We start from the raw sequence: 68280 nt of genomic DNA, 5'->3' as shown, positions 1-68280 counted from the left end.
GCCACGGCTCCCTGCTCCACTCCCAGCTTGGCTGTGGCCCCAGCTCCGTCCACTGTGTCAGCCCCACCCCCAGCCCCGGTGCAGTTCTGCACCCAGCCCCCATCCCCAGCCCGGTGCAGGTCTGCACCCAGCCCCCACCCCCAGCCCGGTACAGGTCTGCACCCAGCCCCCATACCCAGCCCGGTGCAGGTCTGCACCCAGCCCCCACCCCCAGCCCGGTGCAGGTCTGCACCCAGCCCCCACCCCCAGCCCGGTACAGGTCTGCACCCAGCCCCCACCCCCAGCCCGGTGCAGGTCTGCACCCAGCCCCCACCCCCAGCCCGGTACAGGTCTGCACCCAGCCCCCACCCCCAGCCCGGTACAGGTCTGCACCCAGCCCCTCCCCCCACCAGCCCCCAGCCCCCCCCACCCCCCCCCCCGGTGCAGCTCTGCTCCCAGCCCCCCACCCCCAGTGCAGCTCGGCACCCAGCCCCCACCCCCAGCCCCGGTGCAGCTCTGCACCCAGCCCCCCACCCCCAGTGTAGCTCGGCACCCAGCCCCCACCCCCAGCCCCGGTGCAGCTCTGCACCCAGCCCGCTCTCCCCGCTTCCCCGGCCCCGTTAAGGAAATACACCAGGAAGCAGCCAAGTTAGGGTATGTCTACACTAGCCCCCTAGTTCGAACTAGGGGGGGTAATGTAGTCATTCGGAGTTGCAAATGAAGCCCGGGATTTGAATTTCCCGGGCTGCATTTGCATAAAGCCGGCCAGCACCATTTTTAAATGCCGGCTAGTTCGGACCCCGTGCCCGCGGCTACACGCAGCTACACGCGGCACGAACTAGCTAGTTCGGATTAGGCTTCCTATTAAGAACTAGCTGTACATCTCGTGTTCCACACCTAGCTACTCCGTGCCGCGTGTAGCCGTGCGGCACGGGGTCCGAACTAGCCGGCATTTAAAAATGGCGCCGGCCGGCTTCATGCAAATGAAGCCCGGGAAATTCAAATCCCGGACTTCATCTGTAATTCCGAATGACTACATTACCCCGCTAGTTCGAACTAGGGGGGTAGTGTAGACAGACCCTCAGATCCCTCGTTCTGTCTGGTGCCCGCTTGCCAGCCCCGGGGACAGCAGGGCAAACGTCCCTGCGCTGCCCCAGCCAGAAGCGGGGGGGGGGGGGGGACGGGAAATTCACACGCTTCTTGGCTCGCGCTGCTCTCTGAGGCTGCCAGTGAGGGGCGAGTTAATGTGGCTGATGTGGGTCCCTCTGAGAGGCCCAAAGCCCGTAGCTGTCACTGGGAAGAGCCCCAGAGATCCCGGGGGGTGCCGGGTCAGAGGCTGACTGGCCCTAGGCACCCCTCAGACGGGAGCCACTGTCAGCCCCAGCAGTGAGCAGAATGGTCCCTAACCCATCAGCCGCTCCGTAAAGGCGTCCTTACGCTGCTCCAGCCTCAACGCCCCAGAGCTGCCTTGGAGAAACACGGCCCCCCCCCGGCTGCAAGCAGGGTAACTCCCAGAGGGCCATGGGCAGGCCGGGGCTTGCGAGGGGTCTGGCACCTCTGCAGGAACTGGGGGCACATGCTGTGCCAGGCGACGGTGCAGCGCGGGGACAAACCAGAGCACACCCTGAGCCGTCCTCTGACCCCCACCGCAGCGCTTCAGGGGCGTCAGGCTGAACCCAGGTGGGGGCTCCCTGTGGGCGCAGCAGCCTTCTCCAAACACCCTCCAGCTCCGACATGGTGTGACGTAGTGGGGGGACTTGCTGGGCTGTGGTGACGCCTGCTGTCTGGAGCAAGACCCAGCAGGGAAGACCTCGCTAGGCAGAGGTGATGCCAAACTTGTTGAACCAGACACCCCACATGGAGAGGAACAAAGGGAGGGGAATGCTGCCCTGGCGGGGGGCAGGGCTGGAAGAGGGTTAGTTAGTTCCTGGCTGGAAAGCAGGGAGAAGGAGCTGGGGAGGGGGCTGGGACTCCCCTATCCCAAGGGGGGCACTGAGGCCTCTTAGCCCCAGTTCCTGTAACCTGATTCCATCTGTGCTGCGCTGTGCTGGAGGAGCAATAAACAACCTCCATTCTACTGGCTGGTGGAGTCTGTTTGTGCCATTTCGGGGTGCCGGAGACGGGGGACCCCAACGCGCCATCACACATGTTCAGAACACAGGGCCAGCTCCAGCCCCCGCCAGCCGGCCGAGCATATGGGCCAGATTCCCCACCGAGGCAACCGGCATCGCTTCACTGGCTTCTCCACAGGGACCCGGCCCACGGCCCTCAGTACCACTGCCCCACTTACCCCAGCCGGGACCCGGCCCACGGCCCTCAGTACCACTGCTCCATTTACCCCAGCCGGGACCCGGCCCACGGCCCTCAGTACCACTGCCCCACTTACCCCAGCCGGGACCCGGCCCACGGCCCTCAGTACCGCTGCCCCACTTACCCCAGCCGGGACCCGGCCCACGGCCCTCAGTACCACTGCTCCATTTACCCCAGCCGGGACCCGGCCCACGGCCCTCAGTACCACTGCCCCACTTACCCCAGCCGGGACCCGGCCCACGGCCCTCAGTACCACTGCTCCATTTACCCCAGCCGGGACCCGGCCCACGGCCCTCAGTACCGCTGCCCCATTTACCCCAGCTGGGACCCGGCCCACGGCCCTCAGTACCACTGCTCCATTTACCCCAGCCGGGACCCGGCCCACGGCCCTCAGTACCGCTGCCCCACTTACCCCAGCCGGGACCCGGCCCACGGCCCCCAGTACCGCTGCCCCACTTACCCCAGCCGGGACCCGGCCCACGGCCCTCAGTACCACTGCTCCATTTACCCCAGCCGGGACCCGGCCCACGGCCCTCAGTACCACTGCCCCACTTACCCCAGCCGGGACCCGGCCCACGGCCCTCAGTACCACTGCCCCACTTACCCCAGCCGGGACCCGGCCCACGGCCCTCAGTACCACTGCTCCATTTACCCCAGCCGGGACCCGGCCCACGGCCCTCAGTACCACTGCCCCACTTATCCCAGCCGGGACCCGGCCCACGGCCCTCAGTACCGCTGCCCCACTTACCCCAGCCGGGACCCGGCCCACGGCCCTCAGTACCGCTGCCCCACTTACCCCAGCCGGGACCCGGCCCACGGCCCTCAGTACCACTGCCCCACTTACCCCAGCCGGGACCCGGCCCACGGCCCTCAGTACCACTGCTCCATTTACCCCAGCTGGGACCCGGCCCACGGCCCTCAGTACCGCTGCCCCATTTACCCCAGCTGGGACCCGGCCCACGGCCCTCAGTACCACTGCCCCACTTATCCCAGCCGGGACCCGGCCCACGGCCCTCAGTACCGCTGCCCCACTTACCCCAGCCGGGACCCGGCCCACGGCCCTCAGTACCGCTGCCCCACTTACCCCAGCCGGGACCCGGCCCACGGCCCTCAGTACCGCTGCCCCATTTACCCCAGCCGGGACCCGGCCCACGGCCCTCAGTACCGCTGCCCCACTTACCCCAGCCAGGACCCGGCCCACGGCCCTCAGTACCACTGCTCCATTTACCCCAGCCGGGACCCGGCCCACGGCCCTCAGTACCACTGCCCCACTTACCCCAGCCGGGACCCGGCCCACGGCCCTCAGTACCACTGCTCCATTTACCCCAGCCGGGACCCGGCCCACGGCCCTCAGTACCACTGCTCCATTTACCCCAGCCGGGACCCGGCCCACGGCCCTCAGTACCACTGCCCCATTTACCCCAGCCGGGACCCGGCCCACGGCCCTCAGTACCACTGCCCCACTTACCCCAGCCGGGACCCGGCCCACGGCCCTCAGTACCGCTGCCCCACTTACCCCAGCCGGGACCCGGCCCACGGCCCTCAGTACTGCTGCCCCACTTACCCCAGCCGGGACCCGGCCCACGGCCCTCAGTACCACTGCCCCACTTACCCCAGCCGGGACCCGGCCCACGGCCCTCAGTACCGCTGCCCCATTTACCCCAGCTGGGACCCGGCCCACGGCCCTCAGTACCACTGCTCCATTTACCCCAGCTGGGACCCGGCCCACGGCCCTCAGTACCACTGCCCCACTTATCCCAGCCGGGACCCGGCCCATGGCCCTCAGTACCACTGCCCCACTTACCCCAGCCGGGACCCGGCCCACGGCCCTCAGTACCGCTGCCCCACTTACCCCAGCCGGGACCCGGCCCACGGCCCTCAGTACCACTGCTCCATTTACCCCAGCCGGGACCCGGCCCACGGCCCTCAGTACCACTGCCCCACTTACCCCAGCCGGGACCCGGCCCACGGCCCTCAGTACCACTGCTCCATTTACCCCAGCCGGGACCCGGCCCACGGCCCTCAGTACCGCTGCCCCACTTACCCCAGCCGGGACCCGGCCCACGGCCCTCAGTACCGCTGCCCCATTTACCCCAGCCAGGACCCGGCCCACGGCCCTCAGTACCACTGCTCCATTTACCCCAGCCGGGACCCGGCCCACGGCCCTCAGTACCACTGCCCCACTTACCCCAGCCGGGACCCGGCCCACGGCCCTCAGTACCACTGCTCCATTTACCCCAGCCGGGACCCGGCCCACGACCCTCTGTACCGCTGCCCCATTTACCCCAGCCGGGACCCGGCCCACGGCCCTCAGTACCACTGCCCCACTTACCCCAGCCGGGACCCGGCCCACGGCCCTCAGTACCGCTGCCCCATTTACCCCAGCTGGGACCCGGCCCACGGCTCTCAGTACCACTGCTCCATTTACCCCAGCCGGGACCCGGCCCACGGCCCTCAGTACCACTGCCCCACTTATCCCAGCCGGGACCCGGCCCACGGCCCTCAGTACCTCTGCCCCATTTACCCCAGCCGGGACCCGGCCCACGGCCCTCAGTACCGCTGCCCCATTTACCCCAGCCGGGACCCGGCCCACGGCCCTCAGTACCACTGCTCCATTTACCCCAGCCGGGACCCGGCCCACGGCCCTCAGTACCACTGCCCCATTTACCCCAGCCGGGACCCGGCCCACGACCCTCAGTACCACTGCCCCATTTACCCCAGCCGGGACACGGCCCACGACCCTCAGTACCACTGCCCCATTTACCCCAGTCGGGACCCGGCCCACGGCCCTCAGTACCGCTGCCCCACTTACCCCAGCCGGGACCCGGCCCACGGCCCTCAGTACCACTGCCCCATTTACCCCAGCCGGGACACGGCCCACGGCCCTCAGTACCGCTGCCCCACTTACCCCAGCCGGGACCCGGCCCACGGCCCCCAGTACCGCTGCCCCACTTACCCCAGCCGGGACCCGGCCCACGGCCCTCAGTACCACTGCCCCACTTACCCCAGCCGGGACCCGACCCACGGCCCTCTGTACCGCTGCGCCACTCTGCAGCCCATGTAGCACCAGCCCCACAGCTGGCCCACCTGCGCTTGGGAGGCTGACCTGTGCATGGACTGGCCCTCCCCTCTCCTGCCACGGGGGCTGCCCTTGGTGGGGCTCCAGGGCGGTGCCTATAGAAAAGCACCTTTGTGAAGAACCCTGCCCCCCGCGCCTCTTCTCGGATGGTCACCCCCAGTCCCAGGTGGGATAAGGGGGCGGCTCGGGCTCACCGTTGCCAAGTGCACTGGCACAACGCACGGAAAGCAAAGGAGTCAGCGGCCTGAGGGAAACTCGCTGCATTTGGTGATGGATAGAAGCCCTGGCTCTCCAAACCCACGGCCCACTCCCTGTAAGGCCCAGCTGTGGGCACACGTTTGCACTAGCGTGCCGTGTACTTGTGCAAGTGCCTGCACACTTGGCCACAACTGCCAGGAAGGCATCGCGGACGGAGTGCCGGTGCGTGCACGGGAGGTGCACGAAGCCAATCACAGCACTCGTGGGCACAACAGGGAGGTGAACTTCTGAGTGTGCAATTTCCACGTGTGTTGGTGCATTTTTCACTCTTGGACTCTCCGGCTCGTTTCTCCAGTCCCAGTCTTGCCCTCGCATTGTAAGGAGCTAGGAGCCCTGGGCCGCTGTTCAGGTCTAGGTCTGCCTGGGACGGCCTGGCCACGCCGATCGCAGGAGAGGCAGGGCTGTGAGCACAGGGCGCCTGGCTCTTCCGAATAGCCCCGGGAGGCCCTGGGGGCGCATGGGTCCCCGGGAAGGGTGCCGGAGGGAAACTGAGTCCCGCCTCATTTCCGCTTCTGCTCCACTTGCTGGAGGCGCCTCGTGAGGTCGTCGATCCGAACGTTCTTGAGGTGGAGCAGGTGTTCCAGACGCCGCACCTTCATCTGCAGGATCTGAGCAACGGGAAGCACACGGGCCGGGCTGGTCTTCCTTTGCCAAAGGCAGGGGCCCAGCCCACCCCTTGGTTCCAGCCTCTGAGCCTCGCCGGCTGGAGCCGGTTCTGAACGGTGCGGCTTGCGCGTCTCAGCTCACTGTCACGCCCCTGGCTCCGGGTGCCAACTCCCACGGCACAAGCCCCAGCCTTGCTGTGCACGCTAAATCCCCAGCTCTGGGAGTCAGGTGAGCAGAGGGACCAGGCAAGGCACTGGCCCGCACGGTTGGCAGTCTGGCCCGAGCACCCCCCCAAAAGCAGCGCTAGCACCTCGCTCTTCCCAAGCACTTTACTCCAGTAGCCCTCAAAGCGCTCGGCAAGGGAGGTCAGGATCGTGATCCCATTTTATAGATGGAGAAACTGAGGCACAGAGCGGGGCGGAGATTAGCTCATGGTCACCCAGCAGGCCAATGGCAGAGCCAGGACTAGAACCTAGGGCTCCTGAGTCCTGCACAGTAGCCACTAGGCTACACTCTCTCCTGGACAAGAACCCTCCTTTTTTCATATATATTTAAACTGTTTAAGCCAATGGCAGGGGCTTGAGGCTGGACAGGATCTTTGGGTCTGGCAGCAAAGCCTGGCCTTGTGCATCCCCTCAAATCTGCAACCAGACCCACCCGCCTTTCCAGCATCCCCAGGAAGTGACACAAGATTAGGAGGATCACGCAGCTCTAGGCTCCTGGGTCTCAAGCTTTTTGGCCTCTGGCCCTTCCCGCTCAACGCAACCTTTTCATGGCGACCAGCCAACCAGCCATGATGACAAAATGGGTGCAGGAGGCGGTGGGGGGCCTGGGTGGGAAGGAGGGTGCAAGAGCAGGCTGCAGATGGGTCTCTGGGAGCAAGGGTGCTGGGGCAGGCTGGGGTGGTGGATCTGGGCTGGAGGGAGGGTGCAGGAGGGGTGGGGGCGGGGACGAGGACTCTGGGTGGGAGGGCACAGGAATGGGCTGGGGTGGAGGTCTGGGAGGGTGAGTCCAGGGGTGGAGATCTGGGCGGGAGGGGGGGTGCAGGGTGCGGGGGGGGTGGGGGTGGAGGTCTGGGAGGGAGGGTGCAGGTACGGGCTGGGGTGGAGGTCTGGGAGGGAGGGTGCAGGGGTGGGGTGGGCTGGGAGGGAGGGGAGGGGTGGGTGGGGGTGGAGAGGGCGGGGGCAGGTCTGGGAGGGAGGGTGCAGGGGCGGGTGGGGGGGGGTCTGGGAGGGAGGGTGCAGGGGTGGGTGGGGGTGGGGTGGGAGTGGGGGTGAGGTCTGGGAGGGAGGGTGCAGGGGCGGGTGGGGGTGGAGGTCTGGGAGGGAGGGGGCGGGGGGGGTGGGGGTCTGGGAGGGAGGGGGGGGCGGGTGGGGGTGGAGGTCTGGGAGGGAGGGGGTGGGGGCGGGTGGGGGTGGAGGTCTGGGAGGGAGGGGGTGGGGTGGGGGGCTGGGAGGGAGGGGTGGGGGGGGTGGGGGTCTGGGAGGGAGGGGGTGCGGGGTGGGTGGGGGGGGGGTGGGGGGGAGGTCTGGGAGGGAGGGGGTGGAAGCAGTCAGAGTGGGGGTCTGGGCATGAGGGGACTGGGGGTCGCTTACTTGGCTCTGGGTCCCCTGCTGCTCCCATTGGCTGGGATTCTGGCCAATGGGAGCAGCGGGGAAAGCCTCCAGGTGAATGGTTTCCCCACAGGGGAGGGGGAATGAATGAGAACACACTACGCTGCTTCCTCCCCCCATGAACTGGATCAGGCCTGCGAGACTCGGGGCTCCCTGCCCCCCACAATAGGAAGCCGGGGCTGGCGCTCCAACCTTGCAGTGGGGGAGGCCGATCCCCGAGCTCGCAGCCACCCGCAAAAGGGCCCGGTCCGGTCCGCGGGCGACCCTTGCAGAGCACTGCAGAGACCCTCCTCTTGAACTCTGGAGAGACCCCCCTAGGGTCCCACCATCGCGACTAGCGGAGGAGCTGAGCTGGAGGCAGCCAAGGTGGGTAAGTTGAGGAAAGCCGGCGGGGGAGACACCTCCCTGCTTGCTGAGGTCTCCCCCCGCGGGCAGCACGGGAGAAGCGGGGCTGGCGGAGGGGTGTGGGCAAGGAGCGGCTGTTCCCCACCTATGGGCGGGTGGGCGGAGCCTGGCGTATTCGCGTCCTCACCTGGACCATCTCCTGAGACGCTAGCAGAGCCTGCTCCCGCGCCGCTAGGTGAGCGCCAAAGTTGGGGTCTCCCTGCACGGCCTGGGCATAGACCTGCTGGCCCTTGTCCATCCTGGGGACAGAAGTAACGGAGGAGGGGAGACACTTGCCCAGGGTGGGGCAGGTCCCTGATGGAAGAGGCAGGAGCCCTGACCCGGGGCAGTAAGAGCTAGGCTGGGCACAAGGGACCAGATGCCACAGGCCGCCTTGCTCCTTCCACGGCTCCCACTCTGCCTTAGCAAAGGTTCCCCGCTCGCTGCCCCTGCCCCTGGCTGAGTGCACCGACATGCCCCCCGGGGCGCTGCTGGGAGTCAGGAGGGTCTCCGGGGCCAGCCACAGGGCTACACGCCAGGCAGCGGGGAGGTCGGCACCATGACAGCGGCCCAGGCAAACCGAAAGCCCAGGCGGGTCGGATTCCCCAGCGGGCGGAGCCCTGGCGGCTGCAGGAGGCGGGTGCCCAGGGGCGCTGGGCTGTGCCGGGGGGGCGCGCCTGGTACACACTACGGGCGCAATGAGCCTCGCTCTGCGGATCAGTGGAACCGCACTGACCTACCCCAGCTGGGCCCGTGTGCAAACACGTGACGAACACAGCACGTGGGTTTCCTCACCTGGCCCTTCGCTCCCATGCAGCTGGGGGCATGGCTGCGTTTCCCTTGCCCTTTGGGCCATAGGGCAGCACAGAAGGGACAGGCACCCACCCCCCTGCCACCTGGCCCTCGTGGAGCACCCGGCATCCCCTGAGGGGCTCCCAGCCCAGGAACCAGGAGGAGCCGAAAGGACAAGGCAGGAGTGACACCGTGGCCAGTGTGTCGGGCAGCCCAGGCAGGCTTTACCTGTCAGCGTGGGGGGGCTGCTGCCCAGAGATCCCTACTGCGTCCGTCTTCGGCTTTGCCGCGTAGCCTGAGGAACACAAACCGGGCCACGTCACCGCGGCTAGGGCCCAGCTCAGCCCTGCTGCCCAGGTGACCTGCTTCCGTGGCATCTCCTGCACGAGCAGAACTGAGCCAGAGGGAGGCCGCAGGCCCGGGCAGCGAGTTCTGTGACTCGGGTTACAACTCCTGCCTGGAGCAAGGTTCCAGCAACTCCCCCCGGCTGGAAGCAGCGGAGAGGAGGGACACACACAGATGCTGCGGGGGGCGGGCGGTGTTGTATGCCAAGATCGCGCAGGGCCCCAGGAGCTCACAGGTGCCGGCTGGGAGTCACAAGGCATCAGATGGGCAACTTTGAACCCAGCGGGGCCAGTGAGAACAGGGCGGCGCTCGAGCGGGGGCATGGTACCTCGCTAGCACTGTCCCTCTGAACAGCCCCGCCCCGCCCAGCCCAGCAATGTCCATCAGCAACGCCACGGTCCCTGCCTTCCCGACAGAGAAACTCACACGTGGAGAGGGGGAGGGACTTGCCCAGACCACACCACAAGCCAGCGGCACAGCTGGATCGAAACCCCGACCACCTGCTCTCCAGCCCAAGCCCCCTGCTTGCTGGCCCTGAGAAAAAGGCAGGCGGCCTCACAGGCTTCAGTTTCCCGCAAGGGATTCTGGCGCCCTTCAATTCCAGGTGCTGCTCGGAGCCCCCCCCTGTGCTCCAGCGACTCGCCCAGGGTCACAAAGCCGTGCGGCAGGAGCAGAAGCCTACTCGCCCCGAACATGGCCTGCACGGAGATGCCCGCCAGCCCTACCTGTTTCCAGGTGGCCGTTCTCGTCCAGTGCATAGCGCGTGCCCGGCTCCTGTGCGGAGAACCAGAGAGAATCGTGGGTCAAGGGAACAGGCGCTCAGCCAGCCCGCTCCGCTGGAGCCGCTGCACCCAGGCGGGACTGGGCCAAGTCACATCACAGCAACTGGCTTCTGGGGCCACACGGGGGGAGGGAGAGCAGAGGCCGCCCGCTATGCATACTGGTGTCTGCCCCGAGCCCCAGGAATAAGTCCCGCTCTCTCCAGCAGCCATTTCTGGCTGGAAATGCTCATCCGCAGTGCCAGTCCCAGCGGGAGAGGGTCCCCAGCCTGCTCCCACCCCGCTCGGCTTGGCACGGGGGTAAAACCAGCGCAGCCCCCTTGCAGACTCTGGGGTTCCGTGGGACTGACACAGAGATGAGGCCAATCTGGCTCCCTGGCCCAGGGCCCCGGAAGCTGTTTTGCACGGTGACCTTCTGCAGCCTCACGTGTGCAAAATCTGTCCCCCCTCCCCTGGGCCCGCGTCTGAATCCTCCCTGCTCGGCCACAGCAGACGCTCGGCCGTGTCTTTACCTGCCTGCTGCACCCGGCGGTCTGCGCGCACGTTCGGCGGAGAGCAGCCGCCAGGCCGGCCGGGTAGCGCTCCTCGCACAGGCACTCTGCTCTGTTCACGGACCACGCGCCCATCATGGCTGCTAGCCAGGCTGGGCAGGGGGTGCCCCCAGGCTCCGTGTGCCAGGGGCTGGGACTGGGTGCGCATGGGAGGCTCCCTGGTCCGTTCCCTCCCTCTGGGCACCGGGCATTGGCCGCTGTGGGCAGACTACACAGGCCCTAGGGAGAGCTTCTGCCATCCGTGGGTGCTCCACCTCCGCCAGAGGTAGCTATGGCAACAGGAGAAACGCTACGGCCGGGGTGGAGCCCCTCAGGCCCAGGGGCCGGATGCAGCCCCCAGCTTGCCTGGATCCGGCCCTTGAGGCCTGGGGCTCCCCACCCCCCCACAGGGGAGCCCATGCTGGTGTGTGGGGGGGGGTTGTCTTTCACTTGTGTGCAGACCCTGACTGATTTTTCTGTGGGTCTGTGGCCCCTGACCCAAAAAGGTTCCTCACCCCTGCCCTAGGGCTTGGGGCTCAGGGCCCCTGGGTGGCTCTTACCACCGCCTGGCTCTGGCTCCCTGCCTGGCCAGGCGGCGGGGCCTCGGGAGGAGAAGGTGCAATGGTGGGGGTCACAGAGGGGACTGGGCCTTGTGGCCCCCCCACTTGTACATAAGCAATTGACATACGTGTGGGTGGGTGCTGCAGCTCCCCCAAGTTTTCCACCCGGCTTCCCCATGCCCAGGGGCCGGCCCCACGTCCTGGCCTCCAGGCAGCCCCACTGGCCCTGTGTCACGGCCTCCAGGAGGCCCTTGCAGGTTCCCACTGGCCCCATCAGTTTCAGCCCCCCTTGGGGTCCTACCACTCCACCATTCCTATGAGCTCTGCAGCCTGCCATCCGTGGGGTCCCGGCCACCAGTCCTGAAGGCTACACTGCTGCTCTGGGTCCAACCCTGGCATCTGGTCCGTCCGATCCGGGAGAGCTGGCAGCTCTGGGTGTGACTAGCCTGGGGCAGGGAGGGGCAGAGTGCAGCAGCCCCATGCACCACTGCCCTTGTACGGCTGTGCTGGTGCGCCTGCCTCCTGTCGACACCGCGCTGTCTGCCCCAGGCGCTTGGCCAGTGTAACCGTGTCCCTCAGGGCCGTGGATTCCCCCAGCCCCGGATTTACACCACGAGTCTGCAGCGTGGCCCGAGCCTCGGAGGACTCTTGAGACCAATCTCATTCTCCAGAGGATTTTCGCTGCTTGCCCTTCCATGGCATTACCCGGCCCCCCGCCATGCGCCAGCGCCCACCCAGTCGCTAGCCACCCTGGGCCGCATCCCTGGGGCCTGCTCACAACGCACGGCCGGGAGGGGTTAGCGGTGAGCGCCTGGAGGTGGGCTCACACCTCGAAGGAGGAGGGGAGCCCTCCCCTGCCCACGGTCTGGAAGTTACAGACCCTCCTGGATCCTGGAGTGCCCCTGCATTAATCCTTCAGTGGCCTTTACCCCCCAGATCCCTCCGTCCTGCACATCCATCCCAAGAGCAGGGATCCCAGGGAAACAGGCAGCCCCACAGAGCCACACGGATGCCCTCTGCTGTCTATCTGGGAGGTAACGCCCACGAGCCGGGCCTCTCACAGGAGGTCCTTGCCCTAGTGGCTGGGCTGTCTCTTGCTCTAGACCGGGGCGGGGAATCTTTTTTGGGTTGGAGGCCACTGCCCCACAGAAAAATCAGTCGGGGGCCACACGCAAGTGAGAAGCAAACCCCCCCAAAACCAACCCCCCCTCACCGACGTGGCCCCCAATGGAGAAGCAGAGAGACACTCCCCTCGTTCCCAAGTAGGTTTTGTGGGCTCCAGCCCTGCCGTGGGTTGGGATGGGGGGCTGGATCCAGGCAAGCCAGGGGTCACGTCTGGCCCCCGGGCCTTAGGTTCCCTACCCCTGCTGTGGAACATGCACCCCCTACTGGCCCCTGTGAGCAGTGTGGCTAGGGGTTAGCTGTGGGTTGATGATGTTCCATCTCTTGCTGGGCAACTGCAGGTTTCTGGTAGCAGCCGTAACTGTTTGATGTGCTGCCGCGCCCTGGGAGCACTCCGAATAACAACAGCCATGTGCTTAATGCCTCCTCTCCGAGGACCTCCACGGAATCGGATCCTCGAACCCCACACAGGGAGGGGGGCTAACAGGCGCTGGGGTGGGCCCCGTTAGCTCTCCCGGTAAGGAGACCCCCAGGATTCCCGACTGGAAGGAGCTAAGAGCAGGGAGAGAAGAGGGCCCAAAGGGGGAGGCATGGAGTGAGAGACCCAGGAGCAAAGGAGTTTGGGGTTCTTTCTGTCTGGGACAGGAAGCTTAGGGAAGCTACAGCCGTGAAGCTAGTCCTCTGGCGGCCCTGACAGTGGGCTCCAGGCAGGCAGCCCAGTGTATGTGGCTGGGCTGCAGGGCTGCGTTACTAGAAGAACCAGACCCCACAGGACCTGACCTGGCTGTCAGGAGGAGAAGGAAAAGGGGAAGGTCCTGTTACGGGGGATGTGCTGGCTGGTGAGCCACTATTCTACAAGAATTAAATGAATTAACCCCTACCCGCTTGCTGGGAGGGCCTAGCAGGTCCACTTAGAAAATGGGGAAACTGAGGCACACTGCAGGGCAGTGACTCACCCAAAGGCACGCCACCCCTCTGTGAGAGTCAGGACCAGCGCTCGCCCTGGCAGTCCCTGTGATGACCCCAACAGCCCTTTTCCCCCGTCCACAGCTGTAGGCCCTCCTCGGACGTGCGCACCCAGCACGTGCTCCCCGGGGAGTCTGCCTGAGCAAGGGGCTCAGCACGTGGCCCCTCCACACAACGGTCACACAGCGAAGCCACCCACTGCCGCGGGAGCGCCGCTGACCTTGTGGGCACCAGACACCGCCTTGCTCTGCTTCTCCTCGATTCTCTGCCGCAGCGGAATCAGCACCAGCTCCACTGCGCCGGGCGTGCACTGTACGATCTTCCGGATCACGTCCGCCGGGATGGAGAAATTCAGCTTGCTCAGCACCTTCCTGCCAGGGCGGGAGCAGCAGAGGGTCAAACCACAGGATGGGCAGGCGCTCTGCAAAACTGACCTGAGCCCTGCAATAAGCATCTCCCCTGGGCCGAGGCGGACGATGCTCAGCCGGGGCACGTGAGGGTAGCTCCCCGCATGGCCGGGTAGCGACTGATTCACACCACGCGAGGCTCGTGTCCAGCTCACGGGGGGAGGGACACAGGGGTGGGCAGCCTGACAGACATTTTCTTTGCCACTGCCCAGGGGCCGGGTTGCCAGACTGCCGGTTTTATTCCCGCCCACATTGCTAACGTGAGGCACGTGAAGCGAGGGGTGTGCCGACTGCACACAGCGCTGGCTGGGAGAGCCGTGAAGTCCTGATGATGGGGGGGGCAAAGGGCCCAGCAATTCAAACAGGTCCTAGGCTCCCGGCTACCCCTGGTGTTACTGCAGCAGTCGGAGCCCCGGGCCCTTTAAATCACTGCCGGAGTGCCACACTGCACGCCCTGGGCGGCTCGAAGGGCTGTGGGGAGGCCCCCCCCTTCCTCTCAAAGCCCCGCCCCTTGTGGGAGTGCAGAGCAGGCCTCCACCCCACCCCTTGCCCAGGGACCCATGGAGGCTGTCGGCTCCCCTGGCAATGCACTTCCTCTGCATCCAATCACAGCACGGCTACGGTTCACTCAGCAGACCCACACATTCCAGGAACGCAAGCGCTGGGAGCAAACCTGCCCTATCTGGGAAGACTGTCTTGGCTACGACACTCCTGCAGCCCACGAGATGAGGGAGGGCCTCTCCTGCGGCCCAGTCACTAGCCTGGGCTGCCCGTCGCTGGCCTAGAACCCTGCTGCTCTTGTTTCCAGCAGCCTGCCCTAGAGAGGGGCTGAGGACTTGTGGGGCGGTCAGAGAGACAGGACATCCAAGTCACAGGCAGAGGGTGCAGGAGCGGAGAAGCTGCACGGTACTGGTAGGTGGGGGTGAGGCTGGAAAGATGCAGGAGAGGTTTCCTTTATCCTGTTGGGAAACTGACGCACTGGTTTTCCCTAAGCACCCTGCTCCACAGCCCGACCTCCCCAGCACCGTGCACCTGGGCACCGTTACCTGTTCAGATGGCTCCAGTTGGACAGTTTCTGCTGCGTTGAATTAGCTGGCACATAATTGTGCATTTCCACCATTTTGGGAAAGTAAAACTTCACCACTTCTGCAGCGAGAACTGGAGAGGAAAGAAATGGGGGAAATCAAGGACGACGCAGAGCTCGGAGTGGTGAGACTAAGCGAGCGACCCTCCTCTGCAGCATGGAAACAACGTCGATCTGGATGCCAGGCAAGATATGGTCTACACCACAGCCAGGACTGCAGGGGTGTCCCTCAGATGCCAGAGCAAAGATGCTCAGCTCACACAGCAACTGCGATTCAAGTGCTTGTCTGAGAGGGTCCCACTCTGGAGCCGCTGAGCCTCATGCAGGCAATACATGGGTGGGGCTGGTGCACGTCAGGCACAGGAGCCATTCGGACAAATATAAGAAGAATTTGTCATGCGACATCTAACCGGTAACCCTGCAACCCTGTCCTGGGATCAGAGACATCCAGGTTGTTTCTCCTTCCCGCATCCCCCCAAGCAAATCATAAGCCAGTTCCTGGCCCCCCAAACAAAGAGATTGGCTTAAAATCCCAGGAGCTGAACACAGATACATGTTGGCTCCTCTCATTTGGCTTGGAGGTGTGTGCATGCTGCTTTGTTGTTGTTTTCAAGCTGTCAGAACTCATGTTTTCACACTTTTCTCTGTCGCCAAGAGAGCTAGGCACCGACTTCCCTGCTTTGGAAACGCCAGCTGAGGGGCTCACCTCGGCAGCCAGGGCTTTACGGAAAACGTCGACAAGCCGGAGTGTTATGATAAGTGTGCAAAAATTGGCACCTCCAGCTGGTTCTGCTGGTCACAATGGAGCTTTAGAACCACCTGTGCAGCCCCTCCCTTTAGGCATTGTGGGCAGGTGGCATCAACTGAGTCAGCTGCGCCTTATATCGGAGATCTCGCCAGACTGCTCCAGGATCGGGGAGGCTAGAGGGGACTTAAATCCCCCTTTGCAACTAGCCCTAAGCTGTGTGCAGTGTGGCCCCAGAGGCTAGGGATGTGACTGGAGTCCCATCCACACACACACACTCTCTCTCTCTCTCTCGCACACAGACACGCACACAGGCTATGTCTACACTGCAGGCTTCTTGTGCAAGAAGTTTTTGTGGAAGAACCCACACTGCCACGTGCTTTTGCACAAGAGAGCATCCACACTGCCACGGACGCTCTTGCACAAGAAAACTCTGATGGCCATTCACAAGAAACCCCTGTTGTCCGTCCACATGTGCCTGTTTTGCCCAAGAGCTCTTGCGCAACAAGGCTTATTCCTGGTAAAAAGAGGAACAACTCTTGTGCCAAAAGCCCTGTCTTCTGACCATCCGCTGTGCAAAAACGCGCTTACAGCGTGGACGCGCCACGAGTTTTTGCGCAAAAACTCTGCAGCGTAGACGTAGCCACACCCTCTCACACTCACACCCACCCACCACACTCACACCCACCCTCTCACTCACACCCACCCACCACACTCACACACCCTCTCACACTCACACCCACCCACCACACTCACACCCACCCTCTCACACTCACACCCACCCACCACACTCACACACCCTCTCACACTCACACCCACCCACCACACTCACACCCACCCTCTCACACTCACACCCACCCACCACACTCACACCCACCCTCTCACACTCACACCCACCCACCACACTCACACCCACCCTCTCACACTCACACCCACCCACCACACTCACACCCACCCTCTCACACTCACACACCCTCTCACTCACACCTACCCACCACACTCACACACCCTCTCACTCACACCCACCCACCACACTCACACCCACCCTCTCTCACTCACACCCACCCACCACACTCACACCCACCCTCTCACACTCACACCCACCCACCACACTCACACCCACCCTCTCACACTCACACCCACCCACCACACTCACACCCACCCTCTCACACTCACACCCACCCTCTCACACTCACACCCACCCACCACACTCACACACCCTCTCACACTCACACCCACCCACCACACTCACACCCACCCTCTCACACTCACACCCACCCACCACACTCACACCCACCCTCTCACACTCTCACACACCCTCTCACACTCACACCCACCCACCACACTCACACACCCACCCTCTCACACTCACACACCCACCCACCACACTCACACCCACCCTCTCACACTCACACCCACCCTCTCACACTCACACCCACCCTCTCACACTCACACCCACCCACCACACTCACACACCCTCTCACACTCACACCCACCCACCACACTCACACACCCTCTCACACTCACACCCACCCACCACACTCACACACCCTCTCACACTCACACACCCACCCACCCACCACACTCACACCCTCTCACACTCACACCCACCCACCACACTCACACCCTCTCACACTCACACCCACCCACCACACTCACACCCTCTCACACTCACACACCCTCTCACACTCACACCCACCCTCTCACACTCACACCCCCCAGGCTGCACAGCGGGTCTGTGGGGCCGGCGCTGGGTGTAAGGCAGAGGGGGGGGTGTGAAACTGCCCCCCCCCCCGAAACCCCTGTCCGAGGCCGGGGGGGAGGGGCAGGGAGCCCCCCCCGGGCAGGGCTGAAGCGTTCACCCCCCGCCCCGCCCCCACCTGGGGGGGGTCGCGGCCTGCGCGGCCCCCCCGCCCCCACCTCCGTCGCTGAAGTCGCGGGCGACGCTCCTCCTGGGGCGGGACAGGGGCAGCGCGTCCAGCCAGCGGTAGAGCCCCGCGAGCCCCGCCTCGCGCCCGCCCGCCATGCTGCTGCCGGCGCCATGGCAACGGCCGCGCGGGGGCGCCTGGGAGTCGTAGTCCCGGCCGGGCGGGCGGGGGGGGCTGTTGCCAGGCAACGAGCGAGCGCGGCCACCGCCCCGCACCCACACTCGGGGGGGCTCCCCACAGCGCCCCCCGCCCCTCCCCGGGGCCACACTACGGGGGGGCACTTCCGGGGGGCTCCCCACAGCGCCCCCCGCCCTTCCCCGGGTCCACACTACGGGGGGGGCACTTCCGGGGGGGGCTCCCCACAGCGCCCCCCGCCCTTCCCCGGGCCCACACTACGGGGGGGCACTTCCGGGGGGGATCCCCACAGCGCCCCCCGCCCTTCCCCGGGGCCACACTACGGGGGGGGCACTTCCGGGGGGGCTCCCCACAGCGCCCCCCGCCCTTCCCCGGGGCCACACTACGGGGGGGGCACTTCCGGGGGGGCTCCCCACAGCGCCCCCCGCCCTTCCCCGGGGCCACACTACGGGGGGGCACTTCCGGGGGGGATCCCCACAGCGCCCCCCGCCCTTCCCCGGGGCCACACTACGGGGGGGGCACTTCCGGGGGGGATCCCCACAGCGCCCCCCGCCCTTCCCCGGGGCCACACTACGGGGGGGGGCACTTCCGGGGGGGGGCTCCCCACAGCGCCCCCGCCCTTCCCCGGGGCCACACTACGGGGGGGCACTTCCGGGGGGGATTCCCCCACAGCCCCCCCCCGCCCTTCCCCCAAAGCCCCCCTTGCATTGACCCGCCCCAGCGCCTGCCCCCCCCCCGACAGTCCCGGCTGTGCCCCCCACGGCGGATGCACATCCCAGGGAGCGTAGACCTGGCCCCCCTGCTCCGGGATGACGGGGCCGCTGCGCCCGTGCCTTGGTGTGGAAATCACACCGGTGGGAGGCCACGTCCCGTGCGCAGACGTCTCAGGCACTTCGCCAAAGAGCCAATGCCCGCTAACCAGACATCAGACAGTTTCACAAAGAAAAAACAGGCTCTTGCCATTTCACTCAGACTGGGCATCGCCTCAAAGACCTCGCCACATGCATCCTGCTTCAAAGAGACTGTCACAGCAGACTTCAGAACTGTATTCATGCTTAAATCAGACACTTCACCAATGGGCCTTAACAAAGATGCTAATTAGCTTACCCATTACAAAGATAGCTTCCCCAATTATCACCCCTAATATCATTATCTCATAGACACTAACCTGCCCCCTCATCCCTCCTCTGTTCTAAAATCTGATTTGTCAATTTTATATGTGTTCACTTTTTTTGACTGTATCCCTTTGGTATTTATGGTTGTGCCAATTTTCTTCCACAAATTGATCTGAGGAAGCGGGTCTGGTCCACGAAAGCTCATCACCTAATAAACCATCTTGTTAGTCTATAAAGTGCTGCATAGTCCTGTCTTTTGTTTCTCTGACACCTCTGACCCTCATTCCATGCGAAGGAAGGGTAGTCACAGGAGGAATTGTGTGCTTCCTTCAGCGTCCTGTCACAAGTGAAGCTATTTCGACTTCAGCGACGCAATTGCCATAGCTGAAGTTGCGTAGCTTAATTCGACTTTCGCCCTGCGGTGTAGTCGTGCCCAGAGAGATCAAGGCACTCGAAAATTCAATTTTATTTCAAAAGAGGCTATTTTGAAATGTGGCGCATTTACACAGGGCCAAATTTCAAAATAAAGGGCTATTTTGAGCCATCCATTTACTCCTTATACAACAAGATTTACAGGGATGGCAAAATAGCATGTCCAATATTTCAAAAATTATTTTGAAATAGCGGAAACATTCCTTGGACTCAGGGTATCTATTTCGGGATACCTCTGGTATCCCCAAATAGCACTGCAGTGTAGATGTACCCCAAGTGACCTTTCCCAGCGTCACTAATGAGTCCATGGCTACGCCAGAGGGAACAGTTTTTCTGATTCCCGGTTCTGTTTCTGACCCTTGTGCTGATCCAGGAACAGAGAAACTGGTTCAAAAGTGAATAAAAACAACAGTGAAACAAACTGGAGTTTCTCTTCATTGCTCCGTTCTGAGAGGATTTTACAACCGCAGCACAGAAGTAGGCGCCATTCATTTCGCTAATACTTTTAATTTCAGCGCCAGTTTGGCAGAGTGCAAATTCCAACAGCAGTCACTGCCCTTGAAGTTTATAACCTACATGACGCTTAAAGGCCTGATCAATTTTTGTAAAATAAATTGAATTACATAATATTAAAAATTAACCCTAACCTGGATTATTAAAATGCCAATTTTAGCCTGAAAATTCACCTCAAGGCCCTAGTCATGTATGTGCTAAATTTTACTTACAGAAGTAAACCCAATGATTCACGTGAGTAAAGTGAATCGGAGCGTGTGTATGCAAAAACTCACCACAACAGGTAGGTGCTACCCTGGTGCTTTGCTAGAAACACAGCTGTCACCTTGCTGTTAAATACGGTATCTGGCAATTTTGCAGAGCACCACTAGGGGGTAGCACAAGATCCCTCAATTTCCTCTGAAAGCAAGAATTCTGGGGGAACCTGCTGTTGCTTGGCCATACACAGCCAGGTTTTCGGTTTTGCTTTGCAAAGGACTGAGGCAGAGTGTGCAAAAGCTGCCTGGCTTTTGGGGAGCTCAGCACAACAAACACGTCCCAGCAAAGAGTGAGCAACAGGTGCCCAGCTGCTAGAAACTGAAAATGGCACTGAAAATGGACGCCCCAGCAGGGAGAGAGAGGCTCTGATCCCGTATGTGCAAGCTGAGTGTTGTGCCCATTGACTTCCCTACAGCAGCACATTACGTGCAGCAGGATGGGGGCAGTAGATAGGATAAACCCCAGCACAAAGGACAAGAAGCTTGGGCAGTGGGGGGGGGGGGTTGTTTTCACAGGCCAGATTCCAGCCGGAGATGTTTCAGAGAGCCCCTGCCTGCTCTGGGCTAGTGTCGATCTAGTCAAGTTTCACGAGCGGCAGCTCTGCTATTGGCCTGCTTGAACAGATCACTCTGTGCCTCGGTTTCCCCTTCTGCAAACGAGGCACAGTGACACCGCCCTTCCCTTTGCAAAGTGCTGGGAGGGCTTTCATAGAATCATAGAATCATAGGACTGGAAGGGACCTCGAGAGGTCATCGAGTCCAACCCCCCGCCCTCAAGGCAGGACCAAGCTCCACCTACACCATCCCTGACAGATGTCTATCTAACCTGTTCTTAAATATCTCCAGAGAGGGAGATTCCACCACCTCCCTTGGCAATTTATTCCAATGTTTGACCACCCTGACGGTTAGGAATTTTTTCCTAATGTCCAATCTAAACCTCCCCTGCTGCACTTTAAGCCCATTACTCCTTGTCCTGTCCTCAGAAACCAAGAGGAACAAATTTTCTCCTTCCTCCTTGTGACACCCTTTTAGATATTTGAAAACCGCTATCATGTCCCCCCTTAATCTTCTTTTTTCCAAACTAAACAAGCCCAGTTCATGAAGCCTGGCTTCATAGGTCATGTTCTCTAAACCTTTAATTATTCTTGTCGCTCTTCTCTGTACCCTTTCCAATTTCTCCACATCTTTCTTGAAATGTGGCGCCCAGAACTGGACACAGTACTCCAGCTGAGGCCTAACTAGTGCAGAGTAGAGCGGCAGAATGACTTCACGAGTTTTGCTTACAACACACCTGTTGATACAACCTAGAATCATATTTGCTTTTTTGCAACAGCATCACACTGTTGACTCATATTCAACTTGTGGTCCACTATGACCCCTAGATCCCTTTCCGCCATGCTCCTTCCTAGACAGTCGCTTCCCATCTTGTATGTATGGAACTGATTGTTCCTTCCTAAGTGGAGCACTTTGCATTTCTCTTTATTAAACCTCATCCTGTTTACCTCTGACCATTTCTCTAACTTGCTAAGGTCATTTTGAATTATGTCCCTATCCTCCAAAGAAGTCGCAACCCCACCCAGTTTGGGCAGCGAGGCCAAGAGTAACATTTAAACAGTGACGGAGGAGCCTAGTTTACATGTTCAAATCATAGAATCACAGACCTGGAAGGAAGCTCTAGAGGTTATCGAGTCAGGTCCCCTGCATTCAAGGCAGGACGACATAATAACCAAGCACCACCTAGATCATCCCAGACAGGAGCTCGTCTAACCTGCTCTTAAAATTCTCCAGTGATTCCACAACCCCCCTGGGCAATTTATTCCAGTGTTTAACCACCCTGACAGGCAGGAAGTTTTTCCTAATGTCCAACCTAAACCTCCCTTGCTGCAGTTTAACCCTAATGCTTCTTGTTCTATCCTCAGAGGCCAAGGAGAACAATTTTTCTCCCTCCTCCTTGGAACACCCTAGCCACTCAGGCCTGGTCTACACTGAAAACGTATGCTGATGCAGCTCCAGCGCTCAAGACTGTGCAAAATCCACATCCCTGGGCGATTTAGCTATGCAGCCCCATCCCTAGGGGCAGAGGCAGCTAGACTGACAGAAGAATTCTTCCATCCATCCCGTTACCATTGTCTGGGGAGGGGGGTTCTTTTAAGTGGCTGAAGTGTGTGTCCACGCTGCAGGGCTCCAGCCATAGAGCTATGGTGCTGCTGCTACACCATGTAGACAAGACCTCAGATCTTTTGAAAACACGGCCCGGAAGGACGTCCCCTCGGTCACACTGGGAAGCCTATAGGAGTGAGGGATTCTTACAGGCCTGTCTCTCCTCTGCCAAGCCGGCCACAGCAGCCTCCAAAGAACTACAACAGAGCAGCCTTCCCGGTAGCTCCCGAGGCTGCGAAACACCCACAAAGGTTCGTCAATTTCAAATGCAAATGATCAGCTGTATCCTCGGTGCCTGGCCAGACCCTCCCAGCCATCTGCCCAAGCTCTCCTATCCCAGGGGCACCTCAGAGCCAACAGGCAGAGCATCCGTGCTCCCCTCTGCCCTCCTTAAGGAGTCACTGTCAGGCGGGAAAAGCCGGGGGGCGGCCGGGTGAATGACCCACATGCTGGGCAGGGAGTTGAGGAGGGGGAAAGAGGAGCCTTCTCGTGAGAGGGTTCAAAAAGCCGCTAGGTAAGTTCATGGAGGATCGGTCCATCAGTGGTGATGAGCCAGGCTGGGTAGGGACGGTGCCTCTAGCCCGTTTCTCAGAGGCTGGGAATGGGAGACAGGGCAGGGATCACGTGGTGATTCCCTAGACTGCTCACTCCCACGGGGGCCTCTGGCGTTGGCCGGGCTGGATGGGCCTTTGGTCTGACCCAGAATGGCCGTGCTTGTGTTCTCGTGATAAAACGGCAACTCCTTGCGTTATCAGCAGCCTGCTGCATCACCTCAGCCGTAGGAGAAGCCACCGCATCCCCCCTCCTCCGCATGACACTGACCTCGCACCTGCTGCTTCCCTGAGGCGGCTAGTGGAGGCCTGGCAGGGGTTTCTTGGTCATTTTTTCCTATTTTTTATTGTAAGAATACCAGGAATAGTAAGCCTTGTCTTCCTGCTTGTGGGGGCAGTGGACTGATTTGACTCAGAAATACAACTTGGGACTTTTCTTCACCTTTAACCCAAGGGATAGGAATAGAACCCCGCAAATCCGTGGCCATCCACAGATGAAGGTGTGGATATCTGCAGCTCGTTTCGGTGGGTACAAATTTTGTATCTAGAACCCTGAGAGCCTGTGGATATCCCCTTTATAGCTGAGGGATCCATACCCACAAATGGCAATGTGGACAGCTGTGCCTAATTCTTGTGGATATAGGCACAGCGGGGCCCTAGAAATGAGTGCTTCATTTTTAACAAGGAGAGCTTTTCTCCTGGCTGCTTTTTAGACATTTGAGTTAGTGTGACCCAAGTAAATAATTTCTGAGTAAAAACCCCTTCAGCTCTCAATTAACCAGTTTTCACTTCCTTGTTGCGTGTGATTCCATAAATCAGTTGGTTCTCTAGTCATCCATCCAGGGATACAGAAAGCTTGAAATTCTAATGTTAAAAATAAGCAGAAAAACTCTCCTTTTCTTTTCTCATAGATTCATAGACTTTAAGGTCAGAAGGGACCATTATGATCATCTAGTCTGACCCCCCCGCACAGTGCAGGCCACAGAATCTCACCCACCCCTCCTAGAATAATCCTCTCACCTAGATCTCAGATATTGAAGCCTTCAAATACTTTGAAGGCCCCAACATGCAAAGAGTCCTCCAGCTGTGATCTGTGCCCCATGCTACAGAGGAAGGCGAAAAACCTCCAGGGTCTCTGCCAATCTACCCTGGAGGAAAATTCCTTCCTGACCCCAAATATGGCGATCAGCTAAACCCTGAGCATGTGGGCAAGACTCACCAGCCAGACACCCAGAAAGTTCTCTATAGCAACTCCGATCATCCCTCCATTGACCTATTTCCAACTGATAATGAATGGTCAATTAGTTACCAAGATCATGTTTTTTCTTTTCTTTTCTTTTCTTTTCTTTTCTTTTCTTTTCTTTTCTTTTCTTTTCTTTTCTTTTCTTTTCTTTTCTTTTCTTTTCTTTTCTTTTCTTTTCTTTTCTTTTCTTCCTCTCACAAGAGTTTTACAGAGACACTAGAAATATCCCCGGTCTCAGGGTATGTCTACACTGCAGAGTTTTTCTGGAAAAACAGCCGTTTTTTTGGAAAAACAGTACTTACATCCACACTCCTATTGTGTTCTTTCAACAGATTGTCGAAAGAATGGAGGGGTTTTTCTGAAGGTGATAAACCTCATTCTATGAGGAAGAAGCCTTTTTTCAAAAAAAGGCATGTGTGGACGCGGATGAGAGGTGTTTTTTCTAAAGAAGAGGCCTCCAGGAAAAAGCACAGGTGCCCTGGTGGCCGCTCCATCCATAATAATCACAACTAAAATGCGAGAGAGCATCCAATCCATGTGGACGCTATCTTTCGAAAAAGCACATCACTTTTTTGTTGCACTTTTGCTGGGTGAATGCTCTCTTTCAGAAGAAGTTTTTTCCGAAGATCTCTTCTGGAAAAGTTTCTTCCGAAAGAAGCCTGCAATCTAGATGTAGCCCCAGAATGGAAAACAAACTAAGGTCTTGTCTACACAGAAAAGTTGCTCCGTTTGGTTAGATTGAGCCAATCTCTGTGTGCATACTCTCGGGGCGGATGAGAGTTTTGCGGGGCCCATTGAAGCGTGGGGCCCGGGGCAGCGCAATTTTGCGCATGCGCTATGGCCACGGCCAACAGGTAGTAGCGTGTGTGCGGGACCTATCGAAGCGCAGGACCCGGGGCAGCCGCCCCGCTCGCCCTGCCCTATATCCGCCGCTGCATACTCTTATTTTGGGTCAAGTGGCTCATTTCTGCCAAGTTTCAACTTCTTCCCAATTGGTTTATGGTAAAGAGGAGTAACCTGCATGTCAATTGAAATATGCGCGTCCACACAGCCTCTTGCACTGGTGCCCCGACGTGGGTTTGAAATTGTGCCTCCAGTTAAACAGGCAGCTCTGCCAACAGCAAGCTAAAATGGCCATTGGAGCTTTCTTGCGCAAGAGAGCGTCTACGCTGGCACGGATGCTTTTGCGCAAAAGCACATTCCAGTGTAGACGCTCTCTTACTCAAATACTCTAACGCAAAAACTCGCGCGTTAAAGAGTATTTGCGCAAAATCTTGCCAATATAGACGTAGCCTTAGAGTGTACGCTTGTACCTACGGCCTTGTGCTCATCCGTCAATAGACCAGAAATGGCAGCGAGTGTCCAGCAAAGCGGCTTGAATTCTGCACGCCAAAGGCTCCCTGCGAAGAAGGCCCAGAGCAAGACGCATACGTGGCATTTATCCTGCCAATCGTCTGCAATTGCCAGTGCCCTTGCATTGATCCTGCAAAAGAGGCAAAGGGGCCACGTCAGGTATTTGTTTCATGTGCACCTGGTCCAGCTCCAGCGTGGGACAGTTTGTTGCGCTGGATGATGTTTTCACGTGATTTGCAAGGATTCGGTGTCTCCCTCCTAGCTGAATTCCTGGCTGGGCAGCTCCGCTCCAGCTCCATAAATCCCTCCTTCAGGGACAGCTGGCTGCGGGGTTCTGCACTTCCTGCCCAGACTCGCATGGATTCGAGTTGTGTTGCTGAGGGCTGTTAAAAGGCACCACGCTCCGCCCAGGAGCCGGTTGCATTTCAATGTGGGGTAAGGTGATCCCTCTGGGGGGTGTTAAACAGCAAAGATCAAGCTAAGGCAAAACACCCCCGATAAGGAAATCCACATTAACAACCACTTGAGCCAGCTGGTGTTTGTCTTCCGACAGCTCATGGGGGACGCCCCAGGAGACTAGAGACGCCACGGTCCATTTAACTTCTGGTCAAACCTCGCGAAGAGGAACATCTGCCTTTGGGGACACAAGCCAGCTCAGGGGGCCTGCCCGTTGTGGCCTGTGCCTGTTCTCTGCTGTGCACACAGCCCCTCCTCGCAATCAGCTCGCAGGGTGGCAGTCTGGAATACTCCAGTGCTCTAAGGGTTAGGAAACGTTTTCTTCCCTTTTCCGTGTGTGCGCGTGCACGTGTGTATTCACGTGTGCACATGTGTGTATTCACGTGTGCGTGCATGTGTGTGTGTGTGCACGTGTGCATATTCACGTGTCTGTGCATGCACATGTATGCGTGTTATGGTGGAGGGAAGGTGACCAGATCAATGCCACATTTTCTCATGAGCCTTTTTCACTCCCTTGCTCCCTCTGGGTCTCAGTACCCAGCAGCAAAAGGCCAACAATAGTAATTCTTTCCTCCCACCCCGTGCGAGAGGCCTGCAGGTGCTCAGGTTGCCTTTGCACATCCCCCCGCTCCCCACAGGATTGGGGCAGGAGCTGCCGGTCACCCCGACCTGGGCTGGGGCCACTAGTTCTACGTGAGTGCAAATAATAATCAGTGTGCGTCTCACAAGAGCCTCACCATTCCCCTCCCTGCGCAGTGCACCCCCTATCTCCGAGAGCCCGTTAGCCAAGCCCTGCATCAGCCCCATCCCTTCTGAGTCCCAGCGCGACAGACAGGTGCCCTCTGTGGCTCAGAGCAGCAGCCGGACCGAGAGGACGGGCGCTGGCTGAATCCAGAACACCACGCGGCACGAGGCCATGGGTTGGTGCTGGTGCCCGGCTGTGTAGACACGCCTACGCCACAGGGAGGGGTTCTCCTGGTAACGTAGGGAGCCCACCTCCCTGGGAGGCAGGGGGAGCTCAACGGGAGATTCTTCCCTCCATTCCAGTCCACACAGGAATTTGAGTCGACTTAGCAATGTCACTCAGGGATGTGGATTTTTCACACCCCGGCCAGCGCTGTAATACGTAATGTTACCACGGAGACCAGGCCTGTGTCACCCCCCATACGAACACCAGAACGGCCAGGCTGGGTCACACCAAAGATCCATTCAGCCCAGGGGCCTGTCTGCCCACAGTGGCCTAGGCCAGGTGCCCCAAAGGGAGGGAACAGAACAGGGAACCATCCAGTGATCCCTCCCCTGTCGCCCATTCCCAGCCTCTGACATACAGATGGTAGGGACACTCAGCCTGGCTAATAAGTATTGATGGACCTAGCCCCCATGAATGTATCCAGTTCTTTTTCGAACTATGTTAAAATCCTGGTCTCCACAACATCCTCTGGCAAGGAGTTCCACAGGTTAACTGCACTGCATGAAGAAATCCTTTTGTTTGTTTTAAACCTGCTACCTCTTCATTTCATTTGGTGGCTCCTAGTTCTTATGTTATGGGAACAAGCAAATAACATTTCCTTATTCACTTTCTCCATGCCTATCATCTGATCCCCCCTTAGTCTCCTCTTTCCTAAGCTGAAAAGTCCCAGTTTTTTTAATCTCTCGTTGTATGGGACCCGTTCCAAACCCCCTCATCATTTTTGTTGCCCACTGGCTACTAAGAGTGCCACTGTACTACGTTGCCCACTGGCTACTAAGAGTGCGTCTACACTGTAATACGATATCCCGAAATAGCTACCCTGCGTCTTTTGAACACGGCTGCTATTTCAAAATATAGCAGATGCGCTATTTCGCCATCCCTGTAAACCTCGTTCCACGAGGAGCAAGGGATGACTCGAAATAGCGCTTTATTCTGAACTTTGGCGCTGTGTAGATATTTTAAATATATTTCAAAATAGACTCGACATCAGCGACACAATTTGGGTAGTGCAAATTGCGTAGCTTGTTTCGGGCGCTGTGTAGACGCACCCAAAGAGTCTAATTGAGTCCACCCTGCTGTGAGCTGGTGCTGAGGAAGAGGCAGCGACAAGCAAGGACCTCAGCAGCCGGATGCCAGCGCAAGTTTGCCAGGTCTCGGTGTGGCGCGGGCAGGGCGGCACCAGGGGCACACATGGCCTGCTTCTCTATCCCCCGCAGCACAACTCTGCCCAGCTTTGGTGCCCTCCAGCAGAGCGGCCCACACGGCACGGTGGCCCTGCCCAAGCGCCCGCCCGCTGCAGAGGAAGGCGATTGCCGAATGCTTCCCGGTGCGAACGCTTTGCCTCTCTCCTCGGCTGCGGCGCTCAGCGCGGTTTCAAGGGAGCCTCCCGCGCATCTCCCAGGTGCTGAGCGGGCCGAGGGCTCGGTGCAGCACCCCCCAAGCCTCGTCCAATGCTGGACAGGGACGGGGTCCGGGGGCACCTGCAGCGCCTCTGCCAGGAGAGCCCCAGACCTCGCGGGGCAGCTGCACACGGGCCAGATGGGGAAGAGCATTTGCTGCAAACAATGGCTCTAAGAGCAGCTGGAATTAGGCATCTGTCTGGTTCCCCGGCTCCCGGAGCCTTTGAACCACCGCCAGCTGATTCCTTGTCCGTCGGCTTTTCCCTCCCGCCTCCCTCGCCCTTTGTGTTCAGATCCTGCGTGCCCGGCCAGCCCAGGCCCCCTTCTAGGCGCTGCGCCGCCTGCTGCCGGTGGGGGGACGGGTGCTCAGCACCTCAGGCCAATCCAGAGCACTCTTCTACAGCCAAAGCATGCAAGGCCACTGCCATTGGCCTCGGGGGAAACTGAGGCACAAAGGCCTGCGGTGGCTCCTGAAGGCAGCCCCGTGCCTCAGCGCAGTCTTAGCTCCATCTCATGGCGTAACGTGCTGCCAGCCCCCCAATGAAAGCCCATGCCCCTCGCACACTGCGAGCCAGGGCTGGCCTCACACGGCGTAAGGCTGCTAGTAACCCGGGACAGGCCATGTAACCAGGGCCAGCCGCTCTATCCCCGCCCCCCCTTCTGTCTGTCTGTCCTAACGTTTTCCAGCAGTCTGTCTGTCACACCCTCCCCTCTGGCCCAGGCGATTCACCACACTGGGGCATGTTAAGGGGGTGCGCGTCAGTGTCCTTCACAGCAGCAACCCCCGTTACCCAGACTCCCCAGGGGCACGCCACCATCCCAGGGGCTGTGCAGGGTTAAGAGGTATGGGGGGGGAGATTGAGGGGGATATCCAATGTCACCCCCATCCCCACGAGATGAGATCAAAGCAGAGCCATGAGGCTAAGGGAAAGCCAGGCTGTTTGAGAGGTGAAACTGGACTAGCTCTGGGGAGAGCTGGCGTCGACTCCTGCCTCTGCCACAGACTCTCTGCGTGCCCTTAGGCACATCACCTACTCTGTTCCTCGGAACAGAGGCAACCCCAATCCTTCCTTTACCACTTATCTCCGTGGCTGTCCCCTTTCCGGGCGGCTGTTCCCCCTGAGTTTAAAACGACTTGCTTACAGAATCAGCCCTAACCCTGCCAAAGTGCCGCAGCCCCCGGACCACGGGCCAAAGGCGGATTTCCTCATTTTACCATCTAACCGTCAAACACAGCAACTGGAATAGAAACCCGGTCCCTACAGTTCGGCGCACGGCACCGAGAGCAGCGTGAGCCACCACAGCCTGTGTGACACTTCAGTCTGGTCTGACTTCGCTCGGGCTCTGTGCGCTGCCTGCTGGAAAGCCAGACAACAGCCAGAGGAGGTGACGCACCCTCGGGAGACACCCACGTCCCCCGGCTGAGAACCACTGTAAGTGCTGCAGGCAGGCAAGGCCTGCTCCTCTGTGTGTGTGCAGCACTCCACGGCCTGGCCCTGGTCTGAGTGGGGTCACCCAGATACTGTAGCCGCAGGCTGAATTGTTCACCCCCATCTCCTTCCTGGTTAGCGAGGGTTGCCTGGTGGAAAGGCAGGAGGGAGCAGAGAAAGTCGCCAAGGGCTCCGACCTCACAGGGAAACCCTTTTGAGGAAGCAAATTCCTCGGCAGCTCACGTGGTCCCCCCACCCAGAGGCGCAGAACGGCCCCTGCCATCTGACCCCGCCGCCAGGTGCCTGGCACAGGGCGGGCCGGTGCATCACCCAGCCTAGGGAGAGAGGCTGAGGCATCTGCCCTGCACACGGCGCCCTCCCTCCACTGGCTCGGCTGCAGCTGGCGCCCGGCAGGGCTCTGCAGGCAAGAAGGGGCATAGCGGGGCCGGGGTGCTGGGGGGCGAGACCACCTGCTGGCCGGCCCCGCTCAGGATCGGGCCCTGGAGACAGGCCAGCAGGGCGCAGAGCCTGGCAGGGAGGGCTGGATGTGCCCAGCTTCGGGGGCGAGTGGTGGTGCTGTGAATGCCCCCGACAGGCACCCTGCGCCTACAACCGACCACAGCCGTGCCTGCGGCCTCGTCCCAAGCAGCGGACATGGGACGGCCCGGGCGCGGGGGCACCTGGGCAGGGCAGCTTGTTGTGCACAGAGTCAGCAGGGGGCGCTCACACGCGCCACCCCCACCGCTGGCCCGAGGGCCCCGGGTGCTGGGTCTACGCGATGTGCCTCTGAGCAGGGAGTGACTCCGGGGCGACTCTGCTTCACTCCGCCTCCGCTCTTGACAAACATCCGCTGCCTGCTGGCGCCTTCCTCACCTGCTGCTGCTTCGAAACCGCAAAGACGCCTCTGGTTTCCTGAGGCAGCGCCGGGCGGAGTCCTCGGGGACGGCTCTGCCCTCCCCGTGGGCCCTCAGCCCCCGGGCCGCTCCACTCTTCCTGCGCCAGCGGCTGGCGTGAGGCAAGGCCCAGGCCCCTGCAGGGAGGGTAGCTCACTGCTTAGGGACTGCCACAGACTCCCCGTTTGAGCTGGGCAGCTCCCTTAGTCGCACTGTGCCTCAGTTTCCCCAGCTGGGCAATGGGAACAACAGCCCTGCCCAGCCTCCCCAAGTGTACTAATGGTTCTGTCGTGCTCAGGTACAGGCTAACGGGGGCGGATAAGTACCTTATACACCTACCGCTTGTGTCCTTGGCAACGCACCCCCAAATCTCTCCCACCCCTCGGCGGAGGGGCACCAAGCCAGACTGTGTCCAGTGTCCAGACTGACCAGGCGCCCGTTCACACCAGCTTGGGAACTCTGGCCCTTTCGCCCCCCTCCGCATCTGCCCCCAGCACGGCTCCTGGCAGCAAGGCATTCTGGGAGATTTCGGGCCACACCGGTGCACTGTGGGGGAGCGGCGGGTGGACGCGTTCCACTTGACTGTGGCTGGTCCTGACCCCACAGGGAATGAACCCGTTTCGACGGAGCTGGTTCTAGACCAGCCGGGCCTGAGAAGGCGAGTGAACCGGGGCAGCGCTTTAGTGGGCGGACGTGACGGTTCACAAGCGTGGTGAGGTCACGTCTCTGCCGCACGCTCCAGGTTAGCAGGCCCTGTGGCCACGCCGAGGCCCGCTGGTTTCCACTGAAGTCGCTTTTGCAAATGGCTTCGTTAACCCCGCGCACACCCCTCTGTAGACTCTCAGGTTTGGTTTTCAAAGCGGCTTTTTGCAGCGTAGCTTGAACCGGGAAGGAAACAATGCAAGACAAATTGCCGCAAAGCGCGGGGACCCAACCCATTAATTCCAGGCACAAGCCCGCATGGCTTTCACTCGAGGGTTTTTAAAATACTCCAAGAGCTCATGGCTTCAAGTTAGCGCAGACAGTCCCTGAGCAGTGTAACCCAGTAAGGGTTTGGCGTTTTCTGGGGGGGGGGGGGGGTTTGTTCACCAGCTCAGTATTTAGGTTGAAGAAGGCCGAGGGGAAGGGTTAGGTGTTTATTTTAAAAACTTCATCCACTGCAACTACATCTTTAAAAAAACCTCAAGGAACTCCTTCGATTGGTATCCAGTAATGTAAAACCTAATTTGAATAAACAAAGTCCCCCCTTCCACCAGCTCTGAAAGGCCTTTGTTACGCCTTGCACCAGCCAGCTGCCTTTCCAGGAAACCGACCCTTTTGCATTAGGCGGGGGCTGCAGCTGGGAGGCAGGGCAAAGTGGCAGCTGTTGCAGACAGAAACTCCCCATGTCCCTGGCAGTTTTGGTTAAAAAAGACAGGTGTTCTAAAAAGAAACACTTTTGCCAAATGACTGGTCATACTGCGTACCAGCACTGCCCTTTGCAGCATGGAGGAAGAATGTTCAGCTATGTTTCATAGGCCCTATACTGCTAGTAGCTAATGGAGATTCTCTTTTAGTTCCCGCAATAATACAGGATCTGAATGCCATTGCTGCTGTTTCGACGCCATTCCGAGTGTGCAGCACAGCCACGAAGGCCTGGGGTCTGCTGCAGCATCTTTTCTAGGGCTGGCTCGGCATTTACAAGGCTTGTCCGCATGGCTACCTCAGGTAGAGTGTGCTCCCCCCATCCAACATGGCTAAGCCAACAAATGTTGTAGTGCGGACACAGTTAGAGGCCAAGGGGCCTTTTGCTGGTACAGACTGCTCCAGTCAGGGAATTGGTTTAAGATATGCTAGTAAAAGAAAGACTCAATCTCTTTTAAAGGTAAATGTCGCATTGCAAGCATCCCTTGCCCGAGGCAGTGCAGCCCAATGGTCACAGCCTATAACACAGCCCTAGGATTTGGGGCAGCACTGCCTAATGGCTAGAGTCAGTAGAGGTAGCCCGCAATTCAGGGCAGCACAGCCTAATGGCTAGAGTCAGTAGAGGTAGCCTGCAATTCAGGGCAGCACGGCCTAATGGCTAGAGTCAGTAGAGGGAGCCCGCAATTCAGGGCAGCACAGCCTAATGGCTAGAGTCAGTAGAGGTAGCCTGCAATTCAGGGCAGCACTACCTAATGGCTAGAGTCAGTAGAGGTAGCCCGCAATTCAGGGCAGCACAGCCTAATGGCTAGAGTCAGTAGAGGGAGCCCGCAATTCAGGGCAGCACGGCCTAATGGCTAGAGTCAGTAGAGGGAGCCCGCAATTCAGGGCAGCACAGCCTAATGGCTAGAGTCAGTAGAGGTAGCCTGCAATTCAGGGCAGCACAGCCTAATGGCTAGAGTCAGTAGAGGTAGCCTGCAATTCAGGGCAGCACAGCCTAATGGCTAGGGTCAATAGATTGAGCCAATTGCCCTCATAGAGGGACCCAGGCCCAGCAGGCCCCAGTGAGTGGCGGAGTGCTGCACCACCTGCTCAGCAGGGAATCCAACCACAACACACCAAGCTCACTTGGGTGGGAGATACCATTTCCTACCCCCGGAGGTGCTGGAGTGGTATCTCCCACTCAGGTGACCTTGGTGTGGGAACGCTCCCCGTGGTCTCCAGCTGCACAGCACCCACCTCTACCTGGGGCTCCTCTGGCACCGGCAGCTCGAGGTGGTCTCTGCCTCCTGACATCCGGCTCTCTGGCTGGGGTATCTCTGGTGCTCCTGAGGCCGGTCCTTCTCCTCCAGTGTCCAGCCAAGACTGAGCTGAGCTGCTCCCTTTTATACTGCTCCACCCCTCGGAGCATGCCCAGTGTGGCTGGGGGGGCGGGACTTCCCCCACACAAAGGGCATTAAGCCCTCCTGGCCCAGTGCGGGGTATGCACACCCGTCACAGAAAACGGCAGGGCTAGTTATAAAACCGTCGGATGTCAGATATGTGAGCCCACGTCTACTCCATTTGCCATTCTAGCTCTGCTCTAGAGACATACTAGAGATGTACCGATTCCTCTAGCAGCAGGTCTTGCCTGGGGCATGCTGTACCCCCAAAGCCGTGGTCCCTGTGGTTGAAAGAGACGGGGATTTGTCCAGCGATGGGGGTTGGACCAATGCAAGATTCTCTCTGTAACCGGAGCAAGGGCAGCTGTTGGAAGGGAATTGCTGGCGCGTTCACCCACTTTCCCCATGTGGGGAAACAGCCGGAAACGTTCATGCAAGGGGGGAAGCAAAGTGACTTTAGCCTCCATGGACACTGGTGGCTGTAAGGCGCTAATCCCAGGACTTACCTGCGTCACTTGGCTTTGTTTCCCCTCCCAGGCTGGATGACCCCAAACCTAAGGAGCCTTCAGACTTCCCAAGAGAACACTTACCAAGAGACCAAGAGGTTTGTTGCACAAGCATTCACAGTGAAACGCCTTTGCACAAGTACCCACCACACCTTCCCCTTCCTTGAAACAAACATTTGCTTGTACACGTTGAATCTCTCTGGTCCGGCACCCTCAGGACCTGCCCGGTGCCGAACCAGAGAATTTGCCGGACCAGGGAGGTCAGTATTGTCTGGCTGCATTCCCAACACTGCCACTGCTTGCTGGGCTCTGAGAAGACATGGAGGGGTAAATTAGAGCTAATAACAGCACAGAACCCTGAGAGCCAGGCCTGGGGCTGTAAAGAAACTTTACGGGAGTGCAGGAAACTTGGCCACAGCCTCCTGAGTGGACACCCAAGCCAACTAAAATCATGCCGGACCACGGATAGTGCCGGACCACGGATAGTGCCGGCCCAGAGAGGTTCCTCCTGTCCTGATGTTCCTAGAAAGTGCGTGATGGGTTATGAGCAATAGTTATGAGTTATGAGGTTTTTTTCGGATAGTTTTGACAGTATATGTTCGGCTCAGCAACCAAGGCAAGTTATCAGGATCAAATACAAGATTTTTACCCTGACAGTCTCAGACACAGGCCTCCTGGGGGACCTTGGGCAAGTTACTTCACCACTGTGTTCCTCAGTTTCCCCAGCTGTGCCAAGGAGCTAATGCTACTGACCTGCTTTGAGATCTGCTGGGGGCATGTGGTCTATGAGACTATGTCTACACTGCAACACTATTTCGGCACACCGGAGGCTGTAAGGCACTAATCACAGGGCCTGCCTCCATCACTTGGCTTTGTTTCCCCTCCCTGGCTGGATGACCCCAAACCCAAGGAGCCTTCAGACTTCCCAAGAGAACACTTACCAGAATTGAGATTTGTTGCACAAGCATTCACTGGTGAAACGCCTTTGCACAAGTACCCACCACACCATACTGGAGTATCCCGAAATAGCTGTTCCGCGTCTTCTCAGCAAGCCCGTTATTCCAAACGATAACGGGCTCGCTATTCCGACTCCCTGTAACCCTCATTCCACAAGGAGCAAGGGACGTTCCGGAAGAGCGGGGTCTTTTGAAACGTGGCGCTGTGTAGACCAGTGCCTAGTGATGAAATAAACTATTTCGAAATAAGACGTGCAATGTGCGTCGCTCACATTGCGTATCGTTTCGCACCAGGGTGCAGTGCAGATGCACCCTGGGAGAGAGGCCTTCTTGTTAGTACTAGCTGGCAGGCTGTTTGGCACGGCTGTGTTCCTACAGCTCATGGTCTGTCTGCCTGTCTGTCTCCGGCTTTGCCATCTCAGTGCCTGTGTGCGCAGGTTTCCATAGCGTGGGGGTGGAGGCCACCAGAGAGGGGCTGGGGAGCAGGCCGGGTTGGTCTGGTGAGGATCCATGTGCCCTGAGCTGAGAGGACGTGGCTTTGATGTGAAAGACCCACCCCACAAAGTGCCGGGAGCCCCATTCGCCCGGCGCAGAGGAAAGCACGGCTGGGCTGGCACCTCCAGGGTCCATTTTCACTCTGTGGGTTTCCTTACCTGGAAGCTTCCTGGCCGAGCCCCTCCCACCTTGGGAATGCAGCGGGGCAAACTCTGGGCCAGTCTCTGCAGCCAGGAGCTGGGCGGAAAGGCAGGAAACGTCCCCGGGGCCCCTGGCTGTGACTTAAACCCATTGTTAGGCTCTCAGGGCAGCCATGAAATGAGAGCAGCTCCCTCCCTCCCCAGCCTCCTCCCTCTCCAGGCAGCTGGTCACTCTCTGTCCTGGCTCTGCCCTGACCCATGGCCCGGGAGGTCAGGGGAGGGACCAGGAGGCTGAGAGGGAGCGAAGGGGAAGCTCAGTTTCCTGCCTGGGGATCCAGCCCTCAGCGGCCCACTTTAAGAACATCAGAATGGCCAGAGGGGGTCAGACCAAAGGTCCAGCCAGCCAGGGTCCTGTCTGCCCACAGTGGCCAGCGCCAGATGCCTCAGAGGGAGGGAACAGAACAGGGAACCATCCAGGGATCCCTCCTCTGTCGCCCATTCCCAGCCCCTGACAAACAGAGGCCAGGGGCACCATTCCTACCAATCCTCCATGAATCTCTCTAGCTCTAACAAGGGAGTGAAAGGGGCATTTATCTAGCTCTTTTTTGAACCCTGTTACAGTCCTGGTCTTCACAACCTCCTCTGGCGAGGAGTTCCACAGGTTGACTGTGCACCGCCTGAAGAAACACTTCCTTTGGTTTGTTTCAAACCTGCTGCCTATTCATTTCATTTAGTGACCCCTAGTTCTGATGTCCGGGAGCAAATAACTAACTTTTCCCTATTCACTTGCTGCACACCAGTCATGATTTTATAGACCTCTGTCCTAGCCCCCTTAGTCTCCTCTTTTCGAAGCTAAAACGTCCCCGGGTATGTCTACACTACCCCGCTAGTTCGAACTAGCGGGGTAATGTATGCATACCGCACTTGCTAATGAAGCCCGGGATTTGAATTTCCCGGGCTTCATTAGCATAAGCGGGGAGCCGCCATTTTTAAATCCCCGCTGCTTCGAACCCCGTGTAGCGCGGCTACACGGGGCTCGAACTAGGTAGTTCGGACTAGGGTGCCTATTCCGAACTACCGGTACACCTCGTTTCACGAGGAGTACCGGTAGTTCGGAATAGGACCCTAGTCCGAACTACCTAGTTCGAGCCCCGTGTAGCCGCGCTACACGGGGTTCGAAGCAGCGGGGATTTAAAAATGGCGGCTCCCCGCTTATGCTAATGAAGCCCGGGAAATTCAAATCCCGGGCTTCATTAGCAAGTGCGGTATGCATACATTACCCCGCTAGTTCGAACTAGCGGGGTAGTGTAGACATACCCCCAGTCTTTTCAGCCTCTCTCCAGCGGGCAGCCGTCCCAAACCCCTCAGCATTCTTGTTGCCCCTTTCTGAACCTCCTCCAAAGAGAGCTCTTTGGCGAGGACGTGAGCACCTCTGCACGCAGTGTCCCAGACGCGGGCACGCCACGGACGTACACAGAGGCAATACGCTATTCTCTGCCCCCGGCCCCGTTACAGCGAGGGCTGGGCGAGGGCGTCAGACAATCCCCTCACACCAGGGCTTGCTGGGTCCTGCCCGGACTGGCTGAGCGAGCTCTGTGGGGCTGAGAACTGAAGGCCCCCCCAGAGCACGACTCCCCTGGGTCACTGCCGTGTCTCCCCTCCTCTCTCTCAAGCTCCTCCACCCTTCCCTTTCCCAGCTGTCAGCCGTGGTCAGACCCAGGGCCTGACGCCCCACACCCGCTGGGGCAGGGCCTTCCTGGAGGGCCCCCCGCCCCCACTGAGGTAACTATAAATCAGCCCTTTGATGCAGGTCTCCCTGCAGCCTTCAGCGTACTTGTCCTCGCGGGCCTCGGGGAGGCAGGGCCGGGCTGTTCCCTTCTTTGGCCCCCGGAGTGCTGCGGGCACCCGGAACGGCCTGGACCGGGACCTCTCCCCCCTCGCGGCCGGAGCTGGCAGCCGGGCCAGGGCAGCCCCAGGCCGGGAAGCGGAGGCCTCCCAGAGAAGGCCCCTTCTCTCATCCCATCCCCCCACCATGCTTTGTTTATTAACCTGGAAGCCATTAGCCCCTCGCCTGCGCAATGGGAAGGCAGCTCGCGGGGTCGGGGACCCGGGCAGGGAGGCTCACGTAAGCCTGGGCACGGTGGCCTCGCTGGCTGGGCCGGGCAGCACTCCGTGGAGAGAGCGCCGTTTTCCTGGCGCTGGGCAGAGGCCACGGGCAGGCCTGTGTGTGACACCCAGCCTGCCCCCCAAAGGGGTGCAGAGGCGCCGGGGTGGCCTGGGAACGCTCCACGGGCTTGTGGCATTTGAAACTACAGAGCCAAGCCCTCGGGTGCCTTCTCCTCTCGCTCCTGCGCGGGCACCACCTTGACCAGAGCTGCGCCCTCTGAGGCCAGCGGGGCCTGAGCTCCTGAGCATCCTGGCTGGCTGGGGGGCTGATTGGGCAGGGCATGGGGGGGCCCTAATTGGGCCTGGCCTGGTGATAAACGAGGCAGCCTGTGACGCTTGGGCCAGGCAGCACCGAGTCCCAGAGGCCCCGACCAGGCGTGAAGTCAGCTCCCCTCTGGTTCCGCTGCTCTGGGGAGTGATGAGCCACGTCCCTGACGTGCCGGGGAGATGGCCCGTTACTCATATCCCTCCCTCGCCAGCCAAGCACCTGCCTGTGCAGACCCGCCTTGGCTGTATGGTGTAGCCTCCACGGACGCCACCCGTGGTGGCACAGAGAGGAGGTGGCCGCGTGGGGTTCGCCCAGGGCAGAGAGCCGCAGAAGAGGCACGCTCTCCCGGTGAGCGTCACGACGGGACACGCGCTTGCGCAGGGATGTGGCAGGAAGGCGCGAGGACAGACAGACCCAGGAGTAGGCAGGGGGGCAGGAGACGGTCCTACTGCCGCAGCCGTGACTCGTCCCGGGAACGGGGCCGAGCACAGTACCGGATGTTCACAGCCAAACCTAGGAGGGATGACGTCTCAGAGCGGGCGCCGGGTTAGCCTGGGCCTTTACGCCGAGGAGCCCTGTGGCACCAAAGCTCTGTCTGCGCTCCCGGGTTATTTCCAACTAACCGCTCCTGAGAGAACGACTGCGAAATACGCGTTTTCCTCGGCACAGGCAGGAGCTGTTCTGTTCGAATAACCAGCCCTTTACTGGGAAGTACGGGGCTCAGTCAGGTGGACACTTGCCTCGTGGGTTTGAAAGAAGGGGGGTTCTTGTCAGTTACCTCCCCAGTGTAGACAGGTTCTTTCGAGATACCTCCCCAGTGTAGACCTCGGAAAGGCCTAGGATCATGCATTTTCATGGGTAAAACCCACTTTGGGGCAGCCCTCCTGGTGCACAAACTGTGTCTGGCCCAGCCCTGCCCCCCTGCTCCCAGAAACTGGGCCAGACCTCGGTGACACTGCTGCCCACCCAAAGTGCCCCCGGACGTGAGTTTCTCTGGATTTAGGGGTGATTCCTGGCCCTGGCCCTGAAGTCTCTGATCCCATCTGGCCCGCTCTCTGTCCCCAGGGAGCAAGTGGCCTTGCCTGCTTGTCTCCTTCTAGCCCCCTGCCCCAGCTCGGCCGGGTGAGCGGGTAGATTCCCGTGTGGTCCGTCAGCCGGCCTGCTGCTCCCGTCCTCCAGCGGGAATCACCTCGCCCCTGCTCCCAGCCTGGCTCAGATCTCCTGGGTGAAGGCCAAACAGATCCCTCCCCCATCGGGTCCCCCCCCCCCACAAAAGAAAGAATGAAGCCCTCCCTGCCACTGGCTTGAAAGGAATGCCCCCCCACCCCCCGGCCTGGGGAGGCAGAGGGGAGCCCTGGGAGGGCAGGGGTCGGGGAGTGGAATGCTGAGAACAGCCTGAGACGCAGAGGCTCAAAGCCAGCAGCCCCCTGGGCCCGTCTATACCGGCCCTCCCATCGCTGTAGCTCCCCTGGGGGGAGCTGACCTGGTGGTAGCAATCGGGGGACATTCCAGGCCTGGGTACAAATGGAATGCGGACTCACTCCTACTTTGCAGGACCTTGTCTACACTGCGGGGGAGGGCTTGTTTCCAGAGCTCAGTGATCAGGGCAGCTGCATCCATCAGTGTAGACAGGCAAATCGCCCCTCCCAGCCGCAGCCTAGCCTGGCCCTCTGGGCCCCTGCAAGGCTGGCTGAGCTCAAGGGGAGTCTGTCAATTGATTCCAGCAGGAGCTGGTCTGGTGCGCTGCCTGGACAATGCAAGGGCCCAGCTCTGCAGCCGACTCCTAACGAGATCAGTCTGGCCTGGGAGGGAGCAGGCCAATTCTCTCAGGGCTCGGCACCCACCACTGATTGGTGAGAACTGGGAACACAAAGTAGCTATTACACCCCAGCAAAGGCACCTTCCCCCGTGGTGTGAAAACCTCCTCACTGGGGAAAGCAAGGAGTTCTGAGCTGCTGTCTTCAGTGTCTCTATAGCACCGGCTGTCAACGCACCTCACACGTGGTCATTCATCACTCCCCAGCACCAGCCCCATTGCCCAGCTGGGGAAACCGAGTCAGGGCCAGAGGCGCTGGAGCTCACCCAGCCGCGGGAACGGACACACCTGCCCATCCAAGGGGAAGTGGCACTGAACAACACATCTGAGCGGGCTGCAGTCGAGGGTTTACTTTCCTTTAGATCAGGGGTACTCACGGGGGTCACAAGGATACTCCCAGCACATGCCAAGGGCTGCAACTTAAGCGTGGTTGCATAGACATGCAAATAGATATGCAAATAGATGCAAATAGCTTCTTTCACACTGACGGGCATGAATACAAAGTGCTTCCCACAATGCCCCGGCGCGCCCGCCACCTCCTCCCTCGGGGCTAGAAACACCAACACCCTGTACCCGTCTGTCCCAGCCAGCCCGTCCGCTTGCGTCTTTCAATGCTCACCCCACCTGGGAGACGCCTCGCCGCTGTGGAGCGTGTTCCCAGTGAAAGCCACGTTCGAAGGATCCCACCCGCGGGCCACGTGTTGAGCCCTGCGTAAACCACAAATAAACGGGCCGCGGACCGCATGCGGGCCGTGTGTTGAGTAGCCCTGGTTTAGGCTATAAGTGCTATGTTATACCCCGTATGTTGGGCTCCATACGGGCAAGGCCCATAGGCATTAGTATAATATACGTGTGTGATCCCCGATGTCAACAGCTCCCAAATCAGGAGCAAGGATCCCACAAAAAGCTTTGTTGGTTTTTTTATTTGCCTGCAGGAGATTGAGCCTGTGGCTTGGGGGTAGGACCGGTCTTGGGCTTTTATTTGCAGCCCTGACTCCGGAAACTCGAGTGGAAGCCACGACTCCGGTAGCCCCAGGTCCCTAAGAGTGGGGTGGGGGGATTTCAGCAACCACGACACAAACACCCAACTACCCTGGGCATCGCCACACCCGGGAGAGCTGCTGCTAAGACACGGGGCCGGATCCCCACGCCCTGGGTACGCAGCAGCAGTGTGCCGCCCCGCGGGCAATATTCCGCCCGCACGCCCGTGTTGTCCCCGCCCCAGCGCGTTCAGGGGGGTTCTTTTTATCGGCCAGGCTTTCCAGCACACTCACCCCCAGCAAACACTTCCCCATAGGGCACCTCGCTTTGAATGACGTTTGCATCCTCTTTTGCCTTCTGCAGGCTTAGAACTGGCCTTCCCCAGGGTCGCCCTACCCACGATCCCCTTCCCTCGCTCCCCGACCCTGAGTTCCCTGGAGGACAAACAAAGAACCGAAATCAGGCCCCGCAGGGAACAGGACACGAATTGCATTTAAAACTCGCAGCCTTCCCCGCCCTGTGGTTTCGCCTTTCAAAGGAATCCAACAGACTTGCCTGGCAGGTGTGTTGGGAGGGGGATGCGCCGCACCCCCACAAGGGGCGGGGCCTTGGGCAGAGAGGGTGGGGCTGAGTTTAACCTCCCCGGGCAGCCCTCAGTGCAGCTCCGAGCACGCTGTGCTGGGGCTCCGGCAGCGAGTTCACTCCGGCGGCAGCAGCGGGGAGTCCTGGCCCTTTTGAATCCCCGGGTCCCAGGGCAGCTACTAGAACGCAGCGTCCAGGTCTGGCGCAGCCTCCGCCAAGGATGGGGAGAGCTCCAAAGGAAAGCTGCAGAAAGGCTCATAGAGGGTGGGAAGGGACCGCGGGAGCCACTGCGCCCAACCCCCTGCTCCAAGCAGGACCAAGCCCAACTGAATCATCCCAGCCAGGCCTTTGTCCAGCCGGGGCTTCAAAACCTCTAAGGGTGGAGTTGCCACCCTTGGCCTAGTTACCCCGTCCCAGATTCCATGAGCCCGGGGCTGGGAAAGGAGCCGAGACGCGCCAGCTGCTCGGTGTGCGGGAGAGAGGTTGATCCGGGCGGATACGGACGTGCACGTGGACAGCAGCTGATAGCAGCCCGGCTTTGCAGTCCTGTTGACAAAGGCCTAACAAGATCAAATGGATGGAAACCCAAGTCAGCCCAATTCAGCCTTGCAATAAGATGCTATTTCCTATCAGTGTGGGGCGGGTGCACAGGGGAACAGTGAACTCACCATTGCTCAGGGGGCTTTAAAGGGAGATTAGCTATCTTTCCCACAGATAGGCTGCCAGCCAGCTCCGGGAAAGATTCTCCGGCCGAAGTGATGCAGGTTGGACCCGATGACCACAGTGCCTCTTGCTAGGTGGAATCTATGCCCATTGGCGGAATGTGTCTGCTAAAGGGGGCACCAGTGAAAAAGTACCTACTGACGTTGACGTGGTCGTCATTATGTTTCAGAGTCAACGCCCCAGCCAATGCGGGGGTGGGGGGAATCACATCTCCCTTCGATTCCCTGGGGAGGCTCCGTGTGGATTGACATAGTGTCACTGAGGAACAGCTCCACTGACGTCCGCGCTATAAAACGGGCACACCTGAGAGCCACGGACTCTGCCTTAAAACCCCAGCGGGTGCCGGAGACCTGTCTGCACTGCGGCTCCGGCTGCATTGGGGTGCTTGGTAAAAAGCCTCGTGGAGGCAAAGCCCTCCCCTGACAATCGTCACAGCCGGCGGGCGGGCAGAGGAGAAACGGGAGCGCAGCTGGTGGAATTTGAAGGGCAGCCAGGCACGCCTGGGCCTGGCGTTTGGCAGCGGTGGCTCCTGGGGGAAGTCCCCCCCTTTCTGCTGGCGTCACACCAGGGCCGGCTGTGACCCATGGAGTGCTCTGCCCCTCCCCCTCTCCAGCGGCGCCTCTCCAGGCATTTCTGGCACCGTTTGTTCTGTGAGGTGGGGTGGACATCCTCATCCCCAGAAGGGGAAACTGAGGCACGGGGCGAGGCACTGACTCAGCAGATCCGTGGCAGAGCAAGGATTAGAATCTGGGTCTCTACCCATATCCATTAGACCCTGCTCCCCTTCCAGATCTGGGACCAGAGTCCAGGAGCCCTGATTCCTAGCCCTCCCCTGCCCCCACTTCCACCCTCCCCCCCCCCACTGGCAATTTGAACTCAGGAGTCCTGACCCCCAGCGCCTCTCTGCTGTGGGCACAGAGTGTACTTCCGCCCCAGAGCCCTTCCTGAAATAACACAGGCCTGGCCCGTAGATTTCCTGTGTAGGCAACCACTGAGGTTTTGCAGCCTTAGGACACCAGCTAGGCCCTGTGACCTCATTCTGCGGCTGGTGCAACTCCAGGGAACCCCCCGGCCCTGGCCCCCGGTGAATCTGGCCCAGAATGCTCTGCTTCTATCAGAGACGGTGATTTTGAGATGAAATGAACGCATCCTAGGGCACCGTCTCTGCCCTCCCGGTACCCACCCCAGCACCCTGACTTGTTGCCAGTCCACAGCCCCCTTCCAGAGCAAAACCCAGCTAGCCCAGGCCGGGGGTGAGCAGAAGGGGAGCGCACGCCCCCACTCCCTACAGCTCCTGAACCTGTGGGCATCAGAGGCCCATTGCCTTTCACAGCCTCCCCCCACCTTTAAGCCAGCAGGGCCAGTTTCACGGCTGTGGGAATGTGGTGGGAGGGAGCAGTGGGGAGAGCCGGGCCCCCGGACCTGGGGAGATGGGGGGGGGGTGGCCCTGGCAGGATCATGGGAGGCCCGAGGTGGGGGAGTCTCCATCGGCTCCAGACACTCTAGCACAGCCCCGGTGATGGGGCTGGATGCTGGAGTCTCCTTAAATTAATTTAATCTCCTTAAATGAGGCGCATGAGAAACCCAACAAAGCTCCTTTAGGGGGTACGCTGGCAGGGAGCTGGGTGCGCCGGGGTTTGGATTCCAGCGACAAGACGGGGGAAATAAAACAAGCAGCTTTTCAAACCCGACCCAGGCTGTGCGCCACTGGCAAGTGCTTTCAGGTGCACGAAGCGGGAGCTGCTTTTGGGCAGGCGTGGGCCGGGGGAGGAGGAACCTCGCCTTGGCAGTTCCCCAGGGACTCTGAGGAATGAACCATCCCAGCGCCATGCTAGCAGCTCTCTGGCTGTGCTGATGGCAGTGTGTGGAAATTCACCTCGGCATGCCTGAGCCTGAACGTTGCCGTGGGTCTAACGTTTCGGCCAGAGGCAGGGAGGCAAAAGGAGAAGGAAAACGTTGGATCTTTGCGGGCTGTGGATTGCACTGGAGGAAAAGGAAGCAAACCAGCATGCGTCCGCGGAGCAGAAATCCCCTTTCTCTGTGTGGAGGAGCCCTGCGAAGGCCTCACGCCACCTTTAACCTTGCTCCCTTTAGCTGTTCCCATCTGCTATTGGCTTCAGCATAGTTCTCCTAGCCCTGGGCTTTCCCGGGTGCCTTGGGGCCCATCCTGCACCCAGAGGCTGCTGTCTCCATCTGGCCCCTGGATATGTGCGGTTCTGGAACCTAGGGACGCTCCCCTGAACTTTCCCTCCCCTGCCTGCCCCATTGGCCTCCTCGGTCCCAGCCAGGAGCCGAGCTCAGGGTGTTAAGGTCCCCCCCCCCCGGGGTGCAGGCCCCATGCAAGACTGTCTGTAAGCCCTGAGTCGGGGCTTTGGGGCTGGAGGAGGAGAAGGTGGAGAGGGAGCCTGGGCCCTGTGAGGCCTACGTGGCCTGCATGGGGAGCTGCAGAGCTGGACCTCAGGTTAATAGCGAGGTAGAGCTGGTGGGGGACCCTGGCAGTGTGGGGTGGGCGGAGGACGGAGGAGGACTAAGGCTGCTATTCTGGCCTTGGCCCTATCAGCAGCAATGACCCGGTGGCAGGATCAGGGCCTAACCCTCCCCCCCCCACACATTCAGCCCATTAAACCCGCCCCAATGGGAAACCTCTAATTCACCCCAGTTTCTCTGGGCCTCTGTTCTCTGCCTGTCTCAGGCCGGGGATGCAAACAGGCCCTGCCGCTTTCACTTTTGCTATGAGGCAGGTTTCCATTTGGCTGCACCCAGTCCCAGGGGGTCCCCAGACCCTGCCAGCTGGAGGGGGGGGGGGAGGATTTCATTCCAGTCTCCCCGCCCTTCTCATACAGAGCCCTGCAAACCTCCCTGCCCACATCCCCCCTCCTCCCCCCCCCGCACGGCAGAGACCTCAGGAGCCCCCTGCCCAAAGCAGGACCCCCCCCCCTCACGAGTATTTCGGCTGCAGAAGCAATAAAGAGATGGGGGGGGATCGGGCCATGCGGTGCCCCCCCCAGGAAGGGGCGTGGAGAAGGCGTGGGGTGAGGGGGGGAGATGGGGGCCCTGGGAGGGGGAGAGGTGGCTCCCCTATTGGAGGGCGCCCCAAGCGTGCAGCCCCCCCCTACATCCCGCTGCCTTTCGCTCCTCCCTCCCCGCACCGCACGGCTGGTGCCCCCCCCGGCGGGGCTCCGGGCTGTCCCCTCCCCGCGGGGCTGGCTCTGCCGGGCGGCCCGCCCCATTGGTTGGCCGCTTGCCGGCCGCCCGTGTTATTTTTCGAATATAAATACAGGGCCCGGGGGGGGGGGGGGGGCGCTGACTCGGGCCAGGCGCGGGCGGAGAGAGGGGCCCGGCCCCGCATCCCCATCGGAGCATCCCGCGCCAGCCCGGCCCCGCGCTCCGCCGGCTCCGCTCCGCATGGAGGACGCGGGGGCCCCGGGCGGCTGCAGCCCGTCCCGCGGCAGGAGCGCAGCTGCGAGGCCGTCCCGGCTGCCGGGGCTCCCCGGTGGCCTCCTGCCGCCGGCGGCCGGGGTCATGTCTCCGGTCACCACCCTGGCCCTCGATCTCAACAGCCTGGCCGGCCTGGGAAGGTGAGAGCCGCTGCGTGCCCGGGTGAGGGGGGGGGGTGCATTGCCTGCTCGCTCTGCCTGTGTGTGTGTGTGTGTGTGATGGGGGTGCACTGCCTGCTCGCTCTGTGCGTGTGTGTGTGTGTGAGGGGGGGGGTGCATTGCCTGCTCGCTCTGCCTGTGTGTGTGTGTGTGATGGGGGGTGCACTGCCTGCTCGCTCTGTGTGTGTGTGGGGGGGGGGGTGCATTGCCTGCTCGCTCTGCCTGTGTGTGTGTGTGTGATGGGGGGTGCACTGCCTGCTCGCTCTGTGTGTGTGTGTGTGGGTGGGTGGGTGAGGGGGGTGCATTGCCTGCTCGCTCTGTGTGTGTGTGTGTGTGTGTGTGTGAGGGGGGTGCATTGCCTGATCGCTGTGTGTGTGTGTGGGGGGGTGCATTGCCTGCTTGCTCTGTGTGTGTGTGTGTGTGTGTGAGGGGGGTGCATTGCCTGCTCGCTCTGTGTGTGTGTGTGTGTGTGTGAGGGGGGTGCATTGCCTGCTCGCTCTGTGTGTGCGTGTGTGTGTGTGAGGGGGGTGCATTGCCTGCTCGCTCTGTGTGTGCGTGAGGGGGGTGCATTGCCTGCTCGCTCTGTGTGTGCGTGTGTGTGTGTGAGGGGGGTGCATTGCCTGCTCGCTCTGCGTGTGTGTGTGAGGGGGGGTGCATTGCGCGCTGTGTGTGTGATGGGGGGTGCATTGCGTCGCGCGTGTGATGGGGGGGTGCATTGCGTTGCGCGCGCGCGTGTGTGTGAGAGATCGGGGTGCATTGCGTGCTCTGTGTGTGTGAGAGATCGGGGTGCATTGCGTGCTCTGTGTGTGTGAGAGATCGGGGTGCATTGCGTGCTGTGTATGTGTGGGGGGGTGCATTGCGTGCTGTGTATGTGTGTGTGGGGGGGTGGGTGGGGTGGGGGTGCATTGCGTGCTCTGTGTGTGTGTGTGGGGTGGGGTGGGGGTGCATTGCGTGGTGTGTGTGTGTGTGTGTGTGTGTGTGTGGGGTGGGGGGGGGGTGCATTGCGTGGTGTGTGTGTGTGTGGGGGGGGTGCATTGCGTGCTCTGTGTGTGTGTGTGGGTGGGGTGGGGGTGCATTGCGTGGTGTGTGTGTGTGTGTGTGTGTGTGTGTGGTGGGGGTGCATTGCGTGCTGTGTGTGTGTGTGTGGGGGGTGCATTGCGTGCTCTCTGTGTGTGTGTATCCCGTGCAGACTATGGCGGTGTGGGGCGGAAGCTGTCTCGGCCCGGGGGGGGGGGTGATAATGGAGGGGGGCTGGGCTGCATAGATCCATTCAGGGGCTCCACGATTAGCAACCCAGCCTGTAAAATGTCCAAGCGCGGCCGCAGCCCCGATCCCCAGCGGGGCAGGCCCGGGGGGCGGGGGGGGCAGCGGGCCCGGCTCCCGGACAGAGGCTTCCGGAACAGCCTTGGGGCCGGGCTGCCTCAGCCCCACCTGCCCCGGGGGGCGAGCAGCGGGGCGCCTCCCTGGGGGTGCAATGCCGGCCGGGAGTCCCCTGCGGGCCGGCTGCTCCCCAGCCCCGGGGCAGGGCCTGGCCGGGACCGGTGCACTCTGTTATTGCCTATGGCCATGCCGCCCAGAGCGCGTCTGATCGCGGAAGCTAAGCAGGGTCGGGCCTAGCTAGCACTGGGATGGGAGACCGCCCGGGTGTAATACAGGGTGCTTCCCGTGCAAGGGGCAGGAGGAGCTGGGCGGCCCCAGTGGGTGTTGGAGGGGGAGAACTGCTACCTGTGCTCCAGCCCAGCCCTGCTTCATGTTGCCTGTTTGCTTCTCTTTGGAAGGGGCCCAATCCTGCTCCTCCCCCCCCCCCCAAGCGCCAGTGCAAAGACCCCAGGGGCAGCCCAGGCAAGCTGGGTCCCCAGAGGAGCTGGTCAGAGGAATGTTCTGGTTTCCACGCAGCTTTGGCTCTTCTCCAGCCGGTGGGGGGGCAGAATCCTGCCCCTGGCTGCAGAGCTGGTTTTGCACCTACCTGGGGTGGGGCAGGGGGCAGGAACGGCAGGGGTGAAATCCTGGCTCGGCTGAAGCTGACTATTGCTTATGGACCCCTTGATCACGGCCCAGTGAGCTGGATCCTGACCCCCACGTACCATGCACAGCCCCCCTCTCTCTCCCCCGTGGGGCCAAATCCTGTGAAGCCAATTCCTTGAATCTCCCCCCCCCCCCCCCCCCAGATCTGGCCCTCCCAGACTGAGCCTGCGGTGGCAGGATGTGGGTGCTGCGGGGTCTGCCCTGGGTGGGGGGGCTGCTCAGCGGTGGGTGCGTTCTGGCTTGCCCAGGAGGCTGGCGGGCGTACGTCTCAGGGAAGAGCTAGGGGGTCTTTCCCTGCAGCCCGAGTGCTGTGTCCCAGCACGTGGCCTGTACGGAGCCGTGGGCAGCTGCCTCTGGCCTGTGTGGCAAGAGGAAGCCTGTAACGCTTAGTGCCGGCTGCTCGGGCAGAGGCCAGTAAGGGTGAGGGGCTGGGAGACATTTTCTCAAGGCCCGAGTATCCTGCTCCTCCCGGGGCGGCCTTATTGCATCTCCTCCGCCCCCCAAAACACCCTGCTCCGCCAGAACCACACCGCCGGGCTCAGCCAGCCACTGCAGCAGCCGAGGCTTGTGGGCCGGTTCTGAAAATCCGCCTCCCCTAATTAACGGAGCCCAAGGTGTGCCGTGCCGTGCCGTGCCGTGCTCTCCGAGCCAGAGCCGTGCCGTGCCGTGCCGTGCTCTCCGAGCCAGAGCCGTGCCGTGCCGTGCCGTGCCGTGCCGTGCTCTCCGAGCCAGAGCCGTGCCGTGCCGTGCCGTGCCGTGCCGTGCTCTCCGAGCCAGAGCCGTGCCGTGCCGTGCCGTGCTCTCCGAGCCGTGCCGTGCCGTGCCCTGCCGCCAGAGCTGGGCAGGCCTCGTGTGGCCTTTCCGGCCATGCTGTAGGAATGCTGGGCTGGCCCCTTCACGCGGTGCAAACCAGCGTCCCGCTCCGTGGCGGCCAGGCCGTGCAGTTACTTCAGTCCTCTGGCAGGGAAGTGCGGCCGCAGAGCCCGGCTCCCGCTTGGCTTGGAGCAAATTCGCTTCCTCTCTGGTCCTCCCCTTCCCCTATCTGGCCGAGGAGATAAGGGTCCTGCCCCGGGTTGTAAAGTAAAGCAGGAGGAACATCGCTAAGCCCCTGGGATCCTTTCAAGCTTCCCCGTCTCCAGCGCCTCTGCCCCGAGCTCTGCGGCTCGACAGGAAAGAGCCTGGCACGGCTGCAAGCCTTTCCTGCCCCTTTAACTGATGGGAGGATGGGGGAGGGCTGGCATCCAATGCTGGGGCCATTCGGGGCCCGTTTGGGTTTTTTTTGGTTTTCTTTTTGCTTTGTTTTATTGCCCCCCCCCCCCCCAGGCACCTCTCACAGCCAAGCCCTGGGTGCCCCCACGTTGGGGGGCAGCTAAGAATTTAGGGGTGAGAGACTTGCCCCGGATCCGTCCGTGCCAGGCTTGGCGTAAGAGAAAGCAGGCGTGCTGAGCCGAGCCGCCCTGCCTCCGCCTGGTCGGGTCACGGTGCCTCCTGCTTGGCTCGCCAGCTGCTGACGGGTGTTCTCTGCCCCCCCCTCCAGTGAGTGTGACACCCCCAAGAGGAAAAAGCTGGGGATCAACTTCAGGAGCGAGTGGTCCTCGCGGTCGCAGGACTCCATCTCCTCGGAGTCGTCGCAGGACTCTGGGTGGTCCGAGTCTCTGGATTCAGGTCAGTGCCGGTCACTGGGGGATGGGGATGGGGCCGCCCCCTTGGCTTTTGTCTCTGGAGGCTTGCGCAGGGCCAGGGCTCCACAGTTGACTTCTGGAGCGTGTGGGGAGGCGGGGGGAGGTCTCCCGTGTCTCTGGGCCGCATCCCCCCTCTGCAGCTGGCCTGCCTGGGGAGGGACTGGCTCTGGGCAGAGCGGTCGGCCGCTGCCGTCCTGGGAACCGGGCTCTCTCCGGGGTCACCAGATCCCGGCTGTGGGGCTGCAGCCCATCTCTGCTAAAGAGACACTTCCGTGGGGGCCCTCTCTCTGGGGCGAGCCTGTGCGTCCCCTCCGGAGCCCCCCCAGGGCCTCCTATAGTCGGAGCATTGCCAGGGTCCCCGGGAAGACGGGCAACCCCCCCCCCCCCCATCTCCCCAATGGAGGGGAAAGGTGCCCAGGAACCCAGCCCTTGCCTGATTGAATTAGCAGGCCTGGATAAGCGTGAACAGTTAATGGCCCCTGGGCTGGGTTTTGTTGACACTATTATCACTAGACATGATCTGAGTGGAGTGACTCCCTTCCCCTGGCTTAAAATCTGCTCCAAAGGGCCCAGCGATGTTTAAACCATCCATGTGGAATGCTGCCGGCAGCTGGAGTGGGCGGGGGGAGGGGGGGTCCATGTGTTGGGAGGGGGGAGGAAATGGGGCAGGTTTGCATGTGTTGTTGGGCATCTCCAGAGGAGGGGGAAAGCATTTTTCCCCAGGGGGTTGAGGTTGGGAGGTGCAGTTAAATCCACTCCCCTTGGCCCCGGGGGAATTGGGAGTGGGTTGGGATCCAGGAAGCCAGGCGCTGCCCAGGGGAGGAGCGGCTTCAGCTTCCCCCGATTGCAATGAACGTTACATTCGTCTCCCCCGTGGCTTGTGGGGAGCAGAGACCTGGCCTCTGCCTTCTCTCCCCGAGCGCTGCCGCGTTCGCGAAGGAAGCCGGGGGGTTGCACCCGCCGCCTTGCTAGGGACTGAGCCACGGGTGTTTCATTTGCACAGGCATTGGGCTGGACTCGCCTGGACACCTGGACCCAGAGCCCTTTGAAGATGTGTAAGTTATTTCCTTGTCACTAGGCCTGTCGGAGCAGGGAGGGGAGGTGGGGCGGGCTGGGAGCCATTTGACCACTGGAAAAGAGGCAGCTTTGGTTTAGCTGGAGGTTTAAGGGTGTTCGAGGGCCACGTGGCTTGGGCTGTGATCCTGGCATCTTGGATGGAGACACTCACGTAAAACCCAGATGCTGCCAGAAGTGGGGTGGGAGCCTCGAGACTGGTGCTTTGCTGTTGGGGATGCCCGTTGGCAAATCCGAGGTGAATGTGAAGCTGGTCTACAAAGTCTTTTTGCAACCCCTGTTCTGAAATAATTCCATTCTGCCTCCCTCTGGTCCCCCTTCTATCAAGTCCTGCCCCAAACCTTAGCGTGCCGTGTTGCTGTGTGCTGTTGTAAAGCTCCCCGCCCCCCCAGAGGTAGCTGCATTTTAGTCGTGGCGTGAAACGACTCCTGTCCTCCAGTATAAAGGGAAGCTATAATTGGATCTACTTTCCCAAAGATGCTTCATAGCTGAGCTTAATCCATTTGCGGGGGAGGGGAGAAAGCGCGGGAGGAGGAAAGGAATAGCAGTGGATTTAAGACTTTAAGAGAATCTGAAAATACCAGCAGGGTGGAATGGATTGAGCCCAATGCAGTAGCAGTGACTAATTCAGTTGTGAAATGTCATGCCCTGTGTGATGTACAGGGATGTAAATACCAATTTTAAAAATTAACTAGTTAAACAATAAATGGATTTAAAGCACTAGTCAGGAAGACTCGATTGAATCATGGTTTTCTACGTAAAAGTGCATTCCAGTGAGAGAACGGGAGGGTAGGTCTCAGATCAGTGAAGGCTGCACTCAGAAAGACCTCAGACTTCTGGAATATGCTACTCAAACAGTTTCACTTTTGTTTCTACTGCCTGTCCCGCTCTTTGCACATTGATCTCCAGACTTCTCCTTGTCCAATCTGTTCCACCCCCAACAGTCCTCTATTCTTGGAACTTTTTGAAACTTTGCACTTCCAGAGAGGGAAGGGCTTGATTCTGTGAACACAAATTTGCAGGACGAAAAGGATGAGCTTTCTGTCTTTCAAAACATTTTTGCTGTTAACAAGCATGTTATCTCTGGAGACACAAATCTACCGTTGGAGAGCTGCAAAACTCAGCATCTCCAGTGGTACCTTCTAGACTGAGTCCCATTGGGGAGATAGAAAGATTAACCTAAATAATCAATAGCCTCTAGAACCCCACAAGATTGGGTCCCTAATCCGTGAACGATTGGAACTCCTTTACAAAACTTTTCTTAAACATGCCATGAATAGATTGTCTCATACGATAGAACGTAAACCCCCTATTCCATGATGAAATCTTCGCGCTATAACTTATCTTAATGAAAATCTATCTTTAGAGAGGATTTTTCCTCAAAGCATTTTATTTAAAAAAAATCGGATTTAACTTAAATCTGTTTTTTGTTTTCAAAATCATCGATTTTTATCTACCCAATTTAACTGGCTAACCCTAAAGGACGGGGGTCCTGTGGGCAGGATGGACTGTCCCAGCCCCCACCGGTTAACCAGTTAACCATTAACATCCCTATTACCTGGTAAGCATGCCAATAAGGCTACCAGGTAACCCTTTACATCCCTAGGGATGTAGCTAAGCCAGCCTAAGGCCTGGCGTAGACGCTGCTAGGTGGGCGGAAGAATTCTCCCATCTCGCCAGTTCCTGCCTCCTGGAGAGGTGGGTTCACGGCAGCGACGGAGGAACCCCTCCCCGGGCAGGAAAGGGGCGGCCGGCAGTCTCCAAGCTCAGCTGGCCCCCGCGGGAGAGGCCGCATGGGTGCAGCTGGGCCGCTGCAGTATTTTCAGGAAGACGGGCTCTGCCCGGGGAGCTCCGTTAGCTGGCGGTTGGCGGGAGAAGTTCCCCGCGGCGCAGCCCGCCGGGAGGCGAGATGGGTGTGCCTGTGCTGCTCGCGGGTGGATTTTCCCACCCTGGTGACGGAGGTCCACCTAGACAGTCTGTTGTGCGGAGCAGACCCCACGGGCTGGGCCGCAGGCAGAGCTGGGGGGCGGGAGCCGTGGCAAAGAGGGGCCCAACGGGGCCACCGGCCCAGGGCCACGCTGGTGTCCATGTGCAGTAGCTGCTTTTCCCCTGCCAGTCCCTGGGCTCCCCGCTTGGGCGCAGGGGTGAGGGCCGTAGCAGCGAGGGGGGGGCCGTAGCAGCGAGGGGGGGGCCGTGCGGGGCCGTAGTAGCGAGGGGGGGGCCGTAGCAGCGAGGGGGGGCCGTAGCAGCGAGGGGGGGCCGTGTGGGGCCGTAGCAGCGAGGGGGGGGCGTAGCAGCGAGGGGGGGCCGTGCGGGGCCGTAGCAGCGAGGGGGGGGCTGTAGCAGCGAGTGGGGGGCCGTACGGGGAGGGGGGGCCGTGCGGGGCCGTAGCAGCGAGGGGGGGGGGCCGTGCAGGGCCGTAGCAGCGAGGGGGGGGGCCGTAGCAGCGAGGGGGGGGCCGTAGCAGCGAGGGGGGGCCGTGTGGGGCCGTAGCAGCGAGGGGGGGCCGTGCGGGGAGGGGGGCCGTGCGGGGCCGTAGCAGCGAGGGGGGGCCGTGTGGGGCCGTAGCAGCGAGGGGGGGCCGTGCGGGGAGGGGGGCCGTGCGGGGCCGTAGCAGCGAGGGGGGGCCGTGCGGGGCCGTAGCAGCGAGGGGGGGCCGTAGCAGCGAGGGGGGGCCGTGCGGGGCCGTAGCAGCGAGGGGGGGGCCGTAGCAGCGAGGGGGGGCCGTGCGGGGCCGTAGCAGCGAGGGGGGGGCCGTAGCAGCGAGGGGGGGCCGTGCGGGGGGGGGGCCGTGCGGGGCCGTAGCAGCGAGGGGGCGTGTGGCTCCCTGGCCCGGTGGCTGCGGCCGTACTGGGTGAGCGGGTCCCGCTGGGCCCTTGGGGGCCCCGGTGCCCCCTTTGACCGAGCTGCCACACACAAAGCAGCGGCTGCGTCTGGCCGAGCCAGGCCCCCGGGGCTCCACGCCCCCGTCCCTCTGGCACCTGCTCCGAGGCGCCCGACAGACGTGGTGCTGGAGAATGTGCTGCCTGGGGGTGGAGCTGAGCAGATGGCGCTTGGGGCGGCGCTGGCCACGGGCCTGCATTCCCCCCGCCCCCCCCGCCCGCAGGCTCCCAGGAGATGGGGGGTGGGGAGGCGGGGGGCTGGATTCCACAAGGGAGAGTCCAAAGGCTCCCCCCCCCCAGCTGAATTAATTGGGGCTGGGCCTGTTCTTCCCTCTGGCTGGCATGGGGGGCCCTTCACTCGCCGTGCTGACTGGCTGCCCCCCCCATTGTGCTGCCACACTCCCCCTCCCCCCCCCCCCCGCCTGGGGCCTTGATCTGACAGGAGCTGCCTGAGGGCCCCCCCCCCCCCATGGTGCCCATTTGCACACAGGTGCAAAGCAGCCGCCAGGCCGGTTGCTATAGAAATCCCCCCCCCCCCCAGCCGGCCTCACAAAGGCGCTTTGCCGGGGCTGGCTCGAGGGGCCCCTCCCGCCACGCTTGGCGGTAACGTCTCCGAGCGGGAGCCGCGCCGCCTCCCCGGACCACCCTGCCCGTCAGAGGGCGTCTAATTAACCCGCGCTCGTTACGGCGAGTGGCGCCTGCATGGAGGGGGGCCGCGTCCCTCTCAGAGCCTGCCCACGCGAGGGGTCGGCCTGGCCAGGGCCGGGTTCAGGCAGGGCTCAGCCCCACACGGGGCCGGCGCCCTCGCGGTTCCCTTCCTGGCCCCTTCTTGCTAGCAGGGCTGGGTGGGGGGATCCAAGAACCGTGGCATTCGTGCCAAACATTTACAGAGCAGCCTCGAATTCCGGGGGCCTCTGTTTTTAGGGTGCCCGATTTGGGGCCGCTTGGCTGGATTGTTTTTCCCATATAAACAGTTTGCATCCAGCTCTTGGTATCTCCCCCGGCCCCATCTGAACTCCCTGGGTGCTCAGCGCCCTGCCGGCTCCGTAGCCGTAGGACCTGGAGCTAGCAGCCAGGCGTCCGCCTGTGCCCTCCCTCACTAGGGCAGGGTCCCTGGCTGGCCTGCGGGGCAGGCAGCGTGGGGAGGGACGAGGGGCGGGGCGGGACGCCGAGACGCGGAGCAGATGGCTTGTCCGTTGCTTTGTGGAGCTGTTCCGAGTGACCGGAGACGCGCGGCCCCTGCTCCTTTCACCGGCTGTGGCGCCGCGTCGGGCCAGATGGCCAGTGACCGGCCGCACGGAGCCCGCGCTGGGCCCTGCTTGCGGAGGGAGCTGCTCCGCTGGGAGGGAGGGTGGCAGGACTGGGCCGGGAGCGTAACCGGCGCCTTCCCTGTCTCCTGCAGCTTCGAGAGAGCCATCCTGGGATCGGCGAGAATCGTCTCGGAGTAAGTGCACCCGCCTCGATCCCTCGGGGGCTCGCCCTCCACCGCGTCTCCCCGTCCGTCGGGCGCTGCAGGGGGAGGCCGGAACGCTGGGCCCCGCTGTGGGAGAGCGGACCCGCCGCCCTCCGGAGCCCGGTTCTCCCCGCTTGGAGGCCCCGGCCTGCCGCCCTGCTCACAGACCGCCCGAGCCTGTTCCTAGAGCCCCTTGCGCCGCTGGGATGGCACAGAGCAGCCTTGATTGGCGTCTGGCCGTGGGAGCAGCCAATCCTCGCCCTTCCTGCGCTTCCCTGCCCTCCCTCGGGCATTGCGGGAGGGTCCCTGGTGAGCTGGGGGTCGCCCGCCCTGGTCAGCTCCTGCAGGACCTTCGGGTCGGGCTCCAGTGCCGCTTTCGGGGTGGGGTGGATGCGGGGCGGCAGGGCGGCTCAGCAGCCCGTGTGCGCCGGGTGTGTCCCCGGTTGCCACTAACACCTGTCTCTGCTTTGTCTTTTTAGCAGCAAATTCCCCGTCCGGAGGATCCACTCCCTGCCGGTGAGTCCCCGTCTCCCCGCGGCGGATCTGACTGCCTGGCTGGAGGCGCCGGTGTCCACCCCGGGCCCAGAGTGCTGGCTGTAGGGTGCTGCCCACAGAGATCTGGCCTGGGAGGGGCCCACGGCTGCTGTTCCGAGGGGAGGGGTTCAGGTTTGGGGGGTGCAGTGCATCCCTGTGGGGCAGGAGAAGCAGCAACGTGCTGCCCCCCCTTTTCCTGCCTCTGGGCGAGAGGCGTCCCTGCTGGGCTCTGAGTCCCCAGACGCTGCGCTGAGGTGGGGATGCAGGGGACCCACTGGTGGCAAACCTTGGCGAGGCATCAGAGCGGGGTCAGACCCAGGGTCCAGCCAGCGGCGTCCAGTGCCGGGTGCTCCAGGGGGAGTGACCCAGTCAGGGGGCTGCGCAGTGGCAGGAGCAGGCTGGGCAGTGGGTCTGACTGTCCCTCTCTTCCAGGAGACACTCCTGGGCACCAGCCCTGCCCTGAAAACCATTTCCAACGCCAGGGAGTTCAATGGCCCGGAGCAGGCGCGGCCCCCGCGGCGGAGAGGGAGCCAGGAGAACGTGAGTCGCGGCGGCGACGGGCTGGGCTGGGGAGCGGGTTCCAGGAGAGGTCCCAGCCCCACCTCTCGGGGCAGGGCGGGCGTGCGCGGTACGGCCCCTTCCTCAGGGCCGCCCCATGGGGACATGCCCGGAGACCCTGCCTGAATGCCACGACCCCGGGCCTCTTGGCTCCAGCTGCGTCAGCCCCTTCGTGCTCAGCCTGACTTGTGCTTGGCAGCGCAGCCGGCGGGACCCTGGGCTCGCCGGCCACCCCCAGGCGCTGTCCTCGCAGAGCCGTCGCGCCCTGCCCGGGGGGAGCCGGTGACCCAGCCGTGCCCGCTCGCCCAGGGCTGTGTCCTGCCCAGAGGCGGCCGGCGAGTGGCTGGCGCCCAGGGCCGGGGGGCAGAGGTGCCCGTCTCCAGTCGGGTAACGTCCGGCCCCTTTGCCTTGGCAGGCTGGGTTTGTGTTTAAGATCCCGCGCCGGCCCACGAGCCACAGCCGGCTTCACCCCTGCGATGGGGGCGGCGAGAAGGACCCTTTTGCACAGAGGCCAAACTCCGCCCCGAACCTTATGGTGAGAGAGGGCCTGGGCAGGGGAGGGGCCGGGCTAGGGTGGCGGGCGTGTGCCTGGCCCTGGCCGGAAGTGTGGCAAAAGGTGGCGCCGCTGCCCGTGGGCCCAGCTGCACTTAGACACCTGCTGGGCGGCTGGTGATGCCGGTGCCCGGGATCTGCACCCGTGGCATCTCAGCACTGCCACCTTAGCCAGCGGGGTGGGACCCAGGCTGCCCCATGGGCCGGGGCAATGTATGTGCAGGGACCGCCCGGGAAATGCAGCTGCTTCTGGGGCAGGGCGCAGTGTCCGCGAGTGGCAGGTACCAGCCAGGGGCCGTCCCGTGCTCCGGCTGCACCCGCTCGCTCGGCAGCTGTCTCTTTGCATTTCCTGGGGGTTCGCCCCCGGAGGAGACCCCCTCAGGGCCAAATGCCGAGGCTGCTCCCACGGCCAGACGCCTCCCCCTCTGTCTGCGGCCCCGGCGGCACCTAACCCCGCCCCTTCGCTGTGTGCTCCGCAGTACGGCACCCCCGAGAAGGAGAACCTGGGGGTGGTGGCGGAGAGCCCGGGGTGCCTGCGCCGCGCCTCCCTCGCCTGCTCCCTGACCGACGAGGAGGATGGCTTCATGGAGATCCTGGACGAGGAGGAGCTGAAGGTACCGTGCGCGGCTCTTCCCTCGCCGGCCAGCTCATGCCACGCGTCCCGCCCGCCCCTCTGGGCCGCCGGCTCGTAGCTTGGAGGGCACGGGCTTCAGAGCTAAGCCCCCGGCTGCGCCGAAAGGCCTGCGGGGGTCCCACCCCCTGGCTCAGTCCCAGCCACCCTGCCCCTCGCTTCTTCCCAGCCTCCCTCGGGCAGGGGGTGCTGGTCTCTTCCCTGGTCTGGCTGGGGATCCACCACGCTCATCCAGACGGCCTCTCGGTGCCTCTCCTGCAGCTGGGCGCTCTCCAGGGGATGTGAATGGGGCGAAATGCAGCCAGCGCGCCGACACCTGGCCCCTGCTGAGAGCCAGAGACGCAGGGGCCGTGTGGCGCCTGCAGCCCCTTGGCAGCGTGCGATTTGCCAGCGCCCGTCTCGGGAGGGGGCTGGTGGGAATCTGCCGTCCGGTGCCCGCGCTCTGACCCCGCCGCCTCTTCCCCAGAGCGACGCGCCCGTGCCGCCCGGCATGGAGAACCTGCTGACGGCCCCGCTGGTGAAGAAGGAAGGCGCGGACGTGGTACGTGGGGGCCGGGCGCAGGCTCGGGGCCTCGCCGAGGGAGCTTGCGGGCGGGGAAAGGTCTGGACAGGGCAGCCTGGAGTTGGGGGCCCCCCTTGTGCTGAAACACCCCTGCCCCTGTGATGGGGTGGGGTGACCCGAGCTCGCTGCCAGCCTGGCCTGCCGCAGACCTGGAGGGAAGGCGCGGGGGTCGGGGTGGCCGGTGACGCGCTGGGATCTCCCAGGCTACTGTGGGGCCTCGTTTTCTGCACCCCGGAGGGATTTGACCCCACAGTCGGGGAGGCCTGTGTTGGGGGTGCAGCCCCAGGCTGTCTGGGCAGGCCCAGCTGGCCCCGAGGCAGCTGGTCAGTGGGCGCGAAGGGGCACGCTGGGGTCTGAGCCCCCGACACCAAATGGGAGTCACGCCGCCTCACGGGGGGGCTGGGTGCCCAATCCAGCCTTTCAGCGTCTCCCCAGCCGAGGGCGAAGCCAAGATCAGCATGCGGGGGTCAGCCTGCCACCCTTGGGGTCTCCACGGGGGCGGCCAGGCTGCTGCCCTGCCTCTGTGCCCCGGCTGCGGGAAAGGCCAGGCCGAGGCGCTAAGCGCCGGCTGTTCTCCCCTGCGCAGAGGTCGGGGAGACACGGCAAGTGTCGCCAGCTCTTCCGGTCGCCCTCCATGCCCAGCAGCGTGATCCGGCCCATCCTGAAGCGCCTGGAGCGGCCGCAGGACAGGGACACTCCGGTCAAACCCAAGAGGCGGAAGAGCTTGGCGGGCAGCCCGCTGGCGGAGCCGGTGGAGGAGCCGGTAGGTGCCATAGCGACTGACGGAGCCGGGGAGTCTGCCTCTCCCTCCGTTCCTTGGCTCCGGAGCCTTCCTGCCCAGGGAGGGCTGGCGGCTGAATACCCCTTGGGGGTGTGCTTGGAGATCTCCCGCCCTCGGCCGGCCACCGACCCTACCGCCCACACTGTGGCTGTGCGCTTGGAGATCTCCCGCCCTCGGCCGGCCACCGACCCTACCGCCCACACTATGGCTGTGTGCTTGGAGATCTCCCACCCTCGGCCGGCCACCGACCCTACCGCCCACACTGTGGCTGGGCGCTTGGAGATCTCCCGCCCTTGGCCGGCCACCGACCCTACCGCCCACACTGTGGCTGTGCGCTTGGAGATCTCCCGCCCTCGGCCGGCCACCGACCCTACCGCCCACACTGTGGCTGTGCGCTTGGAGATCTCCCGCCCTTGGCCGGCCACCGACCCTACCGCCCACACTGTGGCTGGGCGCTTGGAGATCTCCCGCCCTTGGCCGGCCACCGACCCTACCGCCCACACTGTGGCTGTGTGCTTGGAGATCTCCCGCCCTCGGCCGGCCACCGACCCTACCGCCCACACTGTGGCTGTGCGCTTGGAGATCTCCCGCCCTCGGCCGGCCACCGACCCTACCGCCCACACTGTGGCTGTGTGCTTGGAGATCTCCCGCCCTTGGCCAGCCACCGACCCTACCGCCCACACTATGGCTGTGTGCTTGGAGATCTCCCACCCTCGGCCGGCCACCGACCCTACCGCCCACACTGTGGCTGGGCGCTTGGAGATCTCCCGCCCTTGGCCGGCCACCGACCCTACCGCCCACACTGTGGCTGTGCGCTTGGAGATCTCCCGCCCTCGGCCGGCCACCGACCCTACCGCCCACACTGTGGCTGTGCGCTTGGAGATCTCCCGCCCTTGGCCGGCCACCGACCCTACCGCCCACACTGTGGCTGGGCGCTTGGAGATCTCCCATGCCCGAGCCCGCCTGTGCACCAGCCTGTCCCCCCTGACAGCCCCGGGCACCGGGCTCCTGCGGGTGGGCACGTAACTGCCAGGAGAGTGGGGTGGCTGAGGTCTACACGTGAGCCGAGCTCTGTTGAGGGCTGTGGCAGCCCCCATGAGGCAGGTTCTTGGCAGCCCGGCAGAGTGGGGAGGGGGCACTCCTGTCGCTGTCGGCGTGTCTTGCTCGTGTTGCACGAGGAATTGCACAAGTTCAAGGCAGTGGAGGCGGGGCATCCAGACCCACTGATTTTTAAAGGCTGCAGGTTTCTTGCCTCTTGAGTTTTGGTTCCTCCTGGGTGATAAAACCCCGTCTGGACCAAACGGAATTCACCACGCCGCTGGGCAGAGACTGCTCATCTAGTGCCGGATCTCCATGCCGCTTCGCTCTGCTTGGACAAGGGTCCCGGGGGTTCTCCAGCACTGACTGGCCCTGGTTCGAGGCTGGCTGGGTTCTGAAAGCTCGGCTCTAGGAATAGCTGCGGGGCCTGTCCTCAGCAGGAGGCCCGACCGGCTTCCCTCCTGGCCTTGGAGTATGAGCTCACCCTGATCAGCGCGTCCGACACCCTGCCCGGACCACAGACCTGCCTCCTGGGTTCCCAGCCCAGAGGCTCTGCAGAAGGCTCTCCAGTGCGGCTCTGACACCCAGTCTCGGTTTCCTCCTAGAAATCCAGGCTGTTGCGCTCCAAATCCCTCTGCCACGATGTGATCGAAAGCATCCTGGATAGCGATCACCGGGAACTCATCGGGGACTTCTCGAAGGTATTGGGGGCGGGGAAAGCAAAACCTCTTGGTACTAAAGATACCAAAATCAACCCCCTCCCCCCACTAGCCATTGGTACCCTCCCGGGCTGTATTGGAAACCATAGCTTCCTGTGCTTGCATGGGCCGGGCGGTGACATTGACTAGACATGGAATGTGAAACAGACGAGTCTCCCAAGGGGGGTGAAATGTGGTGATTGCACCCGGCATTTCACACACAAGACAAGAGAATCCACAGCCCGGGGCTTGCGGCTTCCTGGGCACCCCTGCCACCTGGATAACAGCTGCCTGATCGGAATGGCCAGCGCAAGCCAGCTCTGCCCCGATTGCCCAGCTGATAATGTAAGGGAGGGGGGAATTGGCCCCGCTTTGGGGGTTCAGACCCTGCAGGCTTGGTTTAAAACACCCGTCTGCCTTGGAGCGGCAAAGCAGCACGAGCCCTTCTTTACCCCTCCTCCCCCGAAAATGGTAAAGTTTTGGTCTCTGAGATGGTATTTATCATAGGAACCATTGCCCCGAGGGAAGAGCTTAACCCGGGTCTCTTTGTTGTAGGCTTATCTCCTGCAGACGGTGGAAGGGAAGCACCAGGACTTGAAATACATCTCCCCAGAAATGGTAAGGAGGCGGCCGGCCAGGACTAGGGCCGCGGGTTTTCCACGTGGCAGTGAAAGCGACGGACGCGCTGATTTCTCGCTTTCTCTCTGAGGGTACGTCTACACTAGCTCGTTAGTCTGAGCGAGGTAGGGTAATTAGGGCAAGCGGAGTTGCAGATGAAGCCTGGGATTTAAATATGCATGTTCCTGGGCGCCGCCATTTTTAAATCCCCCTTAGTCCGAATTCCGTGCCCGCGGCTCGTGGAATGAGGAGTAACAGTAGTTCAAATTAGGATCTTTAATTCGAGCTACCTACTCTGCTTGCCCTAATTACCCTACCTCGCTCAGACTAACGAGCTAGTGTAGACGTACCCTGACTTCTCTGTGCGGCCTGCAGGAAGGGGCGGGGCGGGTCGTGCAGCTCGAGGGCTGGGATGGGGCAGAGGGTTCTGGCGTGGGTGGGTGGGTGGGTGCGCCCCGTTGTTTGCAGTGGTCTTTACCAAACGTCCCTGAGCAGCCATTACCCCCCCTCTCGTGCTCAGCTCCCTCCCTTCCCCACACCGCCCTCCTCGGGCCCGTCCTGGGCTAGAGCCTGATTGTGCCGCCCGGCGCCGAGTCCCAACGGGGGAGCCTGCGCGGAGGCAGAGGGGCCAGGCCCTGGGTGTCCAGCGGCGGGTGGGACGGCTCCGTTCTGCGTCCTGCAACCCTGCGCCCCCTTCTCTCCTGTGCAGATGGTGGCGGTGCTGAACGGCCACTTCAGCAGCCTCATCGAGAGCTGCGTGATCGTGGACTGCCGGTATCCCTACGAGTACGAGGGAGGCCACATCAAGGTCAGGACCCCGGTTCTGTTCCCGACGCTCGCGGGGGGCTGCAGGGGCCTGGCGCTGCCCGGGCACCCCACAACCCACAGCTGTAGGCCTGTGGCGGGTGCAGAGGGTGGGACGGGCCGGCGGGCCAGGGCGACGTGGCGCGGGGAGTCGGGGCCCGCGTGTGTCTGGGCCCGCGTAGCTTCTCCCCTCCTGCGCGGCTGGGCCAGCGGGGGCGGGGAGGGTCTCTCCTGACGCCGCGACGCCCTTCCCTGCAGGGGGCCGTGAACCTGCCGCTGGAGCAGGACGTGGAGGATTTCCTGCTGAGGGACCCCATCGTGCCGCTCGACGGGCAGAAGCGGGTGATCCTGATCTTCCACTGTGAATTCTCCTCGGAGAGGGGGCCCAGGATGTAAGTGGGGCCCGAGCCGCGCGGGTGCTAGACGCCCTCCCAGCCCGTTTGCCGGCCCCGGGGGCGGGGCTGCCGTGCCGAGGGTTACGTGGAAGGGCTGCACAGAACGTCGTTGCAGGAGGCTGCTGAAGGGCCCTGACTGTACCAGGCAGGAATGGCTCAAAGAGCCCCGGCGGGCTGGTGCCATCCCACCACGCGGCAGCTCCCTCGTGCCCAAAGCAGGGAATCCAGCTCCGAGCCGTTGGGTCCCCATGAGACTTGTCCAGAGCAAGGCCCAAGGGCATTTCCCACGGGGTCGAGGTGTCCAGGGGGCTCTGTGTCCCTCGGCTCGTGGCCTGGGCGCTCGGGGTTCTCGTGGTCTGGACTCAGTCGCCGCTCGAGCTCTGTGGGAACAGAATCGGAGCCGACAGCCACGCCTGGCCGGGGTGAACCCGAGCGCAGCTTCCGCGGCCGGCCAGTCTTCGCGTGGGCCGGCGCCTCCTCACTCAGCCTAGAGCAGGAGCGTTGCTGCCGGTAGCCGAGAGAGGGAGCAGGGACGGCTTTGTGCTGCGCTGTCACGCTCCCCCCCAGAGGGGGCTGCATTTCTCTGCCAGAGTGTATTTGGGGTCAGAGGTGCTGTGGGAACCTGTGGGCCAGACCCGTAGCCCACTGGACGCTGGTCCAGCTCTGACTTCAGAGCAGCCAGCTGAGGAGTGGGCCCCACACCCCACGGCATTCAACGCGACCCCACCGGGAAGTTCAGCCAGGTCCGATGCGCTCTCACCTCCTGTGCTTCTGGCCCCCGAAGGTGCCGGTTTGTCAGGGAGAAGGATCGGGCCTGCAACGAGTACCCCAATCTGCACTACCCCGAACTGTACATCTTGAAAGGAGGATACAAAGAATTCTTCCCGCAGTACCAAGTAAGTCACGGCGGGAGCGGGTGTCCGTCCGTCCGTCCCGCACACGCTGCCCTCGCTCTGCTGGGAGCACCCGGGGGTCCGTCGTGCCCTGGACGCCGGGCGTTCCCAGGGTCTGGGTGAACAGGCAGCCGCTGAGCCATTGCGGAGTCTAGGGCCGGGCGCGGCGTGACCGCGCAGTAAGGGACCCGGAGCGCAGGAAGGGGCTCGTGGCCCAGAGACAGGGTGCTGCCATGTAGGAACGGGCGTGGGGGGGCGAGGGGGCAGCTGGAGAGGCCTTGTGAGCAGGCAGGGCGGTGACTGAGTCCTGGCACGTTTACAAACCGAAGAGGGTGATTTCCAGGTGGCCGCGGGAAGCCAGCAAAGGAGCCGGCGTCTCTGGGGCTTGTTGATTAGCCCGTGAAAGGGTCGGAAGATGGGGCTGCGGTGCCTGGGCCCCTGGCGATCGGGAAAGCTTGGGGCGGTGTCCGGCCTCTGGCGGGGTGACCGGTGTTAGACCCGGCTGTGGCCGCCCGTGAGCAGGTAACCACCGGCTGTCCCGAGGGGCTGCAGCCGCATCCGGGCTGGGAGGGCCGAGGCTGTTGGCCAGCCTGTCGCTGGCGCCCGGTAACGCGCGCCCCACATCTGTCCCCAGGCACACTGTGAACCTCAGGACTACCGGCCCATGCACCACGAGGACTTCAAAGAGGACCTGCGCAAGTTCCGCCAGAAGAGCCGCACGTGGGCGGGAGAGAAGAGCCGGCGGGAGCTCTACAGCCGCATGAACTTCTGAGGGGTGCAGGGGGACTGGGGGGGGGGGAATCACGTGCATGGAAGAGACTTGACGCGCCTTGCTGCCAGGTCGCGGCTGCTTCCCAAGGGGAGACCCGTCTGCTGAGCCAGTTTCTTGGGGCACGGTTGCAGATCCAGCCACTCCCAGGGAGGAAGCCACGGGACCGAGGAACTCGCGCGCCTGCTGGAACCGCACGCACCTCCCGGGATGATAGAACTGAGCCACACTCCAAGGCTTCCCAGCCCCCTGGGCTAGACCCATCTCCACGCTGTGAAGCTCCTACCAGGCGGACTTGTCGCTCTGACACCGACCCAGATCTGCGTGAGGTTGCGCGAATGAGGCTTTGGAGGGCCCCCGAAGCTCTCGGCTGGAGGTTTCCGGGATGCTGGACGGAGCAGCTTAAAGCGACCCCAGTCTGGGTTTCCAGTGGGGACTGTTGTCCGGGCCGATGGCTGGGAGCGAGCATCCGCCCGTGGCTGTAGGCGGGGGGTGTCCCCTCGCCATGGTGCCTCCAGGCTCTGAAAGGGTTAAACAAGGCGTGTGCATCTGAAACGGATGCGAGATCGGCCGCCTGGGCCGTGGGGTGCAGGGAGCTCGCTGTCTCGCCAGGGAGGTTTCGGCTTTGCCCTTGCAGTCCTACCTGCACGATTTCACTCGTGGCCAAGAGCAGGAAGGGTCCTGGGTGAGGCTACAAGGGAAGGAAGGTCTCAGGGACTGGAGAAAAGCTCCAGGATTTGCCAAATTAAGCGCTGAAAGCAGCTGTGAGGCTGAGGAACCAGAGCCTCTTCACATCCCCTCTCCTGCCAGCCGCAGCGCCGGAGCCAAGGCCCCGATCCGGCTCCGCGTTCGCTTGGGCTTGAGTGGGAGATTTGTCACCGGGAGCTGGAAATGTGACCCATTGTTAGCTGCCCTGTGCTCTCCTGCTGGCTGATCTCCCCTTCCCCGGCCCCATGCGATTGCCAGCTTCCTCCCCCCCGCCCCCGCCTTCAGCTGCCTGCGCCTGGTGTCTCGCTGGGCCGCTGGCGTCAGGCTGGAGGATGCTTAGGTCCTAAGAATCTGACCCCCACCTGCACGGAGATGTGCACAGGCCGTGCTGAGCGATCTTAAATAGCCCCGGTGTCCTGGCGACCCCCTGCAGCCAGGCTGCTCGGGACCCTCGGTCCCTAGACCCCCCTTTCTGGGCCGCGGCCCTGGTGTGTGAAGTGACTTGGGGGGCCTGTGTGGGGGAGGCAGACGCCAGGCTCGAGTGGAGAAGCCTCCGGGCTGGCTCTGCGCCCTCTCTGCGTGGCAGGGCTCAGCCAGGAGGCTGCAGGGGCTGGGGAGGTGGGGCTGCCTTGGCTTGGCTCCGGGCCTGCACCCCCTCTTCATGGTGTGAGACCCAGTGCGGCCCCAGTGAGCCCTGTGGGTCCGTGCAGAATTGCACCCGCTTCAATGCAGACGAGTGTCTCCCTCTGCCTGTTTTAGGGTTTGAGGCTGCTGCCCACCCCTGCGGTATCTGACCTTCCACAGCTACCGACCGGGCGTTGCACTAGTGCACGAGGGGGCTCCTAGTGCAAACGCCCACGTTCTCTGTGGACATTGGGACGTGGGCGCCCGATTCACCAGGGCGTTGCTCTGGGGGTGGAGACGCACTGAAACGGTTGACCAGACTCCAGGGTATTGCCCGGGTGCATCCCCCGGGTAGTAACTCCTGTGACCTAGCCCGGTGCAACCAAATTCCGGCGCCTGTCGGAATCGCCACTCTTCCGTCACGGGTCCCGTGCCCGTTCCTGGCAGCTAGGGCCGTGCTGTGCGGCCCCATCACCCTTCCTGAGCGAAGGTGACCACAGGCGAGGTTCCAAGCCGGCTAGAAAGTGGGGCTCAGCCGGCAGCAATGTGGTAAAAGCACTTAAGCCTAATTTGCACCGCAAGAGCAAGGCCCGAGCGGCCGCGTGGAGCCTGCGTCGGGACCCGCTGCTCCTGGCGCTGGGGTACAGCGGGTGGCTGCGCTGGCGTCGGAAGCAGGCGGGTGCCCGCTGAGTTCTGAACCCGGGAAGAGGAACCGGCCGTTGCTTTTAACGATGGACCAGGTGGTGTCTTTTTAATGATGCTATTTCCAAATATTTGTAAGTGATTTTGTGTGTGTGGAGCCAGGTGTGGGGAGGGCCCTGAGGCTTCTCTTCGCTGTGTATTTATGACCCCCCGTTTCGAATGCGTGCCAGGGTCCTTCGTTACCGCTGCTCAAATCCCAGCCCCTCAGGGACGCGACAGGAGTAACCCCCTGCCCCACTGGTAGCTCCCGCGGCGGCCTGGATTCTGAGCTGCTCTTTTCTGGCCTGCATGGAGCCACGCCCTGGACTTCAGTGGCAGCTACTTGAGCTTTAAGCCAGCTCGGCCCACGTAGTGGACTTTCCACCCCGGCCGAAGTGACGCTGGACGGCAGCGCGCTGGGCTGGCGCCTGCCTTTCCCAGGGAGAGCTCTGCCCAGCTGGGGGCGGGGTGCGTTGGGGAGCCGGTTGGAGGGCGGCGAGCTGTTTCATTGCTTGTACGTGTGTGTGACAAGATGTACTCCCCTTTGTGCGGTATGGGGGCTATGGGAAAGGTGGCCGGTCTCAGCAGGGACGTGTAACCGAGCCAAAAATAAACGGCCGGGTCAAAAGGTCTTGAGCAATGGCCGTCTCCAGCGTCTTTGAGCTTCCATTGGCGCCGCGCGGGCTCCTGGCGTGTCGCCTCCGCTCTGTGAGGCCCCTGACTCTGCTGGCTTCGTCCCAGGGGAATTGGGCTCCCCGTGGACCCGCTCTGCCAAGTCAGCCCCTGGGCTACCGGCAGCAAATCGGCACCGCGGCAGTGGGGGAGCTACCGCCTGGAGCCAGCCCTGCTGCACAGGCCCGGAGGAGCTTGCTGCAGTAAGGCCCTGCTGGGAGCATTTCACACTCGTGGCACTAGTGCGAGCCGTGGCACAAGCCTGCCGGCGGGATATTTCTGCCCGGGGAGTCCTGGCCATGGCTGCAGGGAGGCAGGCGGAGCTGGGGGAAGGTTCTAAGTTGCTTTGCCATCCCCATCCAGCCCTGTCCACTTCTCTGGATGGGCAGGGCCCCCAGGGACTAGGATCCTGGGCCATTAGGCCGTCCCGTTAAGGGGGATTTGCAAAGGGCCCGGCACGGGGCACCTGCACCGATTCCAGGCTACAATTGTGTGACTAGCACGTGCCTAACTCTCCCCTTGCACGCGGGACGGCCCCGTGTGCAGCCGCTAATCCACCCTGGCCCCGAGTCTGGAGGAGGGTCTCAGCCCCGCTAAGGCTGCATGGCCGTGTATCCAGCTGGGTGCACGTTCCCTGCAGACAGGGCCAAGCCCAGGGGGGCTGCAGGAACCGTCGCCCTCGCGGCTCGGCCGGGGCCCTGTGTCTTTCAGAGCAGATCTAGCCCCCTGCACCGGCCTGTTCTCCGAGAGCGGGGCTCTTTCACCCGGCTGTGCACCTGCCCGGGCGGCGTGGAGTGACTGCCTCCGGGCAGACGCTTGGATTCAAGGCTGTCGGTGTGGGGGCGGGGGGCCTTCCTGCCCAGGGGAGGCAGCTCTGTTTAAATCCCAGCGCTGGAGTGGCTTTGAACTGTTTAAATCACAGCCGCAGCCAACTGCTTCTCCATTCCCTGGCCGTGCCTCCGGCAGCCGCAGCCAACTGGGCCAGGATTTCACGTGGTTTTGGCTTCCTCCGAGCGGTGAGAAAACTGAAGCTCCCGCCGCTCCCCAGGGCGCTGGGCGGAAGCGACGTGCCCATGTCTGGGAAAGCTCGGCCCTGCTGCCCACGTGAGCACGCCCGCACGTGCACGGCAGGGCTGGCAGGCCTTTCGCAGACTGCTCACGTGGCCGCCGAGTTTAAAATAAACCTGGCAGAGCCGCTTGTGGGTCAGCGCTTCCTGCCAGGGCTCGGCACAGCTGGAGGCTCGGAAACGGGGCTGGGCGAAGACGCTGGGTTGCTGGTGGCCAGATGCGCAAGGCGGCAGTGGTGCTGTGTGGCTGGGTTCCACCCCAGAGGCTGCTGCATTCCAGCACCGAGCGAAGCACCCGGTTTAAGTAAATGCTCTTGCCTATAAAAGTGGGAGAGCTGGGAATCTGGGGCCTGCCTATAGGGCTCTCCTGAGGTTCTTAGGGGGCTTTTGCAAACTCCCTGATGCCTCCTGCCCCGATGGTGAGATGGGAAACTGAGGCACGCACTGTCCAATCACATTAAACTGTTCTGTGGCTGCCCTGCCTTAACCCAGTGCTCCAGGACGGCTCGGGGAGCTGGCCGTGCCGCAGTCGCTCAACCTTTAGTGCAATGCTGGCACATGGGTGCCTTCTGTGTGTGGCTCAGGACCCTGCCCCCGTGCTGGGCAGGGGGGTGCTGCGGCTTTGGCCTGGCCTCCTTCCCAGCACTGTACGGGGGGGGTTTCGGGAGGCTGTCGTTCCCGGGTGGGCTCTGGGGGCTCCGTGCCCTGCTGCGCATTGGGGGTCAGTTGGGAGGGTTTTGCACTGGGACCGAGTGGCTCTTGCTGCACTGTTGGGATCATGCAAACTGCCCTCTCCCCCCGATTCCTCCTCCAGCGCCCGCCCAGCCCGGCATGAGGTGGCCTCCGGACACAGCAACCCCCCTGCCCACCCCAGAGCGGGTACGGCGCTCGGTGCCAGCTGAGCTGTGCTTCCAGGCCTCCGGGACCTGATCCTGGCCAGCCTGAGAGCTCACCAGTGCTTCCTCTGGGCCCTGCTGTCTCCTGCACCCTCGGCTTCCGCGTCGCCCTTCTGCTAGGGGACACGGGAGGTCTGCTTGCAGGCAGGCCCGGAATGCAGCAGATCTGCCGTCAGTTCCCTGCTCTGTGACAGCCTCCCCGTGTGTGTGTGAGCCTGGGCAAGCCCTGACTCATGCTGTGCCTCAGTTTCCCTCCCCTACACTCGGGTGGGGGGA

At 62.0% G+C, this 68280-nt stretch overlaps 2 protein-coding genes across 4 annotated transcripts in view; one reads left to right on the top strand and one right to left on the bottom strand.

Annotated features, from left to right (window-relative positions):
• Positions 1-17697, bottom strand: part of SPEF1 (sperm flagellar and cilia associated 1) — a 20726-nt gene extending 3029 nt beyond the window's left edge. The window contains exons 1-7 of one of the 2 annotated variants that reach the window (XM_075931091.2): positions 17480-17668; positions 14777-14888; positions 13544-13694; positions 10092-10140; positions 9250-9316; positions 8378-8489; positions 5613-6234 (exon numbers count right to left, since the gene is read on the bottom strand). In XM_075931091.2, the coding sequence (XP_075787206.2) occupies positions 6127-6234; positions 8378-8489; positions 9250-9316; positions 10092-10140; positions 13544-13694; positions 14777-14888; positions 17480-17585 (705 nt within the window). In that variant the 5' untranslated portion in view covers positions 17586-17668 and the 3' untranslated portion in view covers positions 5613-6126. Of the gene's footprint in view, positions 1-5612; positions 6235-8377; positions 8490-9249; positions 9317-10091; positions 10141-13543; positions 13695-14776; positions 14889-17479 lie in introns of those variants that run through there. The other variant, XM_075931092.2, reaches the window with a different exon arrangement.
• A 27411-nt stretch (positions 17698-45108) lies between these two features.
• CDC25B (cell division cycle 25B) lies at positions 45109-66000 on the top strand. Of its 2 annotated transcripts, none has more exons than XM_075931093.2 (16): positions 45109-45389; positions 48970-49097; positions 50118-50169; positions 54473-54514; positions 55006-55039; positions 55490-55597; positions 56031-56150; positions 56647-56781; positions 57265-57339; positions 57947-58123; positions 59785-59880; positions 60433-60495; positions 61205-61303; positions 61558-61691; positions 62479-62590; positions 63222-66000. In XM_075931093.2, exons 1-16 carry the CDS (start codon positions 45217-45219, stop codon positions 63357-63359), a joined length of 1686 nt encoding a protein of 561 aa, XP_075787208.2. In that variant the 5' UTR covers positions 45109-45216; the 3' UTR covers positions 63360-66000. The 2 variants fall into 2 exon arrangements, with proteins under 2 accessions (XP_075787208.2, XP_075787209.2); XM_075931094.2 differs by having other exon boundaries at positions 45110-45389; positions 55003-55039.
• The last annotated feature ends 2280 nt before the right edge of the window (positions 66001-68280 follow it).

Source organism: Pelodiscus sinensis, chromosome 4, assembly GCF_052426305.1.
Source record: "Pelodiscus sinensis isolate ZL-2025 chromosome 4, ASM5242630v1, whole genome shotgun sequence".
NCBI classification, from domain to species: Eukaryota; Metazoa; Chordata; order Testudines; family Trionychidae; genus Pelodiscus; species Pelodiscus sinensis.
Note: the sequence above shows the minus strand (reverse complement) of the source record. Positions and strands in the feature narration are given on the sequence as shown.

Excerpts from the sequence above, each read along its gene's own strand:
- CDC25B (XM_075931094.2), top strand. The coding sequence starts at position 45,217 with ATGGAGGACGCGGGGGCCCCGGGCGGCTGCAGCCCGTCCCGCGGCAGG. Across the intron at positions 56,782-57,264 it reads TGGACGAGGAGGAGCTGAAG|AGCGACGCGCCCGTGCCGCC; the intron begins GTACCGTGCGCG and ends CCTCTTCCCCAG. Across the intron at positions 61,692-62,478 it reads TCGGAGAGGGGGCCCAGGAT|GTGCCGGTTTGTCAGGGAGA; the intron begins GTAAGTGGGGCC and ends TGGCCCCCGAAG.